The sequence below is a fragment of the Colias philodice genome, chromosome 15, assembly GCF_061535455.1.
Source record: "Colias philodice isolate Cphi_HAF_F1 chromosome 15, ilColPhil1 Martin Lab GWU primary, whole genome shotgun sequence".
Lineage (NCBI taxonomy): Eukaryota > Metazoa > Arthropoda > Insecta > Lepidoptera > Pieridae > Colias > Colias philodice.
The window spans coordinates 5,581,398-5,653,486 of NC_143100.1; the positions used below are offsets into that span (position 1 = coordinate 5,581,398).

The 72,089-nt window shown below is 33.1% G+C and overlaps 5 protein-coding genes across 12 annotated transcripts in view; 4 read left to right on the forward strand and 1 right to left on the reverse strand.

The window, feature by feature from the left end:
- The first annotated feature begins 5,934 nt into the window (after positions 1-5,934).
- On the forward strand, positions 5,935-9,122 carry LOC149482223 (2-oxo-4-hydroxy-4-carboxy-5-ureidoimidazoline decarboxylase-like). Its single transcript, XM_089704537.1, has 3 exons — positions 5,935-6,216; positions 7,787-7,940; positions 8,935-9,122. Exons 1-3 carry the CDS (start codon positions 6,033-6,035, stop codon positions 9,110-9,112), a joined length of 516 nt encoding a protein of 171 aa, XP_089560663.1. The 5' UTR covers positions 5,935-6,032; the 3' UTR covers positions 9,113-9,122.
- Positions 9,123-9,148: 26 nt separating this feature from the next.
- Positions 9,149-11,815, reverse strand: Pomp (proteasome maturation protein). The gene is made up of 4 exons (XM_089704538.1): positions 11,673-11,815; positions 11,429-11,587; positions 11,075-11,176; positions 9,149-9,378 (listed from the first exon to the last, which is right to left on the reverse strand). Exons 1-4 carry the CDS (start codon positions 11,673-11,675, stop codon positions 9,217-9,219), a joined length of 426 nt encoding a protein of 141 aa, XP_089560664.1. The 5' UTR covers positions 11,676-11,815; the 3' UTR covers positions 9,149-9,216.
- A 128-nt stretch (positions 11,816-11,943) lies between these two features.
- On the forward strand, positions 11,944-16,951 carry LOC149482225 (uncharacterized). Its single transcript, XM_089704539.1, has 10 exons — positions 11,944-12,466; positions 13,299-13,619; positions 14,030-14,134; positions 14,493-14,748; positions 15,067-15,194; positions 15,274-15,468; positions 15,547-15,908; positions 15,994-16,063; positions 16,252-16,419; positions 16,672-16,951. The coding sequence occupies exons 2-10, from the start codon at positions 13,443-13,445 to the stop codon at positions 16,837-16,839; spliced, it is 1,629 nt and encodes a 542-aa protein (XP_089560665.1). The 5' UTR covers positions 11,944-12,466; positions 13,299-13,442; the 3' UTR covers positions 16,840-16,951.
- A 1,055-nt stretch (positions 16,952-18,006) lies between these two features.
- LOC149482226 (uncharacterized) lies at positions 18,007-42,024 on the forward strand. Of its 3 annotated transcripts, XM_089703808.1 has the most exons (9): positions 18,007-18,178; positions 31,425-31,614; positions 32,587-32,718; positions 34,058-34,237; positions 35,226-35,485; positions 36,896-39,122; positions 39,406-39,612; positions 40,590-40,714; positions 41,016-42,024. In XM_089703808.1, the coding sequence occupies exons 2-9, from the start codon at positions 31,509-31,511 to the stop codon at positions 41,808-41,810; spliced, it is 4,032 nt and encodes a 1,343-aa protein (XP_089559934.1). In that variant the 5' UTR covers positions 18,007-18,178; positions 31,425-31,508; the 3' UTR covers positions 41,811-42,024. The 3 variants fall into 3 exon arrangements, with proteins under 3 accessions (XP_089559934.1, XP_089559932.1, XP_089559933.1); XM_089703806.1 differs by lacking the exon at positions 34,058-34,237; XM_089703807.1 differs by lacking the exons at positions 18,007-18,178; positions 31,425-31,614; positions 32,587-32,718; positions 34,058-34,237; positions 35,226-35,485 and adding an exon at positions 36,425-36,567.
- A 7,799-nt stretch (positions 42,025-49,823) lies between these two features.
- The window catches only part of Pvr (PDGF- and VEGF-receptor related), a 22,564-nt gene continuing 298 nt past the window's right edge, over positions 49,824-72,089 (forward strand). Inside the window, exons 1-25 of one of the 6 annotated variants that reach the window (XM_089704318.1) lie at positions 49,824-50,335; positions 56,435-56,788; positions 56,875-56,987; positions 57,382-57,535; positions 58,658-58,806; positions 58,909-59,068; positions 59,208-59,331; positions 60,010-60,185; positions 60,406-60,560; positions 60,637-60,919; positions 61,003-61,146; positions 61,295-61,422; positions 61,637-61,835; positions 62,195-62,455; positions 62,866-63,090; positions 63,326-63,482; positions 64,341-64,432; positions 65,049-65,093; positions 65,688-65,842; positions 66,000-66,122; positions 66,665-66,834; positions 67,197-67,341; positions 69,593-69,770; positions 70,877-70,928; positions 71,241-71,367. In XM_089704318.1, coding sequence (XP_089560444.1) covers positions 50,266-50,335; positions 56,435-56,788; positions 56,875-56,987; positions 57,382-57,535; positions 58,658-58,806; positions 58,909-59,068; positions 59,208-59,331; positions 60,010-60,185; positions 60,406-60,560; positions 60,637-60,919; positions 61,003-61,146; positions 61,295-61,422; positions 61,637-61,835; positions 62,195-62,455; positions 62,866-63,090; positions 63,326-63,482; positions 64,341-64,432; positions 65,049-65,093; positions 65,688-65,842; positions 66,000-66,122; positions 66,665-66,834; positions 67,197-67,341; positions 69,593-69,770; positions 70,877-70,902 — 3,786 coding nt within the window. In that variant the 5' untranslated portion in view covers positions 49,824-50,265 and the 3' untranslated portion in view covers positions 70,903-70,928; positions 71,241-71,367. Of the gene's footprint in view, positions 50,336-56,434; positions 56,789-56,874; positions 56,988-57,381; positions 57,536-57,905; positions 58,033-58,657; positions 58,807-58,908; positions 59,069-59,207; positions 59,332-60,009; positions 60,186-60,405; positions 60,561-60,636; positions 60,920-61,002; positions 61,147-61,294; positions 61,423-61,636; positions 61,836-62,194; positions 62,456-62,865; positions 63,091-63,325; positions 63,483-64,340; positions 64,433-65,048; positions 65,094-65,687; positions 65,843-65,999; positions 66,123-66,664; positions 66,835-67,196; positions 67,342-69,592; positions 69,771-70,876; positions 70,929-71,240 lie in introns of all 6 variants that reach the window. The other 5 variants (XM_089704314.1, XM_089704315.1, XM_089704316.1 and 2 more) reach the window with 5 other exon arrangements.

Sequence of the window (72,089 nt, forward strand, 5' to 3'; positions counted from 1 at the left end):
GCATTTATAATATTAAGTATGGATTTCATGTTAATCGGTTCGTAAATAAAAAAGTTATTACCATTTAAGTATTCACGGCGAACATTTGCTAAGGCATTCTATTGTACACTATACAGTGTACGATAAAACGTAAGTTATCTGTTATACGCTACAGTTTTTCCTTATAAATGTCCAGGTGATCATATCGAAAGTCCCCAAGGGTGGGGGGGGTAAGCTGAGGTAGTAGGGGGGGAAGGGGTCAAATTAGAATTATGCTTACTTCTAGGTAAATTTTATACATAAAATGTCCTTTAAATTATGTCGTATTATATTTTTAACCCCCGACGCAAAAAGATGGGTGATAAGTGTTTGACCGCTATGTGTGTCTGTTTGTGCCACCGTAGCTCGCTAACAGGTAATACGAATTAGATGCGTGTTAGGCAGCATATTTTCCGACGCTGGTTCTTAGATAAAGTGTATCAAAATCGGTTCATCCATTTATTATACCTAGGTATATAGAGGTAAAAGTGGGAATGTGGGAAAAAATATTAGTTATATTTTTATCCAATTCGGTTTATCCATTTATTAGATTACAGCGGTAAAAGTGGGAATGAACAATACCTAATCGAATGTGATCAAATAATATACTCAAGCGGCATATCAAAATATAAAAGAGCAACGTGTTTTATCGAAATCGGTTCATCCGTTTATTACATTTAGGGGTGACAGTTGTTAGATAAATAAACCAAATGGAGCATCAAACGACAGGATATGACGTGTACATAATACATATAGGTATAATTAGATAATATGGTTTACATCAAAATCGGTTCTGCCATTTACTAGGTGTGGAAAGAGAAGGGTTGAAAGTCTGTTAAAGAAGAGGGGGATATGGGAGCGGGAGGATAGCCACACCCTGGAAATTTTGAATTCTACTCAAAGCCACATAGGCCTGGCTCTTGGCAATTTTTTTTTCCTAAAGATACCAAAAAGATGTCAAGGAGCAACAAACTTATAGATATCAATATGATGTAGGAATGTAATGTAAGTATGTAACCGCAATCGCCGGTACAGCCTGAAAATCAGCGCTGCTTTTGTGCAGCATTTTGCTGAGGCTGTCTCCGTTTGCCCAATTGTAAGATAAATTTTATAATGTGTTTGGCTGTGTTTTTTTTTGGCTAAAAAAAAACACAGCCAAACACAATAATAATAATAATTTCTTTTCTTTCTTTCTTTTTCTTTCTAATATGGAGGTAGAGGTCAAAAACTCACTTGAAAATATCACATGAAATAAGAAACATGAATAAGAAACCGAAGTTAAAAATTTAAAAATTAAAAAGAAAAACCCAACGCAACGAAGGAAAAGGAATAAATAATAATTTTACAAACTTCCCGACGATCTTTAAAATTAAGTACCATTATAAAAAAAATATAATTGTATATGATATTATGATAATGATGGTATGGCAGCCCCGATGACTTTGTTTTTTTAAAGTGAAACTTTTATTACATCGTCTCAAACTTTTTGGTCTGTGTAGCGCATGTCGCGTGACGGTCGGCTGCCGAGTAGGTATAAAGCAGTGTTCGGAACCGTACGATAATTATTATCGTACAAATACGATAATTTTGTGCCTAAGTTTCACTTTTACCGTGGTTTCATAAAACCACACAACATTTTTATTTTTATAAATATTTAAAATGGTATTTATTTTTAAAGATCTTCGGGAAGTTTGTAAAATTATTTATTCCTTTTTCTATGCACTTTTCTTCGTTGCGTTAGTTTTTTTTTTTAATTTAATTTTTATTGCACGGTCTAAACGGTTTAGTTACTACAGGCGTGAGACAGGAAAGATCTGAGCGCTGAGACAAACGTCAAAACGCAAAGGAATAGAATCCGCTATCGATACTAATTATTGTCATAAGCGTATGATGTTTTGCTAAGGATTTGTTCACCTTACCAACGACGACGACGACCACGAACAAAATTTTCATCCAGTCGTAATTTAACAAAATTGTGCTAAACACAATTAAAAATAAATTATTAAAATTTCCTGTCGTTCTGGTGATTGGAATTTTTTTTTGAGATCAATGAATGAAAAAATAGATTTTTCGTAGAAACGGTAAAATTATCTATAAAAAACTTCAAATACATTGTTTTCTAGGAGCCACCGTTTCTACGAAAAATCTATTTTTTCATTCGTTGATCTCAAAAATAAAAATTCCAATCACCAGAACGACAGGAAATTTTAATAATTTATTTTTAATTGTGTTTAGCACAATTTTGTTAAATTACGACTGGATGAAAATTTTGTTCGTGGTCGTCGTCGTCGTTGGTAGGGTGAACAAATCCTTAGCAAAACATCATACGCTTATGTCAATTAGTATCGATAGCGGATTCTATTCCTTTGCGTTTTGAAGTTTTTCTCGGCGCTCAGTTGCTGCATGATATATTGTCAAAAACATCCATACAAGGAAGGAAGAAAAATAAATTTGCTCCCTTCCCTCCTGGTGCCTAAAAATAATATGACATAATTTAAAATAAATTTTACGTAGAAAATTAACTAGGCATTTATTTTTTATTTTTTAGCTCAGTTTAGTAATAAATTTTACTAACAGTTCTTTTAATTATTTATGGTAGTACGTGTTTATTCAATAAAAGTTAAGTAGTCACCTACTATGCAGTCACTATTCCACGCGGACGAAGTCGCGGGCACAGCTAGTACCTAATACCTATACAGTATTTTAGCACCCCATTAAAAAGATACACCGAAAGAATCAATGTAAATCATTAAACCTATATTAAAAGCGATCCGGCATCAAATATGTACCGCTTTTGATATCTTATGGATGGATTAAGAGAAGATTTGAATATTGGTGGATTTTATGAGGCAGGTAAGTGAGGCGGTGAGACGGTGAGACGTGTGTCCGTCGCTCGAGCTTAGAGCATTTGTTATCTATGCGCGAGGCCCCGCCCTGACAGTCGTTTCGTTTGCCGCGCTTTATAATCAACATGGCGGACACAAGCGCGCTCTACCGCCTTTATTAGAGCTAATGAAAACCACATTTAATTAATTCACAGCAATCACATGCAACGCGCACACCAAAGCTTTTATGTTTATTGTTTCCATATAATTTTAAAGCTCCACATTTGATTTCTCTAGAGTGTCACTGTCGTAATGTTTTGTGTGGTAAATTGTGTTTGTAATTTATAGAGATATTACCAAATGTTAGTTAATTAATTTTTAATGTCCGCAATAAATACTATTATGAGCATAAAAATTTACAACGTGTAAACAGACTAGGAATCTAAAAAATTTTTCATTAAATATACCTACCTACTAATGCAATAGGTATGGATCTGTAGGTATTAGGTATATTAATACGTACGTAGCTGTACCTAATAGCCCGGGAAATTTCTCAGAATATCTCTATACCGGGTCTCAAAGTATCTCGATACCAAATTTCATCAAATTATCGGTTTTGCGGTGAACCGTGAAGACAAACTTACATTTCTGTCGTATCTTACCTACAGACTAACTTACATGTCTGTCGACAGAGTTACTTTCGAATTTACCTATAATATTTATTATTTAGTGGATTACTCCTTTACTTTACTAAACTAGTCTTAAGGGGGCGCATAAAGCAAAATAACCAATCTTCTATTAGATGATACGTGTAATATGCAAGACCAAATCTAAAAAATAAAATATATATCAAACTAGATGATATGTTCAACGATTCTGTTTAATCAAAAACATAAAATATTAAAATTTACTCGATAAAAAAAAAATCACCAAGTTAGCTCTAATTTTCACACTTTTACGTTTTCTACTTGACATGGTAATACTTATTATGATTTTTTTTTCATAAACAATTATATTAAAACATTTGCAAGATATTTGTCAGAGCATTTTGTGTAATTACTTTTAGTTTTGGTTTTATCTGCGATAAACCACTTTTGGCGCTCTTTTTTTCTCGAGATAAACGTTTGATTTTGTCACGATAAAAGTGGTTTATCGCAGATAAAACCAAAACTAAAAGTAATTACACAAAATGCTCTGACAAATATCTTGCAAATGTTTTAATATAATTGTTTATGAAAAAAAAATCATAATAAGTATTACCATGTCAAGTAGAAAACGTAAAAGTGTGAAAATTAGAGCTAACTTGGTGATTTTTTTTTATCGAGTCAATTTTAATATTTTATGTTTTTGATTAAACAGAATCGTTGAACATATCATCTAGTTTGATATATATTTTATTTTTTAGATTTGGTCTTGCATATTACACGTATCATCTAATAGAAGATTGGTTATTTTGCTTTATGCGCCCCCTTAAGTAAGATTTTTTTTATTCAAAAGTCTCTATAAGTTTAAATATGTAGAGTCCCTTGAGTTTAATGATTACGAAGAGTTTACACTTTACACTGTAGGTATTCAAAATTTTGAACCTAGCAGTGATTTTATTTATATAGGTAGGTAACTAGTCCTGTATATAACCAGAATAACTCGAAAATTTGCCTGTTTTTGTGTTTGTTCCGGCTACCCTTGCGAACTGACCTGGGACGGGACTTCAACAGCTAATGCTAAAAGGCTCGTAATGTGTACAAAAATAAAACATAGCATTAACAATACACTGAAATATCTACGTTATTCGAACGAATTAAAAGCTATGGCTGAAATAGAGTTCAATCTTCAGAATTAAAACGAAAAAAAGAAAATAATTTTCTAAATTTGCAAAATAACACATAGATAAAATAACACATACCTACATATACTTATAGTAGGAACCTACCTACTTTACCTACCTGCTAACATGTGTGTATGTGTGTTAGATAGGTTCTAACTTCTAACCTATGTCTAATGGACCTATTTTGTTCTAAAATAAACTTAGGTACCTACTCTTATATGATTTTTATAATTCTAATTTATAAAAAATCATATAAGAGTTATTGTCTGTATATGTGTAGGTAGGTAGGTACCTACCTATGCTAAAATTTTGAAAACTACGCAACGAAAACAAAAGATTTTGATGCGGTTTTTTAAAAGATAGAATGATTCTCGGGGACGGTTTTAGTAGGTATATAATTTATTAGGTTTTAGACAAAGCGGGCGATGCTTTATGAATGCCAAAAAACTCGGCACGCGGGTTTGAATCCCGCCTGGTGATTGAATCTTGTCCATTCTTTAAAAAATGCATCACAGTGAAAATTATTAAAATAGCCTTTGTAATTTGTATCAAACAGTGTAACAATTTGAAACACAATTAAATTGGTTTTGCATTCATATTGCGATTCGTGTAGCTCCCCCGCGACAATTTGTCGCGCCGCAGTCCCGACGGGGTCGTAAGCGACATCTCGCGTTAGCACCGTGATTTATCCCCCGTTCCTGCTCAATACAAGTGACACATAAATGTCGCATTGTTCCTCTTTATTCGGTGATTTATAAAACGAGATGTAAATTGGAGGGAAATATGGTTTCTCTTTGCTATCGTGATGTTATTTATAGATATGCAACTATGTAACTATGGTAATTATAGAGTGGTATCATAGTGATATGGATGCACGTAGCTCGTGGGTAGTTTAGTTATTGATCATGATTATAGATAGTGATCTTTCTATTTGTGCTAAGTATTCATTCTCTGTATAGGTACTACCGTACTAGGTCTATAGGTAGGTACTAATATTATGTCGCGAACCATAATATTAAAATAAACGACATATTTTGTTTTTAAAAATGTATGTTAAACTAAAAATATGTAATAGTTGTCTATATAAATAATAGATACGCCTACCTACCTATCTATTTGGTATCTTTTTTTCATCAATTCTCAGAGCTTGTGATGCTCGCCGCTAAGAAAATTCTATACCTAGGTAGGTAATTTATAACAGACCTACCTAAAAACGTTCCATTATGTAAATACAAAGATAAAATATTGCTAATAATAGTTAGTTATCTCTTAATGGGTGTGTACAGTTATCGTTGAACTAATGACCCACGAGTGATCAAACGAACAACTTAAAATTCAGTGTTATTTGAAACGTGGGACTAAAAATGTCAGCTGTAACAATCTCTGGAGTAAATTCTATGGCTGATGACCAGTTTGAGTGGGTGTTTGGGAATGTCATAGAGCTGTGTGCCGACGCCGCGGTGCATGTAAAGAAAAAACGTCCGTTCAACAACTTAGCCGACCTTTGTGCAGCGTTCCACAAATATTTGGACGATCTTAGTGTTGAAGGTGAATATTTATAACTCTGTCATAATTGTTACACGATCACACAGCTAGGCGACACTAAGAAAAGATAATAGTGGGTTAAATCAAAGTTTGAAAATAGATCAGTAGGTACGTAAATGAGCAAATTGAAAACACATTATTAGCCAAATAAAATCAAATTAGGTATCCTACTAACTGAGATAATTGTTCTTACCAAAACTCTATTTGTTATGAAATTGAAATATATTTTTGCATAGGTATGCTCTATAATCTATATGCTCTAAGTCTATATACAATAAATCTAAATAGTAACTATAGGTACTTACCAACATAATTTATATTATAGGTACTTGAAGTAGGTATTGAGGTAGGTACCAATGTTTTGCGTCTCTCATAGGCCGGCAAAACAATCGCAATGTTACCTCACGTTGCAATTGCTCATGGGCGGCGGTGATCACCTTCATCAGTGCACCGCCCGTTCCTTTGCCGGTTGTAGTTTGTAAAAAAAAGCATAACAATTAGGTAACCATCCTCAAAGCTATTTATATTATTATTTAATCACGTGTTATAGTTATGTACGTTTTATAGGTACACTCTACAATGTAATATTGAATAATGTAGAGTCTACATTATTCAAAATTCAAATATAATATTTTTGTTTTTACGACAATAATAATTGATGCAAACAAATGAATGGATTTGGTTTTAATGTTTTATAGTATTTTACTAACTTACATCACAATGTTTGGTTTAAAGATAATCTGACGTCAGAGTTAACGTGATCTCTACATATCTACGTGTAGGTATTAACGCAAATCCAAGACTTAGCTATATCTAGTTAAATAAAAAGAAATCCATACCTACTAACAAAAATACACATACCTACAAAAGTCCGTCTCTTTGTTACGCTTTAACTGCTCAATCAATTTGGATGAAATCAAATTATTTTGAGCAAGGGTGAAACATAGGTTATTTTTTTAAATCAACACCGTATAGGGTTACAATAGGGAATGAATGAAGTTGATAAGCTGTAGGTACTTATATTATGTAACTTTATATCTAACTACTTACTTCTTCTGTGGGCATTTCCCTTATTTCGCAGTATCCGTGTATTGTGCGTGCCCCACTTAATGACAAAGTTATTGACAAATGTGGTCATGTATGTCTCCAAGATTTCCTCTTTCGTTATAAGAAGGTACAATTCATTTTAATCCGCGGTCGAAGTGTTATATTGTAACAGATAGACAGATCGAACGATAAAAGCTTAGGATAAAAGATAGAAGATCGGGCCGTATGTGGTATTTATGACCTCTTATTTCCAGCCAGTTCTCGCCGTGAATTGAACTGACTGGCAAATTCATATTGTGACCGCAACAACCATGAACCAGCCATGGTTTATTATGCTATAATAAAAAATCAGAGGTCATAATAATTGATAAGGCCCCTGATTGCATCGTAATATGAAGGTCTAGTCACAAAAAATACTAAAATACATACAGATACCTAGGTACCTAAATTAGGTATTTAATTCGACTCTTTTATAAGACAGGGTATTTTTCTTCATTGGTAAAACGCTTAAATAATAAATTTTCAGGTAAATTAGAAATATTGCAGTCTCATCCAGACCTCGCTGGACGGCTAGCCGCACAAGGGGCGCTCACAAAGGAATCCACTGAGGAGCAGAGAAGTGCCGGCCTTCAAGACGTCACTAGCGAACAGAAATCTATCATCGACTCAAGTAATAAACGGTTAGTAAAATATAACCCCTCCCTAAGCGTTATAAAGTTATACCCTCATATGGAGCCATGGAGGCCCGTGTCCCAGCAGTGGGAACGTAGATGATGATGATGAAAGTACTTATAACTTGCAGATTGACAAGTCCTTATAAAAAATAATGAACTATTTGTTTCCGCACAATTCTTTAGTTGTTTACAAGTTACAACAATTAGTGCTGTAAAATCAATTATGTCACATAACTATCGTCGTTGAGATGTAATGTAATACAGTTTTTCGAATAAAATAAATCCTTTGAATTTCTTTACGCGTTTTGGAGTTTGCACGAAATATAAGTGGCTCCATCTATTAAAATTTAAGTAATACTTTAAAATGAAATTATCGCCATCTAATATTCGATCGCTATAACACTGAAGTTTGTGATTGCAATAAAATGAGTACTTATATTACCGATAGATGGCACTATAATTTTACGATTTTTATAAAAACATTTTGCTTGGGTGCAAAACACAGACATATATATTATCTAGACATCTAGACTTATCTAGATATTTGGTTTGTGGTGAAAAATAAGTAAATAATACCTACGTAAAATTGAACTATCCACTCCATATCCTATCCAGTGTGTACGAAAATAAATAAGAACTTACCCTTACCAATAGAAATATTTTTTGTCATATTTGAATACTTATGAATATGTATTACTAGATTTCCGCCCGCGTTTTCAAAGGAAAACGTGGGATTTCCGGGATAAAACCTATCCTATCCAAGTTACCCTCTATATGTGAGTTAAATTTCATTGTAATCGGATCAGTAGTATTTGCGTAAGAGTAACAAACACACGCACACACATCCTCACAAACTTTAGCATTTATAATATTAGTAGGATATTATTATAACATGGGTTTCCAAACGCAACGGAAGTTACTAACACTTCATCAGGCAAAAATCTTAGGTTATATTTTATACTTAGATACATACTGATTTTAATATAATTTTATTTTCCAGTTACAAGGAGAAATTCGGATTTCCCTTTATTATCTGCGCAAGAGAAAACAAGGTGCTGTCTATTATTGAAGGACTGCAGAAACGCTATCATAACACAAGGGAACAAGAAATAGGAACTGGAATAGACGAAGTAAAGAAGATTTGTAAGCTGAGAATATTAGACATTGTTAAAAATTAATGATCATTAAATAAAGAATTTATAATTAAAAATGCGTTATTACTTTTATGTGTTTATTTAGAAATTGATAGAGAATAAATTGTTGTTACACTATGTTAGGGGTGTTACAATAAACCTAAAGATCTTTCCACCACGGCATGGGGTTGGCCAGCCACTTCACACATCTCTGGAGTGTTCAGGATATCTTCAAAGCCAATATCCAAATACCTTCCAGTCAGGACATTTTGTTGAAAGTTTGAGCTTGGGAGGAAAGGCAAGCGACCAACCTGAAAATAAATTTAATTACCATGAATGTTTTGTTTTTATTAAGTCATTTACTTTGTGTATGTTACCTATGTATGATATTGTAAGTATGTAATTTTTATTTTGTAAAGAGAAACTTAAGTGTAAATCTCTTAATAAAAACTATACAAAAGATTACAAGTTTCAGTTCATGTAATGTGTTTCAGGCAGTGTTGGAATATGGTAAGTATCTAAGCAATTGGAATCAAAATAATATCTTCGTATGCAAAGCACAATAGTGGTGGCAATTTTGGTTTTTGTTCATGTTGTACACTGTTGCATGATAAACACAGATTGACAAAAAATTCTATAATTATAGACATGTCAGATTATAGGGGGTGGCTGATAAGCTAAGGGTCAGATTGTGATGCATTATTTTATGCATATAGTGTGGTGATCATCAAGGAAGGTCATAGTAAATATTTTTAAATCTATACTTATATTATAAAGCTGAAGAGTTTGTTTGTTTGTTTGAACCCACTCGGGAACTACTGGTCCGATTTAAAAAATTCATTCATAGTTGGGTTGTTGAGGAAGTGATTATGAGGAAGAGGAATTTTCACACGCAAATTTAGGGGATGCGGATGAGGAAGAGGATATTTTTTTGAGGAAGAGGATGCGGATGGGAAGCGGAAGAGGAAGCGGATGAGGATGAGGATCATAGGAAATTAATATAATCATAATAATTAAAAAACAAAAACTTTTAAAATTAAAACAAAAGCCATTCTCCTGTCTGTACATATTGATGTTTAAGGTTAGGCTCTAAGTACTATACCTACTATTTGAGTCACGAGCCGAACTCAGATGAGCTTTTGTTTATGCATATTACTCGAAAAAACCTAATCTATCTCAGTGCTAGAAGGGACATTAGGCGATTTCCACAAAAAAAACTAACTGCTAGATATTATGTAAGCATAAACAACTTGTTTGTTTTTTAATTTAAAATGACTTTTGACACACATTATTTGGCAAAATATGTTTCTTCTGAGTATGAGAGAAAATGTTATATTATTATGTTTAGAGATAAGTGTTAGGCGCAGATATAAATATGGCGGTAAGACTCTACTCTTGTTCGTTAGTAGAGTCCGATCGACTCAAATACATAGTTTAAATAGGCTTTGTAAATTCGCCGCCCGATCGGATCAGCATCCTCATAAATTTCCTCTAAATTTTGAGGAAGCGATAGCGGAAGAGGATTTTTTTATTTTAATTTTTGAGGATGCGGTAACGGTAGAGGAACCCAAAATATTGCGGAACTTCCGCATTATGAGGAAGCGGAAGAGGAATCCTCAACAACCCTAATTCATAGCTCATTTATCGAGGAAGGTAGAGATTATTGATAAGAATAAATTCTTTTCATTTCCAAGACCAATGTTTTGAATTTAAACTTTAAAAACAAATGATAATATGTTTTTTAGTAATATTTTTTTAGGGAATATAATTTTTGTAAGAAAGCATAAACATTTATTAATTGTAAAACAATTACTAAATGTTAGGCTATATATCCTCACGGTACGACCAACAGGAGTGGAGCCACGGGGGAACAACCGCGCTGAGCAGCTAGTCTTTAGAAAAAGCAGGTGAAGCCACAGGAGTATAGCTAATAGAAAAAAATACATAAAGCAGCAGTTGGCAGACAACGGCTACCCTTCTGCAGCTTGAATAGAAGTTTAAACTTACCTTGCTGGAAAACTTTTTCTCCATTGACAATTTGAGTGGAGCATGAAGCCCTTGAATGTTTCGAAGCATAGCCATATTCATTTTTTCTTCATTTAAGTGATACTGAAAGTATTAATGGCATAAATTAGTAATTATTATTAATAATACACTAATGGTATTGGTTTATGTAGCTGTATTGGTATTGAAACTATTACAATAAATATAATAAAATTACAGCTTGGTCAACAATTGAAACATCATACTAGACTTAGAAACTGCTTATTTTTACTTTATATGAAGATGCTGTTTTAAAACAAAGTGTTCAATAAGTTTAGTTAGACAATATTTGTACATTTTCAGAAACAACTTCCTTACATTTTTCTCCGATACTTGTAGTGGATGAGCTACAGCTAACTTATTTTTGGTACATGCAATTCCAGCCACCATTGGATTGGGGACACCAAATACTCCTTCGTGTAGTGGTACATTGTTTTCAAAGTCTGGCTTTACCTTGACCGATGGAAGACCGAAACTCTGGAATCAACAAAGCACATTTTTAACAATGCCACAGTTTTAGAATATAATGGAATATAAGTAGAATAAAGTATATTAAAACTACCATTGTGTTTTATTATTTGGAACTGGAACAACAAATTAGTAATTTGAACTGTGTTTGCTTTATGCCGGGATTCTCTTCACAAGCACAGAGTTCACAAGTTTTATTTCGGCAAATCACTCGTAAGCTGTCAAATTTAAAAATTGTCATATCATGACATTTTGTTTTTTTCTTGGCGTGAATAAATACTAGTCTTTTGGACTATTGATGGTATGTACATGTAAAAAAGTATCGTATAATTTATGATTAAAATATAAAAAATATATGCAATTTATAAAAGACGTAAAAAAATGCATCAAATGTAATGCAATTTTTAATAATAATGCGTGGCACGAATTTCGTATGTATGAATTGTTGACGTTTTACCTAGCGCGCGAAAATGAAAAGGATTTAAATTATCTTTTTTACTTGGGATTTTTCATGGGATTTTTTGATGACTGAATTTAATATATGTAATTAATATTTTGAATATTGTTTTTGGTGTTTACTAATTTTTAAAAGCCTTTACCCGAGCCTTTACCCAACCTTTACCATATAACATATTAAACCTCATTTAGTATATTTTTTTACTGTCACTTTATGTTAAATAAGGACATAGAATATTGATAATACATAGTGATACAGGATAATAGATGAAGTTTGACTATTATCTAAATATTTTGATTTTGATAAAATACATATTGTTCACTTCGCACCTATTATTTTGAACACATAAATTTCTACCAATATTTTTATATCTCAATCATTTCAACATGGCTTCCCGCGGTGGGCCTAAGAAGGAATTGGTGTGCAATTTTGTTTAAATCTTAGATTATGGATTAGTCTCCGCGCGCGCGCTACGACTAGATACCGCCGGCGTACTTGAAAAATGCGGCAACTTATAGTACGCCGAATTCGGCGTACCCAAGCCAGTCGTGTCACAAGCATTGTGTGGAGAGGGTGAACCGATAATTTATAAAGATTTTGAACAAAATCTGAAGTAAAATGCCTATTTGTGTCATAAAACTATTTAAAAATAATACAACAAAAAATAAGAAAGACACTGGGATCACGTACCATCACTAAGTATCGTATTATTCGAAATTTCTCCTTTACTTCGAAAAATTTTTCTACGAAAATACGACGCCATTCAGTGTTGCCGTATTACATATCCAAAAAAATACACGTGGTTGAGGAAATATTTTAGCAATAATTTGAACTTTTTTTTTCAATACTATTGCTAACACATGTATAAAAAAGTATAATACAATAATTTATTTCTGTTTAACCATGTTTAACTGACTCATAATATGTTTTTTTTTTATTTCCGCTTTTTTACTTTTAAACAACCTTTGTGACTATAGTATAGTAGCGTCGCAAGTGGATTTGAGTCACATGTTCATGGATTCGATTCCCGGCCAGGTCAGGATGAAAAAAATATTTTTCAAACTTCTTTCCAAGATGCCAGATTTCCCATTTATGAGGTAAAATTTATGTAGCTGGCAGCCCAATTCTTCACACACACTAGCGTCTTTACAAATTGCCTAACACACACTACTGAAATGAGTTGCCGCACTCACAGAGCTATTGTTTTTAGGTGGGGCGGTATCTAGTCGTAGCGCGCGCGCGGAGACCAATCCTTAATCTAAGGTTTAAATTATATTTATTTCCTAATTCCTTAGTATTCCGTTTTTGTTATAAATATAGGGAATCCTGCATAATATTATTATTATATTGTGCCTATATAATACCCGATATATTTATAAAATGCTCTATTAGGACCCTGAAGAACAAATGAAACGAAAGCATCGCGCGAAATGCTTGTTTCGTGCGCTTGGTCGGCTAGTTATGGCAAATGCTTATTGGCTGATAGAAGCAGTTGACCATTATGAAGGGCTAGATGACGTCAAACGCAGAGTAGAGCAAGCTGTGAGAGGCAAAGCTAAGAAAAAACAACTGCTAAACATACAGGTTAACTAATTTCTTTACAAAATAATATCCAAGATACTTATCTATATGTCGAAATGAGTAAGACATAAATCAGTTGTGTTCATGGAAACAAATGGAATTCATATTTTGTGGGTAGATGATGATCCGCTTTCACTGCCTATTTAACAATCGGAAAGGCGTTTGTATCTAATGGAACAAAAGAAAAGGCATGTGTAGCTTTTTGGTTTTAGGCAAAGCAAAGAGTAGTCGATGATTATTTCATGATGATAACCATTTATGATTAATTGTTAATAATTGATAATCACGTAAACTAATACTTAATTCATTTGAATGATATACCTTCTTTTGGCTTGATCGATCATTGTTTATGAATACTATTTAGTACGTTTATTATAGCCTATAGTCCTATACCTACTATACTACTATTTCAGGATAAAGCGCTATTGAATAAGCCAGCAGAAGAACGAACAGATCAGGAAAAGAAATATATTTTTCGTATTATCGGTGGCCTAAAATGTTTTAAACGATATCCAAATGTATGTTGGTGTTATTATCATTTGCAAAGAAAAATATATTAATATAATAATAATACATATATCTAGTATGTGCCTACTTATATAGCTTTTAAACAGTGTAAGAGGGTGGATTGGTTCCATCAGGCGAACTTTTAGCAAAGTTCAATATTGAATTTTAATAGTAGTACTAGTGGTTCGCCCCGGCTTCGCCCGTGGTACCTACATGTTTAAAGTTTAAACTATCCTATCTCTCAAGTTGGATTGAACTGCACAAGGTGTGCGAATTTTATTATAATCGGTTAAGTGGTTTAGGAGTCCATTGAGGACAAACATTGTGGCACGAGATTTATATATATTAAGATTAATTCGAATGTTCTAGCATGTCAAAAAGAAGTTAGCTGCGGTAACGTATTTCAAATATTATGGTCCTGGCCGAGCCATAGTCCGGCAACATCATGAAGCCCACGCTCTCTATTTCATAGTAACTGGAGATGTTGTGGTCAGTCAAATGGTGTTTGACGAACTACTTCAACAATACGTGTCTGTTGATGTGGGTGTGATGCACCCTGGAGATATGTTTGGAGAAGTTTCACTTTTGCATAATATACCGAGAACCGCTACTGTGACTACTACTGGTTAGTTTGTTCATAATAGACATATCCATCAAACTGACCATAAGCGCCCGTAAAATTAGCAGATTTTTATAATAATAAAACAGATACTTATGGAACAAAGGCTTGAAATAATACTACCTACTATAATAAGTTTAAGTATAAAGTGCCGATAGTAATCATTTATTTATCACTATCCTCTGATTTTCTCCCGTTCACTCGCCTCTTTATTTACATCGTATCTTAGTAACCGTTGTTACTTGTACAACGTGTACTGAATTGTGAGTAGGTTCCTTTAAAAATTTACGTCACCTAGGAAGTGTTTACATTATAAATCTCTAGGTCATTGCGAATTACTTGCACTCATGAAGGAGGATTTCAAAAATGTTCTTCAGGCATCTGTGCAAAAGCAGTGGGATGAAGTTAGACGTGCCATGTCCGCATTTACCTACTTTGATGCCCTTGATGAGGTAAAATTATTAGGTAATATACAAGAGAATGTTTACTAAGGTATGCAGAAAATAAATGATTATTGTCTTGATTGGGTAGGTAGCACGTCGTGAAGGTTGTATTGTTGCGAAGATGAAATCGTATGAGCCAAATGAGACTTTGCTCGGTGACGGCGTGGGTGTAGCCAATTTCGTTTATTTTATCCTATCAGGCAGATGTCAGATGATTGAATCTCTACAAGTGATTGTTACAACGCGTCTAGGCCGCAATTACTATGCCTTGTATGACCCTTACGTATGTATTATTTAAGATTCGTCTATAAATTTCATAAATAACTCATACTGATATTGTTTTCATATTTTTTTCATTAAGATACCAAAAGAGGAAAGCGAACAAGATTTTGATACTAAATATTTTGGGGCATATAAAGATCTGATAAAAGACAGCAAGAGCTCCGAAGGTCGTGAATCAGTAATTAGTAAGCAGCAAGATGCTGCCACGGGAATGAAAAGCGAGTCAAAAGTTAGGGCGAGCATTTTGAAGCATCCAAGTGCAACAAAGCGCAAATCGTCAGATCCTCTGGCACGAGAAAGTGCCCAAGTGGTTATTGAACAAGACACGGCTAGAGCCAGTAAAGAGAGTGCCACGACATCTGTTCAAATAACAGGGGAAGAGAATAAGTCAAAAGATTTTTTACGACCTTCAGTGCATTCGGATATGAGACCATCTGTGAGGTAAATTGGAAAATATCGTATTGTCTGGAACTAGAATAAAGCACTTTATAATATGTAATAATAAATAATAGCGTTATTCCTTTAGGTTGAGTGTTATCAATGAAGGACCAGGAATGAGACGTCCTCCACAAAATCTTAAAACATATTTTATGCAGGTTTGAAGATTTTTACATAATTTTTCATTAGTTTTTAAATTAATTGATCAGTTATTAAAACTATAGAGTAGTTAAAATTAATAGGACACGTGGTTATAATATGAAATATTTCGATACGTACGAAGAGAACCAGAAAAACAAAAGCTGATAAAAATCACAAAGGCTCTCAAAATTGATTTTATTTTTAGGTCTGTCAATTAAACCCAGGTTCAAGTTTTGGGTTTGGTGAAAATATGCGTGATAGGCGCATAGTGGCATTGACCCATGTGGACTGTATGCTTCTTCCTAAAATATGGTTACTACAGCGCAATACGGCTAATATTTGGACGAGAATTCAGCACTATCTTGAAAAGAAGGTACCTAATAATATTCATTTTCACTCGTCTTAACGACCATTTAAACAAATTTATTATGTGAAAATATAATTATTATGGTCGTATCAGACCATACGTAGTAGGTACATAGTTATTCAATGTATCGGACTCAATTTTTCGATGCCAAATAAGAAATTCTTAGGTATTTATTGAAATAATTTATTAAGTAATAATATTTTATTTACTTCGCTAACTGATATTGTAGACATAAAATTTGATGATATTTTTTCACAGATACCCACAAAAAAGCAGTTGTTCAAAGAGTTTGTTTCGGCGAGACGTTGGCAGGAGTTTCGAGAAGAACTCGTCGATGACGTCATTGCTCGCTCGAACACCGTTAACTGGACCTCTGTCCACGATGTTCCGTATTCTATTCGTATGGAAGAAATGCTAGATATCTGATTTTAATGTTGTTATAATGCAGGATAATTTAAATAATAAAGTCTGTTATATTTATGACTGATTTTTTTTTAGTTTGGGCACTACGCATTTGTTTTTTCTCTTTCATGAAAAAAATAAAACCGGCCAAGTGCGAGTCGGGCTCGCGCACAAAGGGTTCCGTAGCAGCAAATATAATAAATTACAGTTAAATCAACCTATCTCAAAAACTATAAGAGATACTTTGATCAAACCAAAAATCGTTGAAAGAGTTAATTAGCATGCATCACCTCTATTTTTTTTAGAATTTTATACCCCGTAGTTATAAAAATAGAGGGGGGGGGACATACTTTTTACGACTTTGAGAGCTGATATCTCAAAAACCGTTCACTTTAAGAAAAATGTTTTTTAGAAAACTTTATATCATTTTAAAAGACCTTTCCATTGATACCCCACACGGGTATGTACATCGAAAAAAAAAATTTCATCCCTCAGTTACATGTATGGGGGGCCCCACCCCCAATTCTTTTTTTTACTATTTAGTGTCATATTTTTGTAGCGGTTCATACAACACATATTCCCATCAAATTTCATCACTGTAGTACTTATAGTTTCCGAGTAAATCGGCTGTGACAGACGGACAGACGGACAGACGGACAGACGGACATGACGAAACTATAAGGGTTCCGTTTTTGCCATTTTGGCTACGGAACCCTAAAAAACAAATGTGTAGTCTCATTTATCTGAAACATGCCTATAATATTAAAATATATCATGCTAAAATACTAAATTTACTACGTAGTGTAACAAAGACAGATATTGCAGATAAACTTTTAAATCTGAAACTCCAATTTTTTCAGCACAGATAACTTAAAAGTACATATTAGAATTTCCACAAGTAAATTAATATGTAATTAAAAAAATTCGTTAATAACCTTTTTTATTTTAAATTATTATTCATTACTTTCTAATCTAACTTAACTAGCATTAAAAGATTACACTTTTACAATTTATCCGCAAATATTTTTTTTTCGAAACCTGGCTAGATTTATTTAATCTATAGCAGCGATGACGACATATTTATTTACGCGTCGCGTAACCTAGGAGACCGGTTTTGGCGGGAAGAGCGCCCACGCGACATCGTTTCGAAGCCATTTTACGAGTAGATGAGAAACAACAATATAGGTAAAGTATTCGACCGCAGTGCACCGCGACGATCGAGCGCGAAACGTATTTCGACGACAGCCTTGGCTGATCGAAAATTACTATATATCTATAACAATCTCATCGAGTAATTAAGTAAATAATTGCTTACCTCTAACTCCGCTGACTTCCAGAACAGAACTCTAACGTCCATAAAAAGGTAAGCATATAAAGCGATCAATTTTCTATTTCTACTTTATAATTTAAGTATTATGATTAGAAATACATAAATATTCACTAATCAGTAGTTAACTTTAATTGTATTTTAGTCTGAAATACAAAAAGAAAACATACGAGGAAACAAGCGTTACAATTTGTAGAGCTCATAGAATATTATAATTCAATTTCATGCGCATGAAATTTTGCCCATTATTTTTGAAGACAGTAAATTAAAGAAACAAGAGAGTAAATATATAAAAGTTAAGTTTCCATATAAGTCTTCATTGTTTGTATTCTTTTCAACTTTCATTAATTAGTATATGTTAGGAAGTACCTACTACTAATCCCCGCAAATAAATAATATTTTAACTTCATAAGTATTTTGAACATGCTCTATAGTATGACATCATTCTCATATTTTATGATGAAAACATAAGTACATAATTTCGTTACGCCATGGATTAAATTTTTTTATGAATGAATTTTATAATGACGACACTTGGATTACCTACTTTTTATTTCAGTTTTCTTATATAAATGTTTATGAAGTCTTTGAAGCCGTCTTTGAAGAATCTTATCAGAATTCGGAAGTGTACTTGATATCTTAAATATTTTATTCTTGCTCTACAATTTAAAGAGGAACTTCATATTCATTAACTGACTGACTGACTTACGAAATACAATAAAAAATGTGGTCTTTAATATTTTTCACAATACGAAAACAAACAGATTCTAAATGTTTGCTAGAGCAAACATTTATTTTTACATACCTATAGAGTTAATAATTTTAATGTTGTGCTCTACTCCTATTAAATAACAGTGAAATATGCTAGAGTACCTACCTAGTTAATACTTACTTACTCCTCTGGCGCTGAAACCCCAAAGTGGGTCTTGGCCTCTGAGACGAGAACTCTCCATCTTCCCCGGTCCTGAGCGGTCTCTTGCCAATTATTATTGGCTCGTAGCACGCGCAGGTCCGCCTCTACTCGATCGCGCCAGCGATACCTAGGTCGTCCAACCGGCCGTCGGCCCAGGGGTCGCCCCAAGTATGCCCTCTTCAGTCCTACCTAGTTAATAATATTACCTATATAATATATTAAGAATATATTATTACCTAGTTAATAATATATTCATATTGTTTACATCTCTTTTAATGACTATGAGAAATCTGATTGAATGAATAATGATAATAATCATAAATCAATTTCCTAAAATATTCTGTATATGGATTTATGTTCCTAATGCCGGCTACTCACGTAACTGCCGCGGGGGCGATATTGGTACAATCTTGGTTTGTCGGCGGTCGGTCGGAGAAATTTCAGTTGTTCTCTAAATTGCCCCTGCTTGCATATACATACACATCACAATTAAGGAGCCAAATAAGGGTCCAATTCCAATATTGCCCCTGCGGCAGGCAGGGTTTAAGCATTAGGTAGTACTAGTAACATAATCAAAACCGAAATGTACATATTTTTGTTTTGATCAGAAGTTATTTATTTACAATATTACAACAGTATTTCTGTTTAATCAACTGACCTTTCGATGTAGACGCTATCTTATTTATCTTTGAGGTCGAACAGACGATGACGGTATTTTCAGAAATATAATTATGAATGACTGCACTCAGGTTATCGAGACACGAATAACAAGCTAAATTGATTGGCACTTGTTTTAAAATAATCGTTGAATATTCCTATTAAGAACCTAGCTAAAAATATACGATGTTTTAATGATTGTCAAATCGTGTTTCTACGTTTCTATGCCTTTATATAGAAAACGATTCAAGTCAAAGATTCAAGTAGTCTTTTTCTATGGACATAGAGAAGAGCTATGTTGGTAGGTATAGCAAAATTACAAAACGGTAAAAGATGAAAACTGCCATTACCTAATAAGTCTCTTTATCGCCCATGCGATATTATCGTGACAGGCTCTTCAATGCTCATAGTAATCCATAAAAATAAGCTGAACGAAAATAAGTTTCATGTTTATAATCAATCATGTTGTATTGAGTTGGCAATTATATTGTTTCTGGAACTTGGTTTAATAAAAAATAAAACGACACAAAAAAATAGAAAAATTTGAATTTATTTATTCAATAAAGAGAAAAAAATAGTGGAGTGGGAGTGTGACATGCTTCGGTAGGCTCACCTTTGGATATGAAGATTTTTGCTCGTCATGAGGATTTTTGCACCGGTACATTTTTTCGGTGTAGGTACTACAAAAGTGAATATGTGGGCTTATGGATGGCTAGTATGGGATATCAATAAAATATATATTTGGACACTTTCCATTCCATGTTGATTTAATAAAGAGATGAGGGGAGCATTTTTTGCGTTCATATAATATTATAGTAATTTACTAATTTGTGATATTATCTATACATATAATAAAATCGTAGGAAAGTCAAAACTGTACATTGAATATTTTTTTAAAAGAATACATAATCCATGATCTATAATCGATATAGAAGCCAAAAACATAGTTTTTAGAATTTTTGTCTGTTTGTCTGTTTGTCGGTTTGTCTGTTTGTCTGTTTGTCTGTTTGTCTGTATGTTTGTCCAGGCTAATCTCAGAAAGTACTGCACAGATTTACTTCAAATTTTGCATGAATATTACTAACAGGTCGGGTCAGGCTGTTATATACATATTATCATGCTATCACCTTCGGGGGAGGAGCTGTGAACCTTTATTTTTCTTACGTATTCCGTGTACTACGACAGCGTACAATATAAAGACTCATGTTTAAATGTTGTTTTTGAGTAAGCCATGCTATTGTCTACCTTTACACTATAAAAACTACATCATTTAAGTAATTTTGGCAGAGAAACAGTATAATGAATCTTAGTAGTATAAAGACAAATTTAAAACAGCGCCATCTATGAGATTTCATTAAAATTAAATCAATTTACATAATATTAACGCTCCTTGGAAATTCATAATTTAAATATTATGAATTATGATGTTGGTGAGGTTGTTTTTTTTTTAAAGTTAAATAAATAATTCATATCTTCCCAGAGTCCATTTCAGGTGCGCTTATATTTCATGTGAATATACTAAATTTTTATAAGTGAGGGTAGATGTTTATTATTTGATGTCAAACAAGACACCATTACAGTTATATAGGTAATAGACGTAGTATTTGTATTCTCTTTGGGTAATAGTAGATAACAGTGATTGTGTTCATTCGTTACATTTTTAAAAATCTTCGGCTATTTTTTAAGGGGCCCTGCTCCGAAATGTATGTTTCTAAATCATGGTTTTTGGATAGAAATCATCATATTTAAAATCCTAAAAAAATATATAGCACAGATAAACGTTTGATCTAGTGACTTTTTTGGATAAAAACACAATATTAAACATTTGACTCGATCAAAAAAAAATCAGAAGTAACATCGATTTTAAAAGCATAATCAGTTTTATGAGAATTAGGGGAACGCTATGTTTATGAAAATTTGACATTTCATTTACTAATCAGGTTTTACAGGGAAATTTTTGGATAGATTTTTAATTTAGCCCTTATTTTTTTCTATATAAAATATAATACGTAAAATGCGACTCGCGCGCACCACGTCAGTGCCGCCAGAGTCCAGCCGGACGTCATCGAAGGAGGACCTGTGCTAGTTTTGCTCCCGACCACGTTGCAGTCGCCGCTCGCGTATTAGAACCGAGCGGCGAGTAAAACGGCGAGCATGTCACGGTATAAATAAATCAGTAGTTTGATTTTGTTAGTTATCCTAGGATTATTGTTGTAAATATAAATTAACTTCTTATTCTATAGTCTATACTATTAAACGAACAATATTTGCATATTAATATATTTGTTTGTAAATACAGTGTGGAAATTTTCGATGGGCCCTGGGTGAAAGTACTAGAAATACTGGAGATAGCAAATATCCTTTTCATCTTTTCAAATTTCCTTTCAAATTTTCGTCGGCGCCATCTTGGATTTTAGTTTTGACCTCATATTGGTTAATCGCTAGCCCAAAAACCACCCACATTTGCTACTTAGGAAAAGTTCAGATTTAAAGATATCATAGGTAATGTGACGAATATAATTTATTTCATTCCGACCGTTTCTCGGAATAACATACATTTACTAAGAAGGGTTTAATATATTGCCGGTAACATAATATTATGATGTATGATAATAATTAATAATTCATAAAAAAGTATTTTATACATTTCTTAAAAAGCTTCGATATTGTATACAATAATACAAATCATTAATTGATTATTATTCAAATTGTTGTAAAATAGTCACACTTTTTTAAGTTGGTTGAATACACTAACTTACTTATTACATACTTATATTCAATTATTATTTTGCCTTTTTTATTTGTTTTACTTTTAATTATTATTACCAATATTTTCAGAAGAAAATAAATTAATGTATCCAGAACGAGAGTTTCATTTTAAACTTTAAATGTATGTATAAAATAGACCAAAAAATTTTTACGAGAAATTAACAATAAATTATCTTTTATATTGTTTCTATCGATTTGAATAATAAAATAAAATTTGAAAAAGGAATGTTTCCTTTCAGAAAAATTTGCTATCCCTAGTATTTCAAGTACTTTCCATTCAGGGCACATCGAAAATTTCCACACTGTATATATACAAACAAATATATAAATATGCAAATATTGCTCGTTTAATGGTATAGGATAAGTAGTAAATTTATTTATCAACAACATTCCTACGATAGCAAATAAAATCGAACTACTGATTTATTTATACTGTGGCATAATCGCCCGCCTTCATAGGTCACCGGAGTTCATGCCGCGCCGGCTCCTGCGCAACGCGGGCGCGAGCCATCTCAGTGCCTAAAATGCCTAAACTTTCAGTACAAGGGGCTCTTAATTTTCGCCTTCTTGCGTTCCCACAAAAGGTAAGTTGTAGCTTTTATATTTATTGTTTATTATAATTATATAGTTATACTCATGTTTTTAATTAGTTAAAGTTATGACAAAATAAGAAAATGATGAAATTTTATTTTTATGTATAACTTTTACAAGACTATATTATACGCCCAAAGAAGGTCACTTTAGTTCTTGATAAAACTTTATTTGTTAGTAGCTTTTTAATAAAATTAGGTACTTATCTTTTGATTTTTTTTTATTTACAGATTCAATGTTCATAAAAATTGACGATTTGCATGAGGATGTAGTGGAAATTAGTAACCTTGCGCGTGGTCAATCAATACATATAATAAAATTCTAGAAAAGTGATGTCTGTACAATAAAAATATGTAAAAAAAAATAGCAGGGGTTATTATTAAATCGATCCCAAACCCAAAACTGTAGTTATAAATTTTTTTGTCTGTTTGTCTGTATGTTTGTGCACGCTAATCTCAGAAACGGCTTATCCGATTTAGATGCGATTTTCATTAATATATTGTGGTAATCTTCATTTAACATTTAGTGTTTACTAGGTTTCCGCCCGCGGCTTCGCCCGCGCAGTCAAAGAAAAACCCGCATAGTTCCCGTTCCCGTGGGATTTCCGGGATTTCATTTTCCCGGGATAAAAAGTAGCCTATGTCCTTTTTCGGTTATCAAAATATCTCCATACCAAATTTCATGAAAATTGGTTCAGTAGTTTAGGCGTGATTGAGTAACAGACAGACAGACAGACAGAGTTACTTTCGCATTTATAATATTAAGTATGGATTTCATGTTAATCGGTTCGTAAATAAAAAAGTTATTACCATTTAAGTATTCACGGCGAACATTTGCTAAGGCATTCTATTGTACACTATACAGTGTACGATAAAACGTAAGTTATCTGTTATACGCTACAGTTTTTCCTTATAAATGTCCAGGTGATCATATCGAAAGTCCCCAAGGGTGGGGGGGGGTAAGCTGAGGTAGTAGGGGGGGAAGGGGTCAAATTAGAATTATGCTTACTTCTAGGTAAATTTTATACATAAAATGTCCTTTAAATTATGTCGTATTATATTTTTAACCCCCGACGCAAAAAGATGGGTGATAAGTGTTTGACCGCTATGTGTGTCTGTTTGTGCCACCGTAGCTCGCTAACAGGTAATACGAATTAGATGCGTGTTAGGCAGCATATTTTCCGACGCTGGTTCTTAGATAAAGTGTATCAAAATCGGTTCATCCATTTATTATACCTAGGTATATAGAGGTAAAAGTGGGAATGTGGGAAAAAATATTAGTTATATTTTTATCCAATTCGGTTTATCCATTTATTAGATTACAGCGGTAAAAGTGGGAATGAACAATAATCGAATGTGATCAAATAATATACTCAAGCGGCATATCAAAATATAAAAGAGCAACGTGTTTTATCGAAATCGGTTCATCCGTTTATTACATTTAGGGGTGACAGTTGTTAGATAAATAAACCAAATGGAGCATCAAACGACAGGATATGACGTGTACATAATACATATAGGTATAATTAGATAATATGGTTTACATCAAAATCGGTTCTGCCATTTACTAGGTGTGGAAAGAGAAGGGTTGAAAGTCTGTTAAAGAAGAGGGGGATATGGGAGCGGGAGGATAGCCACACCCTGGAAATTTTGAATTCTACTCAAAGCCACATAGGCCTGGCTCTTGGCAATTTTTTTTTCCTAAAGATACCAAAAAGATGTCAAGGAGCAACAAACTTATAGATATCAATATGATGTAGGAATGTAATGTAAGTATGTAACCGCAATCGCCGGTACAGCCTGAAAATCAGCGCTGCTTTTGTGCAGCATTTTGCTGAGGCTGTCTCCGTTTGCCCAATTGTAAGATAAATTTTATAATGTGTTTGGCTGTGTTTTTTTTTGGCTAAAAAAAAACACAGCCAAACACAATAATAATAATAATTTCTTTTCTTTCTTTCTTTTTCTTTCTAATATGGAGGTAGAGGTCAAAAACTCACTTGAAAATATCACATGAAATAAGAAACATGAATAAGAAACCGAAGTTAAAAATTTAAAAATTAAAAAGAAAAACCCAACGCAACGAAGGAAAAGGAATAAATAATAATTTTACAAACTTCCCGACGATCTTTAAAATTAAGTACCATTATAAAAAAAATATAATTGTATATGATATTATGATAATGATGGTATGGCAGCCCCGATGACTTTGTTTTTTTAAAGTGAAACTTTTATTACATCGTCTCAAACTTTTTGGTCTGTGTAGCGCATGTCGCGTGACGGTCGGCTGCCGAGTAGGTATAAAGCAGTGTTCGGAACCGTACGATAATTATTATCGTACAAATACGATAATTTTGTGCCTAAGTTTCACTTTTACCGTGGTTTCATAAAACCACACAACATTTTTATTTTTATAAATATTTAAAATGGTATTTATTTTTAAAGATCTTCGGGAAGTTTGTAAAATTATTTATTCCTTTTTCTATGCACTTTTCTTCGTTGCGTTAGTTTTTTTTTTTAATTTAATTTTTATTGCACGGTCTAAACGGTTTAGTTACTACAGGCGTGAGACAGGAAAGATCTGAGCGCTGAGACAAACGTCAAAACGCAAAGGAATAGAATCCGCTATCGATACTAATTATTGTCATAAGCGTATGATGTTTTGCTAAGGATTTGTTCACCTTACCAACGACGACGACGACCACGAACAAAATTTTCATCCAGTCGTAATTTAACAAAATTGTGCTAAACACAATTAAAAATAAATTATTAAAATTTCCTGTCGTTCTGGTGATTGGAATTTTTTTTTGAGATCAATGAATGAAAAAATAGATTTTTCGTAGAAACGGTAAAATTATCTATAAAAAACTTCAAATACATTGTTTTCTAGGAGCCACCGTTTCTACGAAAAATCTATTTTTTCATTCGTTGATCTCAAAAATAAAAATTCCAATCACCAGAACGACAGGAAATTTTAACCCTTAATTTGGCACTGTATGTACCGTCATACATGAACTTGAAAAAAAAAATTGTTAAAATAATTACATCTTCCGTGTGGAAAATTAACATTCTTATGTTGCAACACTATCTGTTATTGGGTGGAAAAAATAAACACACATGTAGCAACATTTATTTTGACATAAATTGAAAAAAATGGCTACCCGGCGGACGTCAACTGCGTTGTCCAAGGTATTTATTCTATTATTATGAATATTACTTAGTTTAGGACAGGTGTAATGACTAAAATGTATGCTTTATTGTGTAATGGAATAAGTGTGATAATAATTGTGATGTTTCTATTACATTGAATGGTTCTATTTTGATCACTAACATGATGTATGACGTGACATACACTGCCAAGTTTGTAACGAAACACCCGCCATTTTGTTTGTATGTCACGGCATACATTGCCAATTTGAGGATGCATTTTTTTATATACTTGGTTTTATAGCACGCTTTATTTTCTTTGTCGGCAGCAAAAATTTCTAACTCGTGGTGGTAGAATTTTAGCGCTTGTGCCTGCTGAGCATGCACCCTCTGACGGTAGCGATGAATTACGTGTGCGCACCCCGCTTTCCGCGACATCTTCTTCTGCACCTTCTATAGATAAGCTCAATGGAAAGGCTCAATTTTTTAGATGATGATGAAGACCCCCCCGACCAGAATGTTCGACTCACACCAATTTTTCGAAGCGTGTATTCAAGCCCGTCCCTAGAACCAAATTGTAAAAAAATTCCAATCCTGAGTGACATTCCGTCACTCCCAGCAACCCCTGCACTTCCTGAACCCCCCGCACCGCCTGAACCAACAGCAAGTGGCTCCATAACTGGCTTAGTTGCAGCTCGCATAAGGGCTTCTTCCAAGTCGCTTCCCAGAAATACCAGATCGCAACGGCCCACTGTTTCTGCTGTTAGACGACCTAGACGAATCACCAAGTTCACTCTGAACTATCAGTGGAAAAAAACGGTTTTTCGACACAAGGCAACTGTAGAAGAAGACTCAAATCTTACCGACATATTAAACGAAACTTCACTCAGTTATTTCTATAAATTCTTTTCCCCTGACGTTTTAGTAGACATCGTAGAGCAAACAAACTCATACGCAGTATTCAAAACTGGGCGCTCTCTTGGCTTGACCGAAGATGAATTGCGAGATTTTTTAGCAATTCATATTATAATGGGTGTTGTTAGTATGCCATCGTACACCGATTACTGGAGTTTGCGGTACAGATACGATCCCATAGCCGATTTGATGTCTCTAAAACGGTATCAACAATGAATATCGGCACTTGGCAATGTATGCTGTGACATACACTGTTTTTCAGGAAATCTGAAGTTCCTATATTTTTTTTACCATTTTTTTGTAACACCTTTAAATGTCTACAATAAATTTTTATAAAAATAAAATTGATTTTATTACATTTTATTCTTTGCCAAATTAAGGGTTAATAATTTATTTTTAATTGTGTTTAGCACAATTTTGTTAAATTACGACTGGATGAAAATTTTGTTCGTGGTCGTCGTCGTCGTTGGTAGGGTGAACAAATCCTTAGCAAAACATCATACGCTTATGTCAATTAGTATCGATAGCGGATTCTATTCCTTTGCGTTTTGAAGTTTTTCTCGGCGCTCAGTTGCTGCATGATATATTGTCAAAAACATCCATACAAGGAAGGAAGAAAAATAAATTTGCTCCCTTCCCTCCTGGTGCCTAAAAATAATATGACATAATTTAAAATAAATTTTACGTAGAAAATTAACTAGGCATTTATTTTTTATTTTTTAGCTCAGTTTAGTAATAAATTTTACTAACAGTTCTTTTAATTATTTATGGTAGTACGTGTTTATTCAATAAAAGTTAAGTAGTCACCTACTATGCAGTCACTATTCCACGCGGACGAAGTCGCGGGCACAGCTAGTTATAGATGTGCAGGTGCAGTTATTATTCGCCTTTAGGTACTACTTGTGCATTTTGTTTTATTAATAAGAAGTGCTTTTATTAATAAGAAATAATCAATATTAAAGTTATGAAAACATTTATTATTTGTACAATTATATAATAAAGAAAAGCACAGCACCAATTAACATTTCTGTGATAAAAAATGCAATAAGAAATTAAACGTTAGATCTGTGTACTAGTTCTTAGACTTTAATGGAAGTTGCTGCGAAATGCGGTAATTCTGGAAGTTTCACATGCCTTTTAAGAAAAAAGATCTAGTTATGTAGGTGGATATATGGACAGAACTATCAGTTCGATGTGACTAGTTTTGTTGAAATATTGGAAATTAAAAATCTTTCATTACTTTTAACAGCGGTCGATGTTATGAGACATTTTTTTTTGTCCTAATTTGCATCTACATGTATATTAGTATTTCTAACATAGAGTTGTGACATCTGTTAAGTACTCTATATCAGTTAAACTGATATGAAATAGTAAATTTAGTTTATAAGTGTGTATGTATTGTAGAATTTATTTAAGTAACTGTGCATAAAGCTAGATTATATACTATTTAAAATAGATACAGTTAATAATCGAATTTCTTTTTTGGCATGTGTATAATTTTATTAAGCTACTAACATTCGAGTATAATCTAGAACAAAGAAACGAATGGCCCAAATACGATTTTATTCATTTTTCACGTTGACAGTGACTCGTACAACCTGGTACCAGCTTGACTACTCTTTTAGGATTGTATGACGAATATTTTTTTTATGAAGAATTCATGAATTTTTACAGGGTCTAACGTTTCATATATAAAATAGATAGGATAAGGCAGTCTACAGTTATACGTTTCGTAAACTATAAAATATTACATTTAGTCACATTAGAGTCCACACGCTAAATATTTGACTCTAGACTGATATAGTATAGAGTCTAGATTGAAGATTCTATACGAGCGATGCAGATGGTAAGCTACTTCATAATTTAAAATAAATTTACTTCATTTATAATCCAGAACTATCTAAAACTACCAAATCGATTTGGATAGGATGCCTTTTTTTCAGGTGAGAAAGAACGCCATATTTTTTATAAGTTTTTATCCTGCATAAACCAGGGCAGACGAGTGGCTAGTACGTATATATAGGACTCGTTTATTGCGCATTTCTTTGCGAGTTAAATTGTACAATGTATCATAGGTAATACAAGGAACATAACAATAAATCATTTCCGTCACATAGTAGTGGGCGATGGATGAAGGCGATAAAAGGAGTTAATATGTGGGATGTTAACCGACAGGTTTTATAAAACACATTATAATATCTGTATCGAACTATATTTTCCTTAACTGTTTTCTCATTTTTCCAGAACAAAACACATTAATAACTCACTTCTTATGTACTGTATTATTGTTATCGTAAAATAGCTCTACTATAAATTTTAATGTTGTCGTAAAACAGTAGTATCTATATTGTTTATAACTATTCCAAATTCGTGGTATCTACATTTACTTTATTTTTAAATTTGCTTCTAAAACTAAAAACCTAAATCGGTAAAGGCTAAAGTGATATTTTAATCAAATCAAAAGATATTTTTTTAGGTCGACTTTGACTAACATAGATACGTTCTATCAGTTAAGTAAAATGGAAATACAGCTTTCTATTTCAAGATACCTAAGGTAATATGCACTCGGCACGCCTATGTCACGATGCTTTGGATAAGATTTTTTTCGATTAAGATTAGAACTACTTGCCATACACGGATGTTTTTACTTACAAAACTAATCTTATGGAATTTATAGTCAGGTTCTTCATGGTTGTATTTGATATTTTCACTTTTATAATAGTATGAACTATGAAGGTAGTTACAAGTTGCCTAATCAGCTGTGAACTCAATCAAACGAACTCGTTAAGAGTTTATAAATCTTAGTTATAAATGCTTTTACACTACTGTTCTATTATATTTTATGTATGTATATCTATACAAGTAATAGTCATAAATATTAATGTTCATATTCAAATACATCATCACCAATATCTATAAATGTGATTGGTTGGGAATTTATGTGCACGAATAATTTTATTCGTTTATTATACCCATGATTCATGAGCACTAAAACTGGGATAAATCGACATCTTCATTATGAAGAAGTTTGTAAACAACTACGCTTTGTTTAGTATTGGTTGTTAAATAATACTTAAGCGAAACATTACTATAATTAGAAATGACAAAGCTACAGTTAAGTCTCATAAAATATGGATGAAAATGGTGATGGTTTATAATTAGTGCAATTGTAACGCAAATGTCGGGGGTCGGCAATGCGGATAATGTTTTAAAACTTTGGTTTTTATAGCTATTTTTTCAAATTCATGCAATATTTTCCTCTCTTTCCGCTAAAAAGTATATATCTTATATACTAGCTGTATTCGGGTTTAATCTTAGGTTTAATAAAATGTGAGTTTTTAACATCGTCGAGAAATTAATCATAAAAAACAAAGTAACTAACAAAAATCTCGCTATTATAATATCAGTTTAAAATATGAACTCTACAATATACGGGCATACCCATGGTAAACCTAAGTTTTTATCTTCGGTATTCGTTATCAATATAAAAAAAAAAACTATGATTACGCTGTTTGAATAAGGGAAGTAAGATGTTGATGTATGTATTTATATTGATGTAGGAAATACGTTAAGGTCAAGAGTGACAAGACCAATTAGGGGCTTTATTAGAGTTCACGTTCAGAAGGTGTTCTGGTCTTTATTCATAGGTACCATCAATTGGCTGAATCAATTATTTTAATTTATTATAGACACAGGTGAGATACGAGATGGGTTTTCATAATAATTATGACATTATAGCACTTCTATTGGTTTTTACTGTTCTGTGGATACGAGGGATACAGATACTATAATTTTGATCTGTGTTTGTTATAAATTTCAATAGATGACAAGTCCATAAAAAGTTTCTACATATAGAAAAAGGCATTAAATACTGTAGATGTCATTTGTACATTACCAAATCATGTTATAATAACGTCATTTTATTATATTTTTCATAGTAATCAGAGACGTTTTAATATTTATTTATTTCATGAAACCCTTTGTGCTTGTGATCACGAAATATTTTATTATTCGTATAATTGCTACAATCAAACTTTGCTGAATTGTAGAACCTAGATTTGCATTTATATACACAGAATCAAACATCTAAAATCATGAAGTCAATAAAAACAAATCCAAGTACAACTAGATCGGTACGTATCTATTTAAACGAAATGAAATTATTAGTCACATTTATGATTGAATTTGAACAGGTGTTAAGAATATCACCTATATGCTATATCACTCTTTTTGTGCAAACACACAATATTACGACTCGTAATTTTTGCTAATTGTAATATTTTGGTGTATTCAGGCAGTGACGCAACACCGAACTGGGATAGGAGTAGCGCGTACCGCATCAACGTTGACAAAAAGGTCCTTCGCGTGTGACAGTCTCATGGGCATACGTCAGAACCCGTGGACACCTACAAAGCGACGTGGGCCCATCGCCGCCGAGTCTGCTAGTCCTGGTCCAGCTGTTGTATCTTTGCCTTCACTCATCGGTAATTCATTATTCTCGTATTACGTAAACATACTGAATTAAACTGATGTCACTACATATTTTTAAAAGAAGGCTATTAGCTAATGAATATTTTTTGTACCTTAGGTAATTTTAATGATTTATTTCTCTGAATTTGCATAAAACCTTGCGGAATTTCAAAGAATGTCTCGTTATGGACGTCCATACCGTAATTGTTTATACTGCACGTAAATACCGGGAAACATAACATTGAAACAGTTGTTTTAGTTATAAGCATACTTATTATTGTTAAGTGATGGTATGTAGATATCGGTTTTGGCAATGGTAATATTAATTGTATTTCGTTTCTGGTTTTGTATCGAATACATCAATGTCCGCTGACATCATCCGGAGGTTATACTGTGAGTGTGAGATTACAGCTCGCAAACATTGGCCTTGCCCGTGTTCGTACACAAGGTGACATCACTTTGTTTATGTTCGCCGAACCGTATTTGCCATACTAGTTTTTACTTAATTTAAACACTGAATCGAAAGGATATTGACGTGAGTTAATGGCTTTAAATATAGACTCGAGATAACTTTGTGCTCGAGCGACACGCAAGTTGTTCTTAACTTTTAGTTGTCCAAAAAAGTGAAACGTGTGTCAGCTGTGCCTAAGATTGCTATATTTGGGTATCATAAAACGTGCTGTGGGTGAAAACTTTGAACCTGAACAAGGTGAGCGTCGTTTAGAAAGAATTAAAGTGTGATTAAAATCGAATTAGCATCGAAATATCCAGTTGGAAGCGTTCTAACGCGGGGCGATAGAAAGTTACTGTAGAAGTGTAGAGTGTTGCGATAACAAATTTCTAGATTTTGTTAGTCCTCGAAGTTTACCAGTTAAAAATTGCCATATAAACTGACTACATATGCGAATGTACAATGTACATGTTTTCATTGTGAAGGAAATTTATATTCATTTATTTTGTATTATTTTGTAATTTGATTGGTTTAGGCAAACCACCACCAGAATCACGGAAATCTCGTGCACCAGCGTTCACATTTGGGCATAAGTTGGATCCTGCAGGAAAAGATAAGACTGGCCCTGGACCTGCCACTTATAATACAGAAGGAATGACGTCAAAAGGTAAAATTTACGGGCAATATTTATAGTTATTCTGTTTTGCATATAATTCACTTGATATCCTTCAAGTATCAAGAATATGTGTATGTATTAGGTAACTATATCTAAATACGTATTTAAAAAAATGTTTATGTTTAACCAATCAAATGACTCTATAACTGGCTCTATCACATACGTAAATAAATTCTTTGTACAAATGTAGATGCTATTATTCAATTGTTACAATGGAGATCTTGTGTAAGATAAATGTAACTCTTATGTATGATACTTTGAACAGTATCGCAAATTGGTACTAATCGATTAGTAAAGTAAATCGACTAGTTTCATAGCACGAGAAATAAATACACGTATTACGTATGCAAATATTAAAAAATATGAATTGTACTATCGTATTTTAATGCAGAAACTTAAGAAATATAAATACTTTTCTTTAATATTTGCTAAAGGTAGAATACAAAATAATATTCTGACTGTTTGCCAAATAAAGTTTCTATTATTTAAATTATTATATAACTTAATAGCTAAAAAGTGTTCTTTCAATTCGTAAAGTTACGTGTTCGCAACCATAACCGGGTCATGACTTTATGGTTGCAGTCTGATTTGCATAAACATCGTCTGCAGTGCTTTATTTCCTCCGTTTTAACAAGGATAAGAATGTAAATGAAGCAGAGATCGAAAGATCCAAGAAGTGTGTATCGCATGAATGAATTTTTGCCGTATGATTATTTTTGCATAATTGCGGGGTGGGTCGACATTGAATGTTAAGTTCCTCTAGTTGCATTTATCCGTTGTCACCAAATAAGTCCGTATAAATGAAGGTGATCGACGCGGTGAGTCAGCTGCGGTCGCGTAGGTGCGAAGAGAACCCTGAATGGTCTGCTCGATTCGCTCCACATACAGCCTCAGTGGACTATCTACGACGCTTCGTGCTACTCTTGCACAAACTGGGACGCGTTTTATTTATTTAAAAAAGTTCAGTGTTTGTGTGTTTATTCTGATACAGTGCCATAGGACTGTCGACGCAAAGGTACCTTATATTGCTGGAATGTTTATTCAGCTGTTAACGAATAATATTTTGAAAATATATCGGAAAAATAAATTTAGTTTATTTATAGTTTACACTTTATTGATCACAATGTGCTTCTGGATTTGCATTATAGGAACGTAATGCGTTCAAGCTCCTTTCGAGAACACGAAACATATGAATAAATAAATATTAAATCATCACATTATAATATTAAACGAACACGTTTTTGAATTATTATTCAATCGTATAGTTTCTTGTTTTCTTAACTCATAAGTAGTTAAAGCGTGTATACTAACAATTAGACGTCTATGCTAGGCAAGGCTGAGGGGCCAGCTGTGTCGTTACACGGAAGATGGCCGCCGCTAAAAGTCGCGCCCACGCCAGCTCCTTGTGACTATGAGCCGAGTAAAGCGTCAAGGGCTGTGCTCGATCATGCGCCAGCATTTTCGATAGGTCTTCGAGTCAGCCTGCCACAAGCTGGGAGTAAAACGCCAGGTTCAGCAAAATTCGGAGATCATCATTGTCTTTAGAGCCACATTGTTTTGTTTCATTAACTATCATTAAAGTTATTATTTCAGCCCCCCTAGTCAAGTGGCTTTCTGTTAGCGTAGCGTTCAATAGAATAGACTACGAATGTATGAGATTGACGTAGGCTGTAGATACGTTTATCTACAGCTTGGCTTTGGCTTTGGCTTTCTGTTAGCGTAGCGTTCAATAGAATAGACTACGAATGTATGAGATTGACGTAGGCTGTAGATACACGCTACGAATGTATGAGATTGACGTAGGCTGTAGATACACGTATCTACAGCCTACGTCAATCTCATACATTCGTAGTCTATTCTATTGAACGCTACGCTAACAGAAAGCCACTTGACTAGGGGGGCTTTGCTCGCTGTTTAAGTTATCCTTTCGCTTGATAGTTCTAAAAGTTTTTCCTGTTTTTTTTTTAGTTTGGCTTGTGGTAGCCTTTTGCATTAGTGTTTGAGGTAGATATAGATAATGCTGGTTTGGTCATATCGTTCATTTCAGTCTTAAGAAGTTAATGGCATTTCATTTTCAATTTTTTGTTTTATTTTGCATGTGTTCGAGTACTTCATTGTAAACAGTTCATCATGTTGATATTTTAGTGCTAGTTTATTTTTTCATTTTCGTGTGTAATTATAGCATATTTTTTTTAGTTAAGTTCGTCGTAGAAAAGAAGCATTTGAAAGTTATTTTATAGAAATATTTTTTTTTTGTTAATAGATTATTAAATAACTCGGATATTTTGTATACCTACGGTACCAGTTTTTTTACCTTTCACATGGTTATTATTTTTCTTCCATTTTAACTTTAAAACAAGAGCGTTATAAACTCTAGGCATGCATTTTTTACTTTTAGACGCAGAGCTTTCAAATACACACGTTCATGCGATTTCAATGACTACAAATCGTTACAAAACTTTCAACTACTTCTATATCTTCTATTCAAACCTCCACAGCACCGAACGTTTATTCTATGCCACCGGTTCTCGGCGAAGCGCGAGAAGGCAGTAAGCGTGCGGCGCCCGCCTTTAGCATCACTGGGAGGGGGAAACCTTCAGAGCTGAAGGCCTCCATGCCTGGCCCTGGAACGTACACTACTGATAAAGCATCTACTGTGATAACGAAGAGGCCACCAGCTTATACCATGGCTCCAAGACGCGAACTGAAACACCCATCTGCGTCCGTGCCTGGACCCGGAGTGTACTGTCCAGAAAAGGTAATCTCCCATAATAATATTAAGTAGACCAATTACACAAATTACTCTTATTTACTTCTCTTCTAATTTTATAAGGTTCTTTATATAATTGGTTCATGATTTCAATGGAAAAATGTTTATTTTCTACTCTTGTTGTCATTCCCTTATCTATAATATAAAAATGAATCGCAAAATGTGTTGGTAAGCGCATAACTCGAGAACGGCTGAACCGATTTCGATAATTCTTTTTTTATTATATTCCTTGAAGTACGAGGATGGTTCTTATGTAGAGAAAACGTAAACATGTACCACGGGCGAAGCCGGGGCGGACCGCTAGTCATTAATAATAACTAATGCGTACATAGCAATAACCTTCTAAGCTAACACGACCTCACCGCAGACGCATCTCATGCAGGTATCGATTATTATTATTAAGATATACATAAATGGAATCATTTATTATTATTGGAAATTGAAAGTTTCATTCACTAGGTGCAATTTTCTAAAAAAAAAAACATTTTAAAATTTTCTCATTTTACTGATTATTATTCTTTATTGTTTGGAATTCTCTTTTGTTTGATTTTATGCGAGTATTATATTTAGAAATTAAAGACACCTTTGTTTGATATTCGACAAAAATAAGATCAAAGCAAATTCAAATGAAAAAAAGTCTGAGAAGTAATTTATCAAGTCCTGTTCATTTTAAAAAAGTTATATAATAGAGCTAATTCCAATCGTTCCAATGGATGGTGATGGTCCCTACTCGAATAGATACCAAAGCGTAGTGGTGAGGTCATCCATAACACCAAGCGCCATAGGCCATAATACTAACAAGGGTTGGGTGCACGGCAGGTCTGCGTGACGCTGCCCTGGGCGCCGGCGCACACGTTCGGCATCCGCCACTCGCCGTTCGCCGGTCAGTCAGTCCACTACGCCGCGCCCGAAGAGATCACCGCAAGCTAATCTCGCCCTTACGAGCTTACGCTTCACCCCTTTCGCTCATCAATTATCCTCTAACCGTATCATGTAAATTAAAGATTGTTTGTGTTTACGATGCCAGTTTATTTATTGATAATGACACAAGCGGCGATTGAAGATGTGTTGTAAGTGTTCATTTTTGCACCTTATCAATAGTTACGGTCACGCAAAAGTTTGTTGTGCAGTTCGCTGCGGTAATTGATAATGTTATTCGTAGTGCACTTTTAAGTTTTCTCTAATCGATCGTTGCTCGCTCAGTTTATTTTTCTTGTTCATAGCATTTTTCATATTGGATAACATTGTTGCATTCATCACATCATGCTTAGATATTTATTTTTTGGTTTATTACTATGAAACGTAGTTCAAGAGCACTTGCAGTTACTATGTAAAGTTTTAAATTTATATAATGTATTTAGTTAATTCGATACCTTACGCTACAAAATATGTTTTCAGGGTGAACATCAAAGAGTTACAACCACAACCACGAAGCACACGTTTTCAAGCAGAATGAAAACTGAACGAACAGAAAATGTTCCTGCACCTAATGCTTACAATCCAGAGAAAGCGGATAGGTTTTTAAGAGAAAAGTCACCCGCTTTTTCATTTAGAACAAAAACTGAGATGTACAAAACACGCGATGCCCCCGCACCGAATATTTATTCACCTGAAAAGTCGCTTAATTCGCTAAAAAATGGACCGAAATATACTTTAGCAGGAAAAGGATCTGCTGAAAAACATGATGTAACTCCTGCGCCTAATTCATATGAACCGCAGAAGGCTGATAAAATGTTACATGAAAAATCACCTGCCTATACTATGAGATCTAAAGAAGTTGTTGAAAAAATAGAGCAAACCCCTGCTCCTAACGTTTATTCACCAGAAAAATCTGTTCATGCTTTACACAGTGCGCCGAAATTTACCATGTTGGGCAAAGTACATTCAACGAAAATAGAACAAACGCCAGCTCCTAACAGCTATAACCCTGAAAAAGCAGACAAAGTATTACATGAGAGCACACCAGCTTATTCGTTTAGAATTAAAGAGCAGCACATAATAAGGAGCGAATCACCTGCACCCAATGTATATTCTCCAGAGAAGTCTATGCATGTTTTGGATAGTGCACCTAAGTTCACTATGAGTGGTAAAGGTCCAACTGATAAAATTCCTGATACTCCAGGTCCAAATGTTTATTGTCTAGATAAAGCTGATAAATTATTGCATGAATCGTCACCTGCATATACGTTTCGGACTAAGGATGAGATCATAAACAAAAATAATAACCCGGCACCAAATGTGTATGCACCTGAAAATTCAATGCATATGTTGGATAGTTCACCGAGATTTACAATCGCTGGAAAAGGATATTCTCCCAAAATTGAAAATGTACCTGCTCCAAACGCTTATAGCCCTGATAAAGCGGACAAACTTCTTCATGAAAGTACTCCTGCATATACTTTTCGACCAAAACATGCTACCGACAAGCCGAGTGATACGCCAGCTCCTAATATGTACGACCCTCACTTTATAGACGGAACGCCAAAATTTAGTTTATACGGGCGAGGTCTTGATCCTAAGCCTTCTGATACACCAGCTCCAAATGTATATGATCCTCGTGTGTCGGATTCAGCTCCAAAATTCACGATTTCTGGTAAAGGAATTACTAGTAAACCTTCAGACGTTCCAGCACCGAATGCATATAATCCCCATCTTCCAGAAAATTCACCAAAATATTCCTTGGCAGGTAAAGGCCGAGATGGAAAGCCTTTGGAAACACCGGGACCTAACTATTACGACCCGCAGATCCCTAGTAGCACTCCTAAATATACTATAGCTGGAAAAGGTCCCGATGGAAAATTCCCTGATGTCCCAGGACCTAACGTTTATAATCCCCATTTAATGGACGGTGCACCTCATTACAGTTTATATGGAAAAGGTTATACACCAAAGCCATTTGAAACACCTGGGCCGGCCGCATATGACCCGAACTTACCACATAACTCTCCTAGATATACTATTTGTGGTAAAGGACCTGATTCAAAAGTGTCAGATGTACCAGGTCCAAACGTTTATGATCCACACGTTCTCGACAATACCCCGAAGTATACTATCGCTGGCAAAGGTAAACCAGAGAAAATTTCAGACACACCAGCTCCTAATTCTTATGATCCAGACAAACATAGATTAGATGGAACACCAAAATATACTTTTGGAACAAAAAGACCATTAGAAAAACTTCCAAACAATCCTCCTCCTAATGCGTACAACCCAGAAAAAGCTGATAATATTCTTCACGAACATTCACCAGCATATACCTTCCGGCCAAAAATTGAAAACGAAAAACCTATGAATACCCCCGCTCCTAACGCATATAATCCAGAAAAGGCAAATAGCGTTATTTTAGAGAAAACTCCAGCTTATTCCTTGGCCCCTAAGGGAAAGGATGCTAAAATAAGTGACGTTCCTGCACCTAATGCATATAATCCCGATAAGGCTGATAAGATTTTATTAGATAGTGCACCTCGATACTCATTTAGGATAAAAACGAAGCCACCAAAGCAAGATGATGTTCCTGCTCCAAATAATTACAACCCTGACAAAGCTGATAAAGTGATGCTACCAAATGCTCCACAATATACTTTCAGGATCAAGTCCAATACCTTGAAAGCTTTGGATACACCAGGTGAGTAATCTATGTATTTTATCTTTTATGTGTAGTGGCCTTGTTGAACCCTATTATGTTAAAACCAAGGAAAAAGATAACACGATTTTTATTTTTAGACACTTACAAAAAGATGATTGCCTATTATGACAGACTTAAAAATAGAACGGCATTGACTTTATGTATCTTTGACATTTTAGCACACATAACTCACTTTGAATCCTTACTATTATTACAACAAAGTTTACTAAAAATTTTCATGTCATATTATTATCTATTTAATTATTTGTTTATTGTATTTTAGCTCCCAACTCATACACATTACCAATGCCCGTGAAAACTCCGCTATACACGATATCGGGTCGCCACAAGGAGCCAATCGATGAACGGATAAAAGTTCCCGCTCCAGGCAGCTATAACCCAGAAAAGGGATACAAATTCGTTTTAACTTACTCGCCACAATATACCTTTGGCGTTAAGATCCAAACGGAAAAGTTTGCGGAATCACCAGGTGAGAATATAAATTAAATGTAGAAAATAATAAATTTAATATTGTAAGTTGACTCTGTATTATGCTCAATGTGTAATTTTGTAGAAGAGTAATCGTCATATTCTATGAACTTAAGGGCAATTATAATAAGCCTATTATGAATTGTAAAGGTTTCCTGAGTTTCCGTGTCCAATGTATTGGAAATAAATAAAGTGTCTTCGCGTACCTAATGAATAAACAAATAATAAGACATAATAAGTGTACTTTGATGGAAGCAAATATATTAAGCGTTTTATAATAATACAAACAATTTCCCCAGAAATCAGATTTCACATTTTGCATCCAGTTTATAAATATTGAATAATCTCGGTATCTTGCCGATAAAATAATGGACAGAGCTTTCATAAATATACAAATGTAGGTAATTTACATTTATAACGAATAAAAAATGCCTATTTTCAATAATATTGATTATCTCACAATTCAAAAATTTCTCATGCTTACTGAGATTTTATAGTTTTTTACTTGAATATTTTCAAGTGCATAATATGTTACGATCAATAGCGTGTAAGATTTTAACTTCTTACCATATGACCATTCAAAGATTGTGCACCAATCTACAAGCATGATTTCCATTTCACTTTGTTAATGAGAATTAAATTTACATAATTATTTGGTATTTCGTTTTATACCATTCAAATGCTTTATAAATGACTAGCTACTCGTCCGCGCGGTGTAGTCACAGGAAAACCCATATGGTTCCCATTCTCGTGAAAATTTTGGGATAAAAAATATTCTATATCTTAATCGAAGTTACCATCTATGTGTGCGTCAAATTCCATGAAAATCAGTTCAGTAGTTGTTGCGTGAAGGAGTAACAAACAAACAAAAATACAAAATTTCGCATTTATAATATTAGTAGGATTTATGAAACCTAACGAAACGAATTTTTTTACTCTTTAAAAATGTCTTACATGTATATAATTATTATTTAATAGCACCGAACGCATACCGCATCCCGTCGGTGCTGGACTCGCCGGTGTACACGATGTCGGGCCGCCACAAGGTGCCGCTCGACGATCGGGCCAAAGTGCCCGCGCCTGGCACTTACTCGCCGGAAAAGGTGACTTTTTGTATATTTGCTTTGAGTTTTAATGCACTTGATTTTTTTTTTAATTTTAAGTTTGTGTGTATTTTTTGAGAAATATTGTTTGTTTAGGAAGATTATAGTTACCAAGTAAATCGTAGACCTATGTAGGTACTTGCCCAAACTTAGCAATCTTGGTTAAGATTTGATAATAAAAAAAACGATAGGCATTTGTTTATATAGAAATTTTTAATCAATTCAGTAGTAAGTATGTAATAAAAAATATGTATTTATCAGACGGATTATATTTTAACGCTAATACATTTGTGCTCAACAGGTGCAGCTGGATAAAAAACCGAACATAACATTCGGGATCAAACATTCGCCTTTACTTGGACAGTTGAAACCTATAGAACCCCGTCGGGTCGTCAACGAATTCATTGAAAACGAAATTAAAACGAGCAACGTTAACGATGTAAAACGAACAAATGTTAATGTGCGCCAAGAAACTAATACTAATAATTATAACCATTCTACTAACACGGAGAAATATGTAACACAGAATGTAGATGATGTTATAGACTCCTCAGATCTACAAAATGGCTTACGCACTCACGTAACACAAGTGAGAACTAAGGAATTAAGGAGTACAACAGCTACACCAGAACCAGTACAAGAAACGCTAACGCAAGAAATTGTATGGATCCCAGAACAAACGCAACGACGTGGCTCCTACACGATCGAAAAATCTGATGGCAACGGTTTTGTTGAACGTTATAACAATAGCGAAGTGATTCCCGTGGAAAATGGAGTTATGAGAGTATCTGGTAGTGGGGAAAGAAGCGCGTCTAATACTCAAGAACATAGCAATGAAGTTATCCAAGGAGATGGTTTCGTCCAAAATGTTGATAAAGCAGTTCAAAGAGCTAGTGCGAATGAGAAATCTCAACGAGCGACGGAACAAGTTCTTGTGGATTCTGATGTGAAACATCTTCCTAATGGGGGCATCGCTAAATCAACTACCACTACTACTATTAAGAAAGTAGGAACTGCTGCCAAAACAGCAAACGCTACTACTACAGTAACTCGTACTAAGACAGCCGTTACATCAAGAGATGTTGGTACTAAATAAATTCTTACAATACTATGCTTCGGTCATTGCAAATAAAGCTTTATATTAATTTATTAAAATGAACAATTCGCTCTATTAACAAAGCGCCGTGCAGCTTGCTAGGAAACTCTCGAATTTGTTACCTATTTAATTTACATTGAAATCTAAATATTTTATATGACATCAAATGTAACTATACCTTGTTAAAAGTAATATAATAAAAATTGTTTTATAATTGTTTGTTTTTCTTACTGCACATAAATAAAAGTATACGACAACATTTACCTCCTTTTATCCCTGAACTCATTGCATCAACTAATTTATAATTATTTAAATTTATGCACAATTGATAGTTATGAAACGACCGTTATTGGTGGTAATTATGAGTATTTAATCAGTGGTACATGATCCACTTCCTGTTTTTGTAAAAGATAAAATGTCGATCTCTGGAATTGCAGAAAATTTAAAATTTAGTATAGTTATATGCATGACTTTTCCTTATAACAAACACACAATTTTATAATGCACAGATGAGATGTTTTTTACGATAATAATAATCAGCTTCAATCCTCAGTTCGATAGGATAATATAATAGTGTACAGGTTGATTAAGGAAAGCTGGCATGTTCACAGTACTCACACTTATGCAATTTTACTATACAGTATGTTCAAAAAAATTTTACTATACAGTAAGCTCTCATAATTTATATGTAAAATTATAATTTAAAAGTAACTCAATTGATGAACACTAACTATTCTAAATAACGATAAAAAAATACAAATAACACGTGCGCTCACTCCCAAAAAACAAGACAAGCGTAGGTAACCCTAGCACGTTGACGTAAGAGATAAGGCTACATTACAATAAAAGCTGTATTGTTCAGCTATGTATGAAAAATTTTAACTTGCGGCGTTTACATTTTGCTTACAAAACTTATTAAAATGATTACATAATTTAACCTAGATAAAGTAAAAAAAAATATTCTAATCCGCGTGCCGCGAAGTATCTTGTCGAATATAGTTAGTAGTATACCTATTACGCCTTTGTTTAAATTATATCACCCTGTATTTATAAACAATTGCAAAATAAAAACAATAATTGTCCCTCAGAATTGTCCCCTTCACCCTCATAAGCTAGTTTGCGCGCGAGAGAAACGTGCAGACTTTTCATGATGCGTATGCAGTATGACGTCACGCCGCGCGCGTCTTCATAGACACTACACATCTGCAATGTGTAGTGTCTGTCTCTTCTTAATTGGCATATACCTATAGGTAATGTTTCACGCAAATTGGTACAGTAGTTGAGTTAAAATCTTACGATTTGAATCTTTTTTGACCTAGTATTCTTGGTTAACCATAATTATGAAATTTAATTGATTTAAAATAGATAACCGTATACACAGCTCCATAGTCCATATATTAAACTAGCTTCCACCCACGACTTTGTACGTGCATCCCCGTTTTTCCCCGTTCCCGCAAGAATTTCGGGAAATCCTTTCTTAGCGGATGCCTACGTCCTAACATCTACCTGCATGCCAAATTTCAGCCTGATACGTCCAGTGGTTTGGGCTGTGCGTTGATAGATCACTATATCAGTCACCTTTGAGTTTTATATATATAGATGTTAGGCTAAAAGTTATAATATAAAGCTACGCAAAAAATGTAGCACATTTGAGAGCATTGTTAACAATATCGCAAGTTCACATTGCTTTATCAATTTACATTCTACAGTATTCAATGAAGCGGATGTTTTGAATGATAATTTAAGTGGAGTTTTTGTATAAAGCGGAAGTGTTAAAGTATGGCCGCTGGATAAATGGGCAGTGAACTACAATGTGCGCCCACGCACCGCGAGCGTTGTCACTGAACAAGATATTGTGTTGTGTGTTCCATGAATGTGAACAAAAGTCACTATCTCTGTTGTTCTAAGTGTTATCGCGCACATGATATTTATAGGACTTCACAATTTTGTATTTTTTGTATGTGGTTATTGATATATGGTTATCATGTGGGTAATGGGGCTACTCCTATATTAATCATTTATTATCAATATTAATTGTACTCCTGGGTTCGATTTCAGATTAAAAACAAATACAAAATAACTTGGTAAGCCAGAGTAAGGCCAGAGTAAAAATGGGTAGTTATTTTTCCGAAACCGTAACAAATGCATATTTAACTTGTTGCTCAGATTATAAAACAAGAGAGTTTTGTTTTATTATCTACGACTAGTAATGATTATGAAATTTAACAATATTTGTTGAAAGATTGATAGACTAAAAAAAGTTTATTTATGAGTGAGTTTATTATTGAGCCGAAAGATATTTATTTAAATACTTAAATATTTTTGTGCCAGTTTCTATAAGGGAAATCAATCTTACTTTCTTTACCATTCATGTCCTGTCAAAGGATACTATGAGTATAATGGTCGTTTCAGTTCGGGAAAAGAATCGTTAGCACTTGCTTTGTAATAAGTTTTGTTATAAAAGATATTTTCGTGAAAGCGCCCACTGACGTAAATTGGACGAAGGTAAGCTTCTGACGTACAAAGGAACAATTAAAATAATTGCCACATTAGTGCTTATCATAAACAACAATACTGCAACCCTCTGTTAAACTTTTCTCTTTTAGTTCGCAGCGTGTTATAGTTTTTACTGAATAATGGTTGAAATAAATAAAATGCGTCTCTCTGGAATAAAATTTGTTTCTCAAATAATATCATTATTCGTTAACGGCTTTGCCTCAGAAACACACACTAATAAAACCGCTATTTAATAGTTGAGTAAAACATTATTTAAGCCGTATCCGAAGATAATAAATGAATGAGAGCCTATAACAGTTATAGTTTTGTTTAAATACCTAGATAATTACCGCACCCCAAACATTACATGCATTATCTGAAAATATAATATTTTATAAAGGAATTTTAAAATTTATTACTACTATAGTTTAAAGTGTAGTGGGAAACAATGGTGTTGCATCCTAAATCAGATTTGTGGATATAGTTTTTTTTTTTACAATATCAACAAAGACGTAAGAGTCAGGCACATGTATTAAGACATGTTTTTAAGTTATAGGAGCACCAGCACTTATGCTACACACCTTTAAAAGGAACTGTGTCAATTGTTTGTTACACAACATCATTAGAAGTTGATGTAGTGACGTAAGCACAATAATAAAGGTATGTAATGAAGTGGCGACGAGCGACACCCTGGACTGATTGACGCAAATCAACCCCGCTCCCCGCTATCGCCCTCTATAATAAGAAATACCTACATGTCCTCAATAAGGGTAATTGATTACTGTATACCGATGAAGACAAGATAAATGACTAGTAGGTATAATGTTTGATATTGAAAACAATGTGTTCAAAGTATACCTATATTAACGACTGCCTAATAAAAAAGTCTAAAGTATTTCATGTTTAATAAAGTTAGTTAGTTATAGTTATCTTGTGGAGTTTGAAAAAATTAAAAAGTAAAGTGTAGTACCTTAATTCCAAATCGGTGGTAATTATAAAATCTTCAATATTTCTTGTTATAAGTACTAAAACTTCCACAATATCGAGAATTCTTACATGATTGTTTATTTCACCCTTATTTCAGAATACTTATTGTTATAAATTTATAAAGAATAGAAAATTATATATTAAAAATTATAATATTGTTAATTTAAGTGAATAAGGAGCAGTAGTGGTATTTTTTCTGATAGAGATCATTGTTCTTACAAGGATTAATTTCAGAAAATACTTCGATTATTATTGTAGTGCTTTATATTAATTTTGTAGAGCATCTATTAATAGCAATGATATTTGAATTAAAATAAATTAAAGTATTTTATTTGTTCCTACTGCGACGATTACCTCCTTCCTACACGTCGGTTACGACTGAACGAATCATTGTTTTGAAAATTACCTACTGTAAACTCTACGACATGCGACATAATAAAATTTAGCATAACTTTAATTTGATGGATGTAAATCAGGTTCAGTAAAATTTACAGCGAAGTTGTTATATAGGATAAACCTTCAATACAGAAACTCGTAAAATCCATTTAATAGTTACAGTGAATAATGGCGTCGTAACTTTAGTTTTAGTGATATCTAGAGAACAAAATATTTTGATAATGTTTATTTATTGTCTAGACATAACAACCAAGTGTGTGTTAAATACAATGTAAGTGGATTAAATCTTGTTTACTATGTGTGAATAATATTAGGTAAGCAGTATTCCGGTGATTGACCGTTAGTGACTAAAAACAGAAGATGAAGATAAGAAGGTGACGAAAGTGGTGACTGATTTTAATTTTGATAATTTTGTAGTTTCTTTCTGCCTGGTTTCAAACTTTCTTTGATAATGATTTGTGAACTTCATTTTGTGAGGTTTGTAAGGATATGATTAAATTGCTCTTTTTTCTTGTTCAATGTCTAATCTGCTATATTTCTTAATCTTAAATGGTACCTACCATACCTATCAAATTTGGTAGTTCTTCAAATAAAGATGCGTTTGTTCTCGTTTTTCCTGAGCGACATTACATAGTAACTATATTGCTCAGACTTCTGAGATAATTTAACGGTTAAACATAAAAGCTAACAGTTAATAATTGTCGTCCCAGGTGTAATATATTCAAGGATAGTCTAGCCCTTTAAGCTGTCGGCATTATGTTTGAAGGTTTTTAATACGTTGTTTCTATGAAATAAAGGTAGTATTCAGCGTTTGCGACATTTAACTAGTAACACGCAATAGGTCAAGGTCGATAAGTAGTTTACAGTGCCCTGGTGTAACAATTGTCATTTAGACCAATTTGTGGAATGAATGTCCAATGCGACCCGCCGTACATATATATATCTACATATCTGATTTAATTGGCGTAATGTTAGTCTTAACTAAGTAGATTAAATTTACTAGAACTACGTGTGAAATATTGGCTGGCGGTGGTGTGACATACATACAAGCTGAATACATTGTTGTGGTTGCGTCTTTGTCTATGGCATGTACCGTGGTGTCGGACGTTTAATGAGTTTCAATTTTATTGTTGTCTGCATTTTTTCAAATTAATTTAATTATTTAAGTGAAGGATATTCCAGAACACAAAAATTTAACGCTCATAACAAACTAACAAACTCTATCCTTATATATTAATTCATTAGGTAGTTATTACTTTCATTTAATTTTAGTTTGCTAGTACCTAGTACCTACATGCTGATATTGTCAGAGTGAAACCGGCTGAAGCCAAATTGTCTAGATTATTAATGTTACCCACATACGCTCACAGGAAGGATCAAATTATGATATAAGACACGGATACGGCTTAATAAGATGATACTGCAAAAAGGATGAGCGATGGAGTTACAACCAATTTATTATATTTTCACATTTTATGTGTTGAATATGTTTTATCGTAAGCTTTAGATATTATGTATTTACGAAATCTAACCCATCGGAAGATACATTTCAATATTCTTTTTAGTATGATAAATGATTTAATCACAATGGCTAGTAAATCTATTTTTTATAAACCTAAAGTGCACTTAACTCCGATTTAAGGCTAATCCGTTCGAATTGTGTAACCATATAGGTATGTTATCGAAAATCTGATAACAGCCATGCGTTACGGCAATGTCCTACACTTAAGTTCGTATATCATAACGACCATTACGCTCGGTTTTAGCGTAATATACATGTTATGATAACGATCGAGTATTTTGCTTTACGTTTCAATAATTTTGTGCCGGTAAAGTGCCCGCTATGAGCCTAGAAAGTTAGAAACCCATAAATTTTGGATGTGTCGAAAAATAATTGGTTTCTGTATCGGTAGTACCGAAGTGTAATAAAATTATGATGAAGTAGACGATACTAAATATTTGTTTTCTATACATATTTTGCAATTTAATTTGCCTCTTTCTTTATTCTTTTCGTTCTTACTTATTTTTTTAACATTATGTGTTAAATAAAGAATAAGTTGCCAGGTCTAATCTTTAATTGTATGTAAAAAAAATTATCATTTCACTATCTCTTAAAGTACAAACAAAAAGTCTGAGATATCGTTTGTGAGATGTCATATCAACTTGTCTGTGAAGTTTCTATATTTGTTTCTGATTGCACTATCTACTGATAAAATTTAAAGATAGAGATAATAAGATAGTTAATATTATGAGAAGTTCTTACAATATAGAAAGTGATTTAGACGAAACAGTAGATATATAGGGGCACCAAAAAATTGCAATTGACATAGGCCGCCGTGTGTAGAGTAGGGAACAAGTATGTTAGGTATTAAATTTTGTATACATTATATTTATTAGAAACTTTAAAAACACGCATGCATTGAGGAAAAAAATATACACAACTTAGATAGTGTAGAGACCACAAATAGGTCATATAGTTCTTAAAAATTTCAATGAAACATATCAATGTTTGTTCAATCAATAATTCATATATCAATTTGAGATTCATTATATTCTTCTCTTGTGTACGTTGTACCTTACATTATTGCCAATCATGTCAGACATCTTGATGATGTTATTTTAAATGTTGATGTTTTCCAAATAATTTTTTTTTCTTATTCAGAGACTTTAAAGCAATAATTCACAATATTATTTGATAGTTTATAAAGACTAAATTAAATTGAAAAAGCCAATAAAAATCATAAAATACGCTAAGAAATTAGGTCTTATTATCAGCTTATAATTCTCGCAGTATGGGGTGACCACTGGTTGGTTGTTAAGGCTCGTGGGATCCGTAATTTCATTAAAGTCTGCAATTTAATTAATCTATTGCAAGTTTTAAAGGAATTACATTTTATTATTCATACGAATTTATATAAAAATTGTAAATTATATGTTCATGATTTTTCATTTGTAGTAAAAGCTATGTTGCATTGTATTTTGGGAATATCTTTCATTTACTGTAGGACTACGACAAAATAGGTAAAGTAACATAACCCAGGCTTCGACAGAATAATAATCATCTGTTATCCTACGAGTATGACAATGTGTGTCATGAATCATGATGGATATGAGGCGTTATCAAAACTATCATGGCGAATTCGACTCTTCTGTTGGTGGGCGTTCTGCAGTGCACAATATAAATTCATAGCAACAAACATTATACCCTCATAGATCAAAATATGACACTTTTTAACTGATGTTTCATTTTTCTATATTTGGGTGTCAGTAAATGCAATGTTGCACGAATTGTGATCATAAAACGTGTAATGCGCAAGTTGCTATCAGAAGTATCGTTATCCATCGTTATTTTACCATATTTTTAATGCATCACATGCGAACATGTAGGAGGAACATTTTGATATGGAATGTAAAGTCTTCAATAATTTGTGCAATATTTACTATTTGGACTTAATAATTGATGACGCAGTGATATGTTATCAAACAACATTCTACGGTGCACCTAAATGTTAATGTTTGCTATCATAATAATTATTATGACTAAGCTATTACTAGTAGATTTGCAGTGGTTTTACACGGTAAAAATGCATAGATAGTGGGATATAGAGCTCACTTTGCTTTTTTCCTAGAGTTTGACAAGAATTTAAAAAACATGGAAATAACGGTTCAGTCCAAAATTCGTCTCTACACCTCTACATAGACAAAGTGGATAAATTCACGGAGTCTTAAGATCATTCATTAATACTTAGTTTGGCTTCAGCTCATCTTCTAGAGATTTTTTGATAGGATGGATAGGATGGACAGAATTTATAGTAGGATAGGTAGGATCTGTTGTTTCATCAATTGACTAGATGTTAATTGATGATGTATCGATCAAATTATGCTAAACTGAGAAGGTACACAGCTGTTAATATTATATCTATTCATTATTTGGGTATGTAAAACGTACCATTAATTACAGTTTTGTAACAAACTTCTATGTACCGGTCATTTGACTGAATGAACGCATTTGATACACACATATCTACAGCTGTTCGATAGTACAATATGGCTGGTGATTATGTTCTCTGTATGGTGCTTCTACTATGGGCATTATCTTGGTTTGACCGTCCGTCGCGGCGAGGTCGCGGGCGCGCCACGAGCGCGATTGCGTCGACATTCCACCACACTGGATGCCGCGAATCGGACGCGTTATTGTCATTGCCTTATAAACCATCACGTGTCGTACCGTTGTAAACTTTAACAGTGACCTAATTGCTACGTCATAGCATATGCTTACTCCCAAAACTAGTGAAACCAGTGACCATATATAGCACCAAGATGTGAAATGAGACAAAATGACTGAACATTTCCGATTGTTGCAACGCGTATTTAATTTTGTGACTCAGTGTACAAAGTTTCGAAGTGTTTACATCGACTGTGATTGAGACTGAGCTATTTGCTCTTGAGCAGCGCTATATTGGATGGAACGTTTAAAATAGAACGCTTGATTAAATCACGGCGTATGGAGTCTACAATGAATAGTGTTCTGGAGAATTAGTTTTAAATTGATTGTGAATAGTAAATATAATCCAAAATGTTTCGCTCGCGGCTAATAGCAGCGCGTGGGATTCTATTAATATGTTTCACAACTTTGGCGTATTCAGGTTTGCATACTATTGTCTTCCACTTGTGAACTAACTTCCTAAAAAGCACGGATTCTGTAATTTAATCTTCTTTTTATAACTAAATAGAAACTAATGGCATCTTGTTCCAATGAATCAGTATAGATTTTTAAGCCAGTGTTTTGTAAGTGGGGAAACCATTTAATATAATTCCTATTTTTTATGACACCTCCCCTTAAAAACAGGTATCCAAAACGTTCTATTAATATGGACGCACTATACCTACATTAAACATGTCGGCAAATCTGTAATTGAGAATAGGTACAACACCTTGTACCTATTAGCTGTTTTTGTTTACAATATTATTCACACGACGAAGGCATTCCGCGTAGGTAGTTTTGTTTGTTTTTATTAGGTTTGGGTATTTTTTATCAATTACTAGTTCTGACTCCAAACATTTGTTTAATAAAACATTCTTAATAAGGTTGTTTGTTTGAATATTAATTAATAACCGTATATGTAGGGAGTTAGTAACTCACGTACCTACGTATGAGAATACCTACTTAACTAAACAACAAAATATAATTTAATACTTATCATTTATTTGTTCTGATAATATTATCATTTTTATACATTTGCCTTAGGTTTCAAGTTTAACCAAACATTATGAGAAATTGGAATATAATATTAATCGATCCTAAGAAATATGTAGTTCCTAGCATAGTTATTACTTATTACCTATCACCTAGGTACCACCTATTGGCTATTTGTTTGGCATTCACAGAATTAGTAACAGTACTTAGTAGGTACGTGATTAAACTTTGCCTCAACCGGTTCACTCAAACAGTGAATATATTATACATCCAACTAAGCAGCAGCTGTATGACCAGTTTAACATAAATTTATTTAAATTATCGAATACTCGCTAGACTTTAGAATCAATCTACATATTACCACAGACTAATAAATAGTAACTACGTCAATATTTATATGATTTCGAATGTGTGGCTTTCTATCTATACTGATTACTGATGTCACATTTGAGGCGCCAAATTTTATTGCAATAACATGTCTGGGATATTTCAGTTTGCTCACTTAATATTATTGCTAATGCTTGCTCTGCGTACACTTTCCAGGAATATTATAATTGTATGGGTAATCGCTTTGCTAATTTAAATAATGTAAAAATGTTGCAAATTTAAATAGTTTGTAACTAGTAGGTGTATTCGTATAATAAATAGGTATGTACCATTGTGCTAACAAATATAATACCTTTTGTTATGACCGATAAAAAAAAAATGAGAAATGCTATTTCTGATAAATTGTTTCAACAACCGTAACCTTACTTTAAATAATTAACACAAGGTAAATAAACACTGTGAGAACTAAGACTCAGATTTATTCTGTAAAAGTTAGCATGTAATGGGTACAATTTACAATAGATAAAAATGTTGTGTGGTTTTATGAAACCACGGTAAAAGTGAAACTTTCCGAACACTGCTTTAATCTTTATACCTACTCGGCAGCCGACCGTCACGCAACATGCGCTACACAGACCAAAAAGTTTGAGACGATATAATAAAAGTTTCACTTTAAAAATCTAAGTCTTCTAATAGGTACTTTTGAGAAAAGATAAATCCAGTAGGCTCTAATAACAAATCTTTGAGAATTTTCCCCTTTTCGTATCGTTATTATCATAAAACATAATTAATACCTAATTATGTTACGATAAAACTTCGTTAATCGTTATCGAATCATTGTCATCTCAGATTTTTTTTATTATTTATTCGAATATCTGCTTATGATATTTTAAATGTTCGAGTATATATCAGCTGCGCAGCTGCATGATTGCAGCGAGCGTAGTTAAGCCAAAATCGTTGCAAATAAACTTTCAGACACAAATGATATCTAAAGTAAGATCTCGAATCAATAAAATTATAGTACACGTGTGATACTACAATGAGTCAGAAAATATAAAGAATATGGATTTTTGTACACTCTGCAGACTCCGTCTTCTCGTTCGGTGACTAAGATATGCGTCATCGCTTTACTGTTACTGTCTTGCCACTGATTCATAAAATAAATAATTAAATCTATATCCAAATCCATTGAGAACTGTGATTGAGAATATTTATAGTTTTCATTCAGAATTTAAAGTGTATGATTGCATGCTGGGTTCTGTTGATTATTGTGTCTATGGCGTGTGGAATGTGAAATGTTCACCAATAAAAAGCATCATTCATATTATTTAAACATCAATTTTAAAACAGAAACCTATATTAATTATTTTAGAACTAAAAGATCATATCTACTACAAACAATGGGAAATTAAGGAAGATAGCTTTGAATTGAGAAAGGTACATATTCCTTCAAGATGTGTCATTCACGAGACCGAGAAAAGGTTAGCTTATAAAAACAAGTTCCTTTCTGGGAAAATACCGGAAGTTCCAATCTGGACATACCTGTATGTAGACATATTTAGTTACTCAAGATTTCAAGTTTTCCTAGCCTGCTTTTTATAATGATGATTTACCATGACCTTAAAATATATGAGTGGAAAATTAGATCTTTATTAGTCCCTAATTAGATACATATTATGTAGTGTTGTACTTTTATGTTTTTACAATTTTGTTCACATAATCTCAAAAATGAATGTAGGTCCTTTCTGGTTTTGGTCTTCCACGTTACAATTAACTTTTCATGAAATTTTGTGAAAACTTACCTTGGCCTCTAGACACATGGCAGAAACGCTAAGGAATAGAATCCGCTATCGATAATGGCATAAGATTATGCGTTTTGCTTGATTTCTTGACCTTCGACCAAAATTCTCATTGAGCCAGAAATCGGTAAAATTGTTTTAAACATGATTAGAAATAAAATTGCTATTAGTTAAGTAAATAAAAATTGATTTGAATTGATAAAAAATTGATGAATAGATACAATGTTCTTCTCTCTTTACCACAACAAGCGTTGAAGAAATGGCTAACACAATTCAATCATTAAAAATATTAATATCTACTTATTGATTAATAGATATGAACGATTGCTTTTATCAAAAACTAGCTGCGCTCCACGGTTTCACCCGCGTGGCTCCGCTCGGCTCCTGTAACCTGTTGGTCTTAGAGTGATGATATATTATAGTCTTATGAATGAGCTATCTAACACCGAAAGAAATATCTGAGATTAGCGCGTTCAAACAAACAAATAAATACGGGTGGAAATGTGGTAAATTAGAAACACTATTGTAAATTACAGTTAAGAGCCCAGAACACCTACTAGTATTGTCGTTGTTAACAATCTTTGACGTAACCGTAAGTTTACATAAGAGTGATCCCAAAATAAATTCAAAAGTAAACTTACGTCTAACAAATAAAGAGAATAGGTACTCAGACATATTATATTAAGTATCCATAATATATAGGTATATATACAACACATTAATTCTGCACAAATGCATTCAAAACATATCATGATAAACATTCCTTTCATCTAAAAAAATGCAATGTGTTATTAGTTAATGCGAAAAAACAAAAAAACTTTTAAAGAAAATATATGATTGTAAATAAAATATGCGTTTGTTTTGACTGTTTCTAAAGCAATAGCGTCAAAGCACCGACCTCTGCAAGGTCACTTCCAATCATTACAGTATAGCATGTTTTTCATAGTTACAGTTTTTATTACATCCACCTGTGATGTATTGTCGAGAATTATAAAACTACGGCGACTATAAATAACATTATATGTTTTGTAAGAAATCGATTTTTTTCGTCCGCATTGCTCATACTTATATGATCGAAGTTAAGATGATTTTGTACGATAAACTATATTTATCATTAAATAACAATTAATAATTACTCTTCCAATTTGACTCATTTATTAAAATTAATACCTGGGCTTTTCCTTCATGTTGCAACTTCACTATCACTACATAGTATAAAACAAAGTCGCTTTCCCTGTCCCTATGTCCCTATGTCCCTTTGTACGCTTAAATCTTTGAAACTACGCAACGGATTTTGATGCGGTTTTTTTTAATAGATAGAGTGATTCAAGAGGAAGGTTTATATGTATAATGACATCCAATAAATAGTGGAGAAGCACTGTTATTTTTGAGGTTTCTAATGTGATGTCGTAAAAAATTACATTTTTTCCGCTTACATTGCAAACGCAGGCTTCACCCTACGAGTTTTATCAAAATAATGTACTAAGTATTATACACATTGAAAAGGTCTGCAGAAAAGTCCGCGATGGTATATGTCTATCTCTTATGGATAACCCACAATAACTTTTTTTTGTCATTTACTTTTTACGACAAATAATGGCTAATTTTCGAAGCGACTTTAACCAATACAGCATTAATCCTTAACCAATTAAATACCTTGAATACATTGTTCATTTAATATAGATCTATATGGCCCTTTACACCGTATGATTTAAGTGAATATTTTCGAAGATATTACAGATTTTAAAAATTGCGGGACTATATATTTTATACCCGTGCGAAGCCGGAGCGGGCCGCTATGTTTTTATATACAACGTTCACCGTTTTTCTGTAGTGTATATTTTAGTATCAGCATTGCACCCGTGCGAAGCCGGGGCGGGTCGCTAGTACCTAATATGGTAGGTTTACAGAGGCTAATTTTTGCACTGAGACAACGCAAAGAAAACTGCGCGTTGAAGTAATCCTCATGTGAATTGAACGTTTGATAACTATTTACAATAATGTAGGCTTAAACTTTAAATAGAAGCATTTAGCTATAACTAAAAATTCCAGGACTTATATTCTTTGCCTAATTATGTATTTCTAGTACCTACATAAAATACCTAGATCTATTTTTAAGAAAAATAGCGAGTCTTTACCACATTATGAACAAAGTGTTTGACCTCATAACTACAAACAATAGTAATTTTTTTACAAATTTAATAAGAATTTTCCTCACGTTGTTCACCGGTGACCAATAAATTCCCAGGTCGGTTTTTATACTTTGCTTGACGTAAATTGGACTTTCTCGGTTTGGAAAGATTTTCGTCTGTGCTTAATGCATAATTTAATCGAAATTAAAGGAAAACATTTGTGAAATTCACAGACATTATGTAAATCATTATAATTAACTTTGTTGAATTACCGGATGTTACCGCTATTTATCATACGCGTATGGTATCCTGTTGGCCTGTAAAGAGCCTAATGTCCATAAAAACAAAATTATTAAAATATAATTTAATTTTCTAAAACCCTGCTCGGGAAGTTATCAAAGCATTCTTGATTTTTTGGTTTTGTAGCTATATTCATTATAAGTTTTATGTCATTTCATATTTGTACCTAAATCTATCTTCAGCCCACGATCTCTCATTATGGGATTACTTGGGAATCCTTTAACCCATAATTTACTCGCACAACTAAAATATTATATCAACAGTTATCTCTTTTCTGTGATTATAGAAAACATTTGTATCTACGTTATCCAAATCAATCGGAAGCTTTATTAGATAAATGAAAATAACAACGGGATCCTAATTGTTTAATTGCCGAATTGAACAGTTTGATCGAATCAATTGTGAACAGACGTACGGATCATTTGCTATCCTACCGGTAGGATTAATTTCCCCAATGTTGACCACGCCTGTGTCACACCCCAGACGCAAATTAATTAAAAATGTTTTCGATAGTTACGTATACGCATTGTACGGTGCTAGTCTCGTGTTACCATTAGGCTGATAAGCTAAGTCTACTTGATCACATTCACCCTTCGCTCCGGTGTAACACTGAGCTCTCCCTCCCAAGGCCAACGTTGTTTGTCTTCCCGACATGATAAACTACTCGATAGGTGACGCACGTGAGCGTTGACAAATTAGCTACAGGAAGTTTCCATGAAAGGCTAATTTTCTTTCATTATATTATTCTGAGGCGTGGTAGCACTATGTGCTATATTATAAACATCTTTCAATATGAGGTCATCATAATATGTACCTAATACCTATGAGTAAAAATAATGATTCGATACACTGTCGATTTTTAATTCATATTACATGTTTGTTACCCTGTGTAGAAAACTATAGTATCTAAATAAATTACTACTGTTTATGAAAACCTATGGAAGTAAATCAAAAGTCAATAAACGATAAGAATTCCGTTCTGCTTTCCAGATGCTCAGCAAATCAATGGTCCTGTGATAACTCCCTTAAAGAAAGAAATAATATTACAAAAGGGACAAAACTTTACTATTTCGTGTAAATCTGACAAACCCGTCGAAATAAAACAACAAGAAATCCCCGAAGAAGTGATTGAATCATTTTATATGGTACAAAGAAATAAGACTGTAATTGAGGGGGATAATAAAGTGTACCAGACTATACTCGATCTTATAAATGTTGATCAGTATGCAGTCGGCTACTATGCTTGTTTCGAAAAAGATCTAGATCCTAATACAATTTTAACTGATTTGAGAGAAGAACCTACTAACACGGAACAAGTCTCTTACATTTATGTATACGTGGATGGTGAGGTTTTATTAAAAATCCTATTAAAATTATTTGGTGATTAAACAGTAGACACTTGATATGAAATAACTTCGAATATATTTTAGGTACGGATAATATATTTGCGCCAATGAGAGAAGTGGTTATTCCTAAAGGCAACTCAAAAGTTGTTATTGAATGTAGACCTACAACACCAGATGTTAACGTTACATTGATAGGGGTACGTATATAGGAATGCGATGATATAATATGCCTAAATAAATAATACATTGTAAACATACTCTCATTAGTTAGAGGATTTGCTACATGTATCTATAACTTAAGAAATAGAGACATGAAAATGGAATGCGTAAAATTGCTTCAAACTTTGCATGTTAAACAGCATTAAATTAAAATAACCAAGAAATGACAATGTATGAGATAATGTTTTCTATGTTTTACATATATCTTAATAAAGCATGAATATTTAAGGAAACTGCATTTTCTCATTTACCTAATAATAAATGAATGCTTTGAGCTGCAAATGTTTCTTCTAATAAAGCATGTTACTTACCACCTGTGGTTTTAATAATACTATTGCTTGGACAACTCATAACAACCTTCTTGATATTCAGGACTTTGCAGAAGGGGAATATAGTTGTAACCCGAAAATCGGGTGCACCCTCGATACTTATCTTTTAACATTTTTGGAAGACCTGATTACAATTTTCACTTGTGGCTTTAAGCGACGAAATATACAGGCAACAAAAGATGTTTTTGTAAATAAACGTAGGTGTTTAGACAACATGCTTACTTCCTTTAATTATTATCTTTGGTGTGCACCCCCGTTTTATAGCAAAAATAAAAATTCACTTGAGTGTATAAATATAATACATATTAATTATATCGATGTAAAATCAAAAGTGGCATAGATAAAATACAGTTTCATGAATAGAGGTCATAAAATTGGGGTGAATGCGTTGGGTTATGTTTTTCAATACGATAACAGAACAAAACAGGAATTTATTATTATATTGTTAATTGTAATGATGATGTTTATTCAAAATAGTAAAAAAAATGCTTTCGATTGAAAAACATAACTATTAACATAACCATGTATTTTACTAACAAACAAGTTTAAATGGTAATATAAAAATAGCAGAATAACAAGGCGGCCGATTTCAATAAGTATTCCCCAAAAATTGGATTTTTATTGAAAGCGAAAGAAACCGGTTATATATGCGATGGACAGCGCGGAAATCAAACATTAAGGAAATATATTACTAGTAAGTAGATAGTGCTGAAATGTTGATGTCATAAGGTAGCCCAGTGTGATGGTTTCATTCGGGATTGTTTTGGCATCGTTCTTTTTGTTTTGTAAAGTTTGCTGCTTGTTATCTATCTCCTATTTTCTTCTTATTATGGTGTGTGGCTTAGCGCCATTTATGTGCAACCCTTATCACTTTGTGTTAACAACTAACATACTAACATTATATAATATCTATTTCAGTTTATATTATTATTTGTTTTTGATATTGAACGTAGTTTATTTTAACATGGAAAGTTTACCGCTAGTCAAAAAACTTATTAAATAATTCATATTTTACCAAATCATTCAATTCATTGATAATATCGGACGCTTAGATTTGCCTGCAAAATTAAATGCGTAAAGGTTTAAATAAATCATAAACATAAGACAGTTCGTTTAATATATTAAATTACGTGATAAGCTTAAATAGCAATATTAATAAAGGTGCTCTCAAAAAAACTAAGAGTTGAGATTTATTAATTTGCAGTTACAGAAGTTTAGTTTACATTTTATTTTTGTTTTGCAATAAAATCAAGAAGTACTTCAGTGTGTGTTAATTTTTTTTTCAGTTATTTAATTTGTAATGTTCTATTTATTTTTAGACGACAATATAGAACCTCCAATACCTAATATAAAAAGCGATTCTGAATTATTCCTAAGAGGAGAAACATTTTCTATAAACTGTACAGTTGATTATCAAGCAAATTCTGCTGTTGTCTTGACTTGGCAAACACCGGATCCGTATGCAAACGTAAGTTTTTTTATTTGTTTTTATTATTAAATACTGTATTCATATTGATCTTTAAGAATTAGCAGCAAGCTTTAACATAAAAAATAAAAATATATTTTTCAGAATATTTTACATGAAACAAATGAAAGGGAAATAACTCAGGGCATTTTGTACAATAATATAACAGTTTACAATGCAACTGAAACAGACGCTGGATATTATAAATGTATATCGAAGAATAGAAATGGGAATAAGACGAGTAGAACGAGGAAAACGTACAACGGTTGGTAACATTACATACTCATAGTTTTATTTTGACATATTAATTTTTGTGCAAAATAAAGTTAGGAAAAAAAATTGTTTTATTGATTTGAATATTTACTTAAACGTACTGTATATTACTCATAAAATTAATGTTTTAGGTACGGAAGGTTACATAAAGCTAGAAAAGCTCAACATGAAAAAGATTGTGTCAACGGATCCCAATATAACACCGTTGAGGCTCTTTACGCTTGTTGAAGCCTATCCTCCAGCACAATTTTCTGTGTAAGTTAATGTATAAACTTGACTATTATTGTATTTTCAACCAACTTCTTTATTTACCTAAAGGTTCTGCAGTTTGCTGTGCTCACAGCAGCAGTTACAGAAACACGTTCCTCTCACAGGTTATCTTTCTCAGTTACAAGTTTATACAGATACTTAGTGTTATAAATTTCGTGTTACTGTGGTTAAAAAAGTTGACCTCTAAATCAGTTCGAGTTGTAGACTATACGTAAATGATCCTAGCAAATGACTGCAATGCTGAGGTTCCAGTAATATTATGGTAAAATATATACCAGTATTAATTCTTCGGTGAAACAATGGATTTTTCGGGTATACGGGCATCTGAGTAATGCGAGGAAAGTGAGTCTAATCAGTTTCAGGTGCATGAGCATTCAAATTAATTCATTTATTCGTATTCTGGGACTTTTATTCAATTGTTTAATCACTGAATATGTTTATGCGGTCTTCTTTAACAACAACATATTTATTTTTTCTGTTGTAACGTTGTACGTCTTACGTCTAGCTTTATTTACAGTCTTTATAAAGAACTCATAAATTTTACCTTTTCTTCTGTCCCAATATCAACCTAATCATTTTAGGAGGATCAATTCATAAACAGTTTGACAATTAGGAATTAGGAAGTTTCGTTGAAAATTCAAATCTAACTAATTTTGATTTCAGAGTGAGAGATGGTAGTATGGAGTTACCCTCTGGTGAAAAATACTCTTTAATTTTCTATACATCTGGTGTCGTGTTCCAAATTAATTCGTTAAATATAAACGATACTGGAAATTATACGATAATTGCAAGGAACCAGTTCAACACACGTAATGTTACTTACGATATAAGGCCAAAAGGTAAACTATTATCTTAGTATTCAATGTAAAATAGGTGACTAAAAGAGTGATTAATGGTATATATGTTTCTACTTTGTCTATTAAATATGTATCATTTATGTTAATCCTAAACAGATGTGTGCATAATGCATCTGCCCCTTACCCCACTAGGGGACACGGGACTTCACTTTTATGTTAATCCTTACATTTTTAGAAAGTAAAATATGACTTGTAATTTCAGCATCACCTAGCATCGAGTTTAATCTTAGTTCCAGTAAGAGGTTTTTATCTGGCACCATTGCTACTTTAATATGCAATGCAATCGGATATCCTCGACCAACGATCAGTTGGAATTTTACAACTGACAAAGGAGAAAGACACATTTTAGAAAAACAGGTACTTACTGTTTATTTCTCAAGCAGGGTTTTAGTTAAAGCTTATTCAATGGTTTATCTTTTATTATTTATTTTAGGCTAAGAGTACCGCAGTTTCGATCATCAAAACATCGTCGATACTACAAATTCCCGTTCGTTCATCTGGAAACATAACATGCTATGCCACAAATACTATAAATCACACATCTGTTTCCCGAAAGTTCCTTGTTTACGAAATAAACAATGGATTTGGTGTTGCCAATGAAAACAATACATGGTTCTCGGAGAATGATAGAGTGGTCATAAGTTGTTACGCTTCAAAGTACGAATTTTCAGACGTGACTTGGTTTGACGGTGAAGGAAACGATATTGCTGATAATGGTAATCTTTGGTTTAATTTTAAAGTATGGGTTTGACTTAATTTTATTTTTATTAAGTTTACCTTAATAATATGATTGTTTTAGTTAAATTGAAAGAAACTCCGTACTCATACGTAGCACAGTTGATATTTGACAGCATATCGTTAGAGCAAGCTGATAACTACACATGCGCTGGATTTAAAAACAATGAAACAAGCGAAACATTCACGATTTCTATAAGTGTAACAGGTAAATTATAATATTAATCATGTAAAATGTTGAAAAATAAATTTTATATGTTACAATTCCTTAGATCATATTTTATCTTTTATTCAATCCTGTTGATTTTATCAATATTTGAAGTAAGTATAGCAACTGATCATTTCATTATGTACAGCACAACGTTTACCTGAGATAAATATTCCGAAACTGGATGAAGAAGACGTAGAAGTGATTCCATACCATCCAGTTTATCTAGTCTGCCAAGCGGATGCTGTTCCTCCACCTACAATACTCTGGGAAAAGGTAATGTTTACATAATTTATACAAACATTTGTGATTATTATTAGTGTGTGTTTGTATGTGTGTGTGTGTGTATGTTAGTGTCTGTGCGTGTTGGTGTGTATGTGCGTGTGTATGTGTTATACACACACATGCCTAATAATAGTGTGTGAATTGCACAAATACGTACTATTTCACCCTCTATAACTAGCAGAGTAAACAAAGCTATTTATTACAGGACGGTGTCCCTCTAATTAACGCAACTGATGTTGTTATAAAAACTGATTATTTGAACCATACAACGGTTAACTCGACCCTCGAAATCGAGACCACTATGGAGACAGACGGACGGGCGGACGATAACAAGGGGAAATACGAATGTATCGCAGAAAGTAGTGGAAGGACCATGAGAAAAACATACAATGTGTATTTCAAAGGTGATTGAATCTATGTGTACTACAAAATATGACATCAAACTTTTAAATAGTAGGAATACATGAAGAATAGAATTGTCTTTTGTAACGATTTTAACTTTTCAGTGTAGGATAGTTCAGATGAGACGAAAGTCTAAATATTCCAAGGATGGTTCTATAATAAAGAATATTTAAAAATAATTGAGGGTAGGTGTATTAATTATGTCTGCCAACTATTTGCGGGTAGGTTTATTTAGTAGGTAGTCATAGCAACCAGCTAGTGTTATAAAACTACCGCCAATATATTATATACTCAAAAATATTTAATAGAAATAGAACAATCCGTCGACTCTCTAATAATAATCTTTCTTTATTATTTTCAGATAAAGCGACATACAAAACCACGTATACCATTCTAAGTGTTACCTGCGCTATTGTATTTATACTAGTCCTGTTAATTGTATATCTCACGTGGAGAATACAAAAAGAGAAACAGTTCAGGAAGGAATTAGCGGACGCTGGACTTCTATACTTTAAAGAGGGAGTTCCGAAGTCGCTAAATCCGGATTTAGGTATCGACGAGCAAGCCGAACTATTACCATACGATGACAGATTTGAATTTCCGCCAGATAAACTTGTGTTAGGTAATTTTGTTTCTTTATTTTTATGAGCTGTGAAAATTATTTTGTGTAAAAAGTATTCTAGATAATGTAGAAAGTAATCTAGATAAAAGAATTTGATCAAAGAGTAAACAGACAAAAATTAAAACTATTTATCATTATATTATTGTTAAGTTTTTGAATTGAATTTTTAACGGTTTTCAAATGATGTTATTAAGTAAAAATTTGATAATAACACAAAATTACATGACAGTGCAATGTCATGATACAAAAACTCAGTGAACGGTCAGACGTGTTTACACTTTTTATCTCGTCTCGTTGGCCTTGTAATATAAAATCTTTCATTGAAATCTCAAATACTATTTAAATGATTCATGTTACCTAATGTATTTATTTTAAGTGTCTTGTACAATTATTTATTTGTTCTGAAATAGGTAAGCAATTAGGAGCAGGTGCTTTCGGTGTTGTATACAAAGCCGAAGCAAGAGGTATTGTTAACGCCGAAGAAACAACCACAGTTGCTGTGAAAATGGTAAAGAAAACAGCTGATAATATGTACATCAAAGCACTGGCTTCTGAATTGAAGATTATGGTGCATTTAGGGAAACACGTCAATATTGTCAACTTATTGGGAGCGTGCACGAAGAATGCCGGGAAAAGTAAGAAATTATTTCGTTTAAATTTCAAATTTGTAATATGGTTTACATATTACAAATTGCAAATAGAGAAAAAGGGGAAAAAGTCTAAACCAAGTTTAATTTTAAAATAACTTACACGATTTGTGAATGAGTTTATTTATTCTGAAATTATATTTTAATCTATGTTTTGTCACTAAAATAGTAAATTTAAAATGTCCAATATTAAATATTAGTAACACAAACTATTCTATTACAGGAGAGTTGATTGTAATTGTTGAATACTGCAAATTCGGCAATATTCACAATTACATGCTAAGGCATCGCGAGGTTTTCATTGATCAGCTGACAGATAATAAAGAGAAAAACCTTGGAAAAGTGAATAGAGCATTTTCCTGTAGCAGTGGAAGCAGCGGGTAAGATAGAAGCAACCATTAAGATTAAAAAAATCGCATATTAAAAATAAGTAATTAGATTTATTTACAAAAAATAAGTACCTATGCGAAGATAACTAAGAAGTGACATAAATTATTTTATATGAGTGGTCACTGGTCACCACATTATGTTCTTAAGGTCGGCCGAACACGGACCGCTTCAAGCAGTTGAGACCGACAGCTTGAAGCCGCGACCTCGCGGTGAACTATGGGCATTCATATAAATTTATAAAGAATAGAAAAAAATCGATCACGAGGCGGGACTCGAACCCGCATCCTTTCGCGCCATTCCGGGTCGGATGCCTGACCAACACGGCCACTGTTCACGACCCTGGGTCACGAGTGACCGTATTGGTTATATATTTATAAAGCTTTGAATGCCATAAAACAAAAAATATCAATTTATGGACATTCATTCACTGCCGTACACGTCTCTACTGCGGTCCGTGTACGGCCGCCCTTAGGATGAAATTATTTTAGCATTTTTAGCACAGCTTATGTTCGTATAATTTGTACGTTATGTTTTAATTAAAGTCTTCGCAATATGCGATATAGAGCATTGGGTCTATAATACCGGACTCCATATGGCACACATGCTTTGGCATTATTAAAATAACACGTAATATCCTATAAATAGAAGTCGTCAATACTATATACGTATACTTTAAATACGCGTAGGTATATTTACTTAGGATAAATGCAAAATAATTTAGTACATAATAAAACCTAACCAATATATGTATTTAAAATATTAAATAGACAGATGCATTCATGCTAATTTATCATAATTATTGATGTATGTAAAATAGTATAAATTTAAAGCCATTGTTTTTTTTTCAGGATGCATTCAGATTATTTCAGCTCGAATAATACTCAAGTAACAGATCACACGTTTATCAATTCTGCAAATACAAATAGATCTGAGAGAAAAGGTAAATTATTTTTTATATGCCTCTAGTTATACTAGGTAAATCATTGAGAAGCAAAGAAAATATTTATTTATGAAAGATAAGCCTAGATAAAAGGGATTTACATTTCAATTGATTATCTTACTTGAAATAAGCTAACCCACGCAACTTCGTCTGTGAACATTATAGTGACCATAGACTAGGAGAGCATATAAAAGTAATGCTCTAAAACTGAATAATTATTATCACGTGGTTTCCTCTAGTATTATAGACAGATCATGTGTTAAATTAAACAATTAAAGCCGGCTTTCGCGCTTCGGTTTTTAACACATTATTTGTCAATAATATAAACCTACTCAAATAACTACGCTTTTCATTTGTGAAAACGGGATGAAAATCGGACGAACAGACAGACTGTTATTGATAATATGTAGTGATAGTATATTCCAGTGATGACGACACTATTTAAAAACATGTTTTAAGGCTTTGTAGTTCCTATTTAATCTTAGTAGATGTTTATCTACATCTTTCATATCTTTACGTAGATTCAATTCTTTATGTAACTTATTATAATTACTTCTCATGCATTAAGCATAATATAATTATATAATCTTAAAACATTTGTTTTGTATTTTATCAGATAATGCAAATGCAAATCAAATTCCACACGTGGAGTTTATAAAAGGTATATTTACTTTTATGTAATGTCGATGTCGCTAAAACACTCTTCTTGGCTTTTCACGACGTTATTATGCACTAATTGTTAAACATTTTTACCTGAAAATAATATGTATAATGCATTTTCTATGTACAGAAAACGATTAGGACAAGTATATTCCTTACAATATTCAATAGAATATCGGTTTTTTATTTCACGTTTCCTAATAATCAAGAGCAGTTCATGTTTTAGCTTGCTTCAATAGTTAATACCCCTAATCTATACTAATATTATAAAGCTGAAGAGTTTGTTTGTTTGTTTGTTTGTTTGTTTGTTTGAACGCACTAATCTCGGGAACTACTGGTCCGATTTGAAAAATTCTTTCGGTGTTAGATAGCCCATTTATCGAGGAAGGCTATATTTCATCACGCTACGGGCAACAGGAGTGGAGCCACGGGGGTGAAACCGCGCGGAGCAGCTAGTGTTACAATATAACAAAACACCTAAAAAGCTCTTATGTTCATCGATGTTAAGCACTATAACTAAACTTGCATTCAATTTACTGTAGCAATTATTATCTACAAATGTATAGAATGAACTATTAATAACAACTGTTTGCAGTATCCGACACTGGTTACGTACAACCAGAATGGAGATCAAATTACGAATGTGACTACCTTTATGAAGGGCGAAATCCAAGACCTCTAACCTCAAGAGATCTATTAGCTTGGGGATTTCAAATTGCAAGAGGAATGGAATATCTTGCAAGCAGGAAGGTAATATGCTCGCTTGCTAAGCTCGCTTGTATGAAATTTTATTAGAATCAACATATTAAAATTAATCTGCAGAACTTCGATTTTTTTTAAAAGTAAATATAGGTTTGACTAAAAAGGTTTTACAGTTTTTTTTATGTGCAAATATTTTAAATTTCAGGTGCTTCATGGAGATTTAGCAGCCAGAAATATATTGCTTGCTGAAGACAATATCGTAAAGATTTGCGATTTTGGATTAGCAAGAAGTATTTATAAGAACGATGAATATCAGAAAAAGGAAAACGTAAGTAATTTAATCATTACGATTGGATAACGTAGACATTATAGAATGATTAACGACTTGTCGATGAAACCACAATATTTGATAGAACTTCTTTCGCATTAAGGAATTAAATCAGGAGTAAAGTTAAATAGGTACATATATATTCACATGGAATAAACGAGCTCGAGCGTAAAAAAGCAGACTTTTTATTTAAAGCAGCGCCAGCGTTTATTTCACATGAAACGTATTCATTGTAACATTTTACAATAAAGGTCCATGTTGAACACGTTGTAAACTTGTAAACCTATGTAACCTTTTCACGGTCTAGTAGTTATTAACACTGCCGCTAGATGTCGCTACTATTTGGAATGCCGTGGCTTTCCCGCCATATTATATATTTTTCACAGCCTGAATAAATTTTCAATAAAATTTAATGTTGTGTTGTTGAGTCTTTTGTTACTTTTTATTGGATAGATTATAAAGAAAAATTGCTAGAAATTTTTGCAACGTTTCAATTTTTTTAATACATAGCTACATAATTAAATGTTGATTTTATTTTTCAGAGTCCTTTGCCAGTGAAGTGGTTAGCAGTAGAATGTATGACCGACCGTATATTTTCTACTCAATCGGACATTTGGTCTTTTGGTATCGTGCTGTGGGAGCTTTTTTCGTTGGCTAAAACGCCGTATCCCAACATCAGTCCGACTAACTTGCTGAAATGGCTTTTAGAGGGGTAAATATTTTCATCGACATAATATTGTTTAAAAACATTTATATATTTTAATTTAAAATATATTAATAAAAAATCTTTCAGTTTGGTTTCATTACATTATGTGATTTAAATACAGGTAAACGTATTATCAAATTAAATTAAATGTTTGTAGTGTTTTTTGTGGAGAATCTTTTTACAAGTTTTTTTTACGTACCCCACATAAAATATTATCTATATTTTCTCTTAATTTAAATTAAACGAGTTGCAATAAACTTTGACTATTCGTAGACTAAATAGCCTGAAGATATAGAACGAGTACAACACCAGAATTATTTTCCATGTATAACAAAAACAATACAATATTTAATGGTAATTTAATCTAGGCATCGTTTGGAGAAGCCGACCTACGCGGACGACAGACTCTATGACGTCATGCTGAAGTGCTGGGAACAGAAGCCCACCGCCAGGCCCTCCTTTTCACAACTACAAGAAATACTCGGCTCCTTCTTAGAAGACAATGTTCGAAATGTAAGAAAATAGCCTCTTATAATTAGGGTGCACTCACACACATCAGTCACCGTCAAGTCACCGATGACTGATCGGTGACGGTTCGTGTACGTATCCACAAACACCAGTCACCGTCATGTTGTCCGTCAGTCACGTCGCCGGTTTGACTGAATCATTGAACACATACATCAGGTTAGTGAGTGATTAGACGTGTGTCACGCTAGAGAACATGTAGCAATTGACGGTAGCACGACGCTGACTGAACTGAGACGTGACGGCACCGGGTGAGTGGGGATAAAAGTATGATACATGTATGGAAAGATTATTTGACGTGCCTGACCGGGGACGTCACTGATAGATTTCGTGCCGGCGACTGTCGTGTGGGAACAGAGTCATACTAGAACTATTGATACATATTTTTTTTTAATCCTGTCCGGTGACGTGCCGTGACGGTGACTGATGTGTGTGAGTGCACCCTTATAGTTATTCGTAAAATAAACACTCTTTTCATACCGAAAAATATAACGAAATGAACAACTTCTTATAATTATTCTTAAATATATAACCACTAAATCTGAGTAGGTATACCAAAAGTAATACTGAATTAGGTTCAGCTTTAAATATAATATTGTTAATACAATAATATTATTCTGCATTATTCTGCATAAATTAACATTAATAGACTGCTTACGGGAATTTACTCTTTGCATTGATTAAATGATTTTATTAAAAAAACTAGATATTCCCTTTTTTAACTGTTTATAAATTTGAAATATTTATTAATTCAGCAGCTATATAATCCTAATATAGATACAGTTTTATTTTTTATATTATTTTGTATCTAACTATTGATTGGGTATCTAAACTCGTGTATGTGTATGTGTATTTGTATTCAACAAACGACCAAGATAACAGTATCATAGGGTGTTCAGACCAGCACTTGCCTTAAAGTGATTTAAATATTAAACGCTCAATTCACTCAAAAAAACACTATATTGGCCTGGGGTATAGCGAACATGGAGTAAATTGGAAGATTAACATGTGCTCTTGGGATAAACCTTTTAAATAAACAATACTTACAAATTTATTTAGTAACAGTTTTAAATTTAGTGACTTTACTTAATCGTTCTTGTAAGAAAACCAGTTTCCAATATTCAATGTATATAATTATTTGATCATTGTGAATAGCGTAACTAAGGGCCGATTTCGCTTTTTTGAATAGTCTTTTTTGTATATCAAATAAGCAACATTGTTATTATTCTGTAAATTCTTTACGATTTTCGTTAAATAACAAAGTTGCCAGGCTCTTATTAAATACTGTTTACATCTTTCGTCGCCAATAAATTTTCCTTTTATGTATATTGTACTTATGGTTAGGGAGCCAGGTGCAAATTTGGTTAACTATTTCCTCTCAAGAGATAATTCGTCAGACGCATGAGAGTATAGTACTATAAAGCCTCGTGAACGTCAGCTGGCGCTCGGTTGGGGGGGTGAGCGGTTGTAGCCTCCCACGCACATAGGAAAAAAAATACATTCATTCATTCATTTCCTCTCAGCTAAAAATTTGTCAAATTGTAGCTAACCCAATATCTCAACGAAAAAAAATAGTCAGCTGGTTACAACATGGTGTATTATACGTCAGCTGGTGTCTCGAACATGAAAGTTAAATTTAAAGAAAAATTTATTTTCCGTTATTTCCTCTCAAACAAAAATTTACCTGATGATAGCTTATATGTAACTGTGGATAAATATATATGTCAGCTGGCTGTATCTTGGTGGAAAAACCGTCAGCTGATACGGGAGGCTACAACCGCTCTTCCCCCCAACCGAGCTCCAGCTGACGTTCACGAGGCTTCATAATACTATACTTTGATGCATTTTACTAATTACCGCTTGAGAGGAACTTGGTCATAAAATCTGCTGCTGGCTCCCGGACCATTAATAATTATATACATTCTTAAATATGTAATTAAAAAAAAAAGAACACTTATTATGTATGGCATATAACGGTGTATTTACATCAATCGAACATAGAGCTAGAGCAAGAGCATTCTTTCGTGATCTTTTAGTCTAAACGAAAAATTGTATTCAGTGTTATTTAGTATTTGAACATTGCATAGAATCTTTTCGAACGCACCAAGAACAACGAAAGAATGCTCTACGCCTGTTTACACTAAAATAATTAAAAAGACAATCTGGGGCTAGGTTAGGTTAGGTGAACATTCGCTCGTTTGATCTAAATGCACCGTTACATGATTATGGAAAATTTCAGCATTACGTCGATTTGAACTCCGCATACATGGAGTTAAACGCAAAGTGTGAGGGGCAAGAGGACTATTTAGCTATGGTGTCGGCGCCTGATTTCAATAACCTCGTGACGCCGAGTCCTCATCACTATGTGAACGAAACTACGCAGTTCTTCCCACCGACGCCTACGCAGTTACAGCATGGTAAGTTTAAAAGTTTTCTTTAATAAAATGTATTTAAACGGCTTAAATCTGGTTTATAATTTTCGTTAAACGTGTTTGAATTAGCAATTGATTGACTTAAAGGTTGGCGAGCTGTAGAGTCATACATATTATATTAATTTATTGAATAAATCCTATGTTTTGTACCTACTATAAATTATAACAGAAGTTATGATTTTTTTAATACAAGTAAAGATTTGGATTTTTTATATCCAAACAAGATTGAAGGCTTACTGCCTATATTTTATGTGTCGTTACAGGTACATATTACCTACATATATTGCAAAAAGAATATTTTGATGCTATCTAGTTATCCATATTCATTTAATTTCAATTTGTATTCAGGTTCTTAACATGTATCATGTTTATTAATTTCCCTTCCTTCCTTCCCATAATCATAGATCATAGATTCCTTCCTAACCATAGATATATAAATATTCCTATGAATATCGTGGGCCTTGCCATATGCAAACCGCCTATGGGGCCTCGCATCGCTTAAGGCCTTTGCCATAATAAGTCGAGTAAATTAAGCTTATTATAATATTATGTAGTAGGAACTAAACAAAATATGTGGCTATAATTAGTCCCGACGTACCTACTTATAAGTTTATTCGTAGATATTCAAAAGTAGACCCTTAAAATATCTATGAAGTTGTGTTTCATAAATTATTGTCAGTCGTCACATATTTTAATTGTTATGATTGATTGATTTGATGATGATTGATGATTTCACAATATTTAAAAATTTGGAAAACTACCTATCCTAATCATAGCTCATAGTTTTAACAATTCATTTTGGAGATTATTATTGTAAAATGTAAAACTTTATCAAAACTAGTACAATCTAGTAATTTAATTAAACATTTTAGAAAAAATATAGCAGTTTCCAAGTAATAGATACTTACATTATATAAGTTATTAGATGATCAATAATGAACAAAACATTTTAGTTGAATTAAGAAAATAATCTTTTACTAAACAGAGTTTCGTCGTAGATGTATTAATTTTATTAGAATTCATGTTCTTGTTATTGAACAAAATTCCTCGGTAACAATTTCATCATATAAACGCATTTTTCCTTTTGTCAGACGAAACGGAAAATACGCCAGTCTGATCACGCGAAACAGATTCTTTCATACGGTAATAAAATGGTATAAGGCATGGTTGATGTAACTAACAACAAAACGTGTATGATGAATGTATACACTGTAGCAACCTAGTTATCTTCTTATACAAACAAATACAGTAATAATGTATGAGACGTGTGATTATTTAACAATTCTACAAAATAAATCCTAAACAAATTGTGTTTCTTTTTATCTTTTGCACATTTTTACCTACCGTTACTAACGTTTCTAGAATATATGTTAATGTATGTTGACAACGCACGATTTTCGTTTTATATTGCACGCGTATAATAATATGATAATGTAATATGAGATGTGTTCACAGACGACGAAGGCTACTTACAAATGAGCCCAGCGAACCAACGCATATTCAGTCCACGCGCTCAAGACACTAAATTTGATTTCGACGCCCGTAAATTGAACCCTAGAATGACCGAGGCAAATGGCCTCAGTTCAGAATCGACTCCGATGTTATCCCTAAACAACCTTCCAGCGAGGAGCGGTTCGGACTCCGACTACGACGGGAATTCATCCTCGTACATGCCCATGTGTCCTCGCATTGAAGAAGAATCAGATGACGTCTTCGAAGTCAAAGACAAAAACGCGAAGAACAGAGCAGTAACTAATCCGACTTACATTGCTTTTAACGAGAATAATAAGAAGCCCCTAAACATTTCCAATAATTACATTAATATAAACGTGCCCAATGGTCTAGTCAAGTAGATATCTTTTATGGCGTACTCTTGTACACATTTACAATATGTATGTATGAGTATTAGAATTCATTCGTTGGTTTTGATCTCCTTATAATATTATCATTGAATACAAAATCTCATTACTTTTAATGTTTAAGCTATTTTTTTTATCGAAACTGCGTATAACGGAATAAAAGATCCGTTTTCCTTTTATGTAAGTATGATTCTTAGTAACATGATACTAAAGATTGTTAATAAATAAATGAGTATTATATGTTGTTGTAAGTAATACAATATACTATTTATTGAGAAGTACAAAGATTTGTTTTAAACATTATTAAATAACTGGAGATGATAGTACCTATTACTTAAAAGAGTCAGCTTATTTCGCTATATACTGGTAATTTCAGTATTTTTATGTACCCCACCACTTTATTTTTATTAGTCATATTTTTTCCATATTTACGATTTCCTAATAT

What these genes read in the sequence shown, in the direction of transcription:
- LOC149482226 (XM_089703808.1), top strand. Translation starts at nt 31,509, where the DNA reads ATGGGCATACGTCAGAACCCGTGGACACCTACAAAGCGACGTGGGCCC. An exon ending in AGCTGGGAGTAAAACGCCAG is followed by an intron (nt 34,238 to 35,225) that starts GTTCAGCAAAAT and finishes AAACCTCCACAG; the next exon opens with CACCGAACGTTTATTCTATG. An exon ending in GAGTGTACTGTCCAGAAAAG is followed by an intron (nt 35,486 to 36,895) that starts GTAATCTCCCAT and finishes ATATGTTTTCAG; the next exon opens with GGTGAACATCAAAGAGTTAC.
- Pomp (XM_089704538.1), bottom strand. An exon ending in TACAAGTATCGGAGAAAAAT is followed by an intron (nt 11,177 to 11,428) that starts GTAAGGAAGTTG and finishes TAATACTTTCAG; the next exon opens with TATCACTTAAATGAAGAAAA. An exon ending in AGAAAAAGTTTTCCAGCAAG is followed by an intron (nt 9,379 to 11,074) that starts GTAAGTTTAAAC and finishes ATTTATTTTCAG; the next exon opens with GTTGGTCGCTTGCCTTTCCT.
- LOC149482225 (XM_089704539.1), top strand. Translation starts at nt 13,443, where the DNA reads ATGAAACGAAAGCATCGCGCGAAATGCTTGTTTCGTGCGCTTGGTCGG. An exon ending in ACTTTGATGCCCTTGATGAG is followed by an intron (nt 15,195 to 15,273) that starts GTAAAATTATTA and finishes TTGATTGGGTAG; the next exon opens with GTAGCACGTCGTGAAGGTTG. An exon ending in ATGCCTTGTATGACCCTTAC is followed by an intron (nt 15,469 to 15,546) that starts GTATGTATTATT and finishes TTTTTCATTAAG; the next exon opens with ATACCAAAAGAGGAAAGCGA.
- LOC149482223 (XM_089704537.1), top strand. Translation starts at nt 6,033, where the DNA reads ATGTCAGCTGTAACAATCTCTGGAGTAAATTCTATGGCTGATGACCAG. An exon ending in GGACGATCTTAGTGTTGAAG is followed by an intron (nt 6,217 to 7,786) that starts GTGAATATTTAT and finishes ATAAATTTTCAG; the next exon opens with GTAAATTAGAAATATTGCAG. An exon ending in ATCGACTCAAGTAATAAACG is followed by an intron (nt 7,941 to 8,934) that starts GTTAGTAAAATA and finishes TTTATTTTCCAG; the next exon opens with TTACAAGGAGAAATTCGGAT.